The sequence below is a fragment of the Varroa jacobsoni genome, unplaced genomic scaffold, assembly GCF_002532875.2.
Source record: "Varroa jacobsoni isolate VJ856 unplaced genomic scaffold, vjacob_1.0 scaffold_1171, whole genome shotgun sequence".
Taxonomy (NCBI): domain Eukaryota; kingdom Metazoa; phylum Arthropoda; class Arachnida; order Mesostigmata; family Varroidae; genus Varroa; species Varroa jacobsoni.
In genome coordinates, this window is record NW_019214073.1 from 75,465 (window position 1) to 144,772 (window position 69,308).

General features: G+C 41.0%; 1 protein-coding gene across 5 annotated transcripts; it reads right to left on the reverse strand.

The window, feature by feature from the left end:
* Positions 1-29,827: 29,827 nt before the first annotated feature.
* LOC111267339 (uncharacterized) lies at positions 29,828-60,574 on the reverse strand. Of its 5 annotated transcripts, none has more exons than XM_086971265.1 (3): positions 59,844-60,574; positions 52,174-52,530; positions 29,828-33,687 (listed from the first exon to the last, which is right to left on the reverse strand). In XM_086971265.1, the coding sequence occupies exon 1, from the start codon at positions 60,480-60,482 to the stop codon at positions 60,174-60,176; it is 309 nt and encodes a 102-aa protein (XP_086827391.1). In that variant the 5' UTR covers positions 60,483-60,574; the 3' UTR covers positions 29,828-33,687; positions 52,174-52,530; positions 59,844-60,173. The 5 variants fall into 5 exon arrangements, with proteins under 5 accessions (XP_086827391.1, XP_086827393.1, XP_086827392.1 ...); XM_086971266.1 differs by lacking the exon at positions 29,828-33,687 and adding an exon at positions 52,973-53,055 and having other exon boundaries at positions 49,776-52,530; XM_086971267.1 differs by lacking the exon at positions 52,174-52,530.
* Between the last annotated feature and the right edge of the window lie 8,734 nt (positions 60,575-69,308).

Here is a 69,308-nt window from a genome sequence, read left to right on the forward strand (position 1 = left end):
CGGTGTCTGTTTGATAGTAGGGTCTGTCCTTAATTGATACAATTCTGCATAACGTATGCCGAAGACCTTACCCGATCCACATACATGTATTTAACAGTGGCTGATAACCAACTCCTTTTAATAACTAGCGCGGAGAAAAACCAATACGCGTACGATTTTCTTTACAAAAATTAAAAATAGAGTGAATCAAACGAGAAAACTTGTGTTAGCTACTCCATTCGGCTTCAGGGACGAAGCTTGAAGAACCTCAAAGGTTTTGCGACAAGAATGACTTGTTGGAGAATCTTCAGTAATTCTGTGGACTTAATAAAATCTATGACATTGACCTACTTTGGTGTCGTTATAGTGAAGTAGAAACCGACAGAAGGTCGACTTCTTCAAAAGATCTATTTTTTGCTTCATTTATGAAAATATGCTCTTCAAGATTAATCGTTAACATATTTGGGCTGCGTATAGTATTTATTTAGGATCGGCTTAGCTGTTATTGGTGAACTTCAAAGTTAACTTAGCCAATACTGCTGTGACAAAGATTTGTTACCGTTGTAATACCGTTGTACCGTTGTATTGACCCATTCGACGTTCTGTAAACTGTTCTCGGCGCGCCAGTTATTAGCATCCTAGTGAGGTGCAAATTTTGCGAGACGCTACACATCAAAGCTTTATTCGCTGTTCGTCCATTGTCCACGTAATTCTGTTCTGCCATCGTTTCTGACCAAACTTCAAAGAGGAAGCATTTAAATTAAATAATTGAGCTTATGCTTTGCTGTTTGCTTATTCGCACCCATTGCTCCTGATGTCCTTTGCATCACCCTCACGGCATCATCGTATTTTTTCGATTGCCCCTTTTTTTCTACCTCTCATCTCGTTTCTCCACTCTCCACAACGTACTTCAGTGCCAGCTGGGTGCACAACCTGGCCTAGTAGCCTGCTAACAATCTGTGTAATGGCAAAAAAGGCAACTTTGCCCGTTTTGCCTTCCCTGTGCTTGGTCACTGTTAGGTGAGCGCATGAACGAACAAGCCACCGAGCTTCGACTACTCTGACGTCTGCCCTCGGTAAGGTTGCATGTGTATGCCGCCTGCTCAAGCTGTTTCATGCAGAAAATGGAACAGAAGCTGCAGTATGCTCTTGCTACCGAAAACACGCTTTAATTTTCGATTAATCGCGCACTTAGGGGCCGTCAACATTCACGAAGAGACACTCACGGGAGAACTGTTAGATGCACGAGTCGAACTATAGGAAAGGGGAGTTGAAGAAATATAGATAATGTGTATACATATATGTATATAAGATGAGAGGAGAGAGGAAGGGGATATCGGGCTAGAGGAAAAGACGTACATAGTAAGGCGGAAAGAGAAATCGAGAAAAGCAGTTTCGAGTAGCAGCAATACTGGCAGCAGCAGCGATCAACCGCCAAAAGAAAACTGACGGGAGCAACACTAGTCTCTCACGCAAGTATCGCACACATTTACCGGTGCATGGGTGCCGTACACCATGCTACAAATGGCATACAAGTGTTAGTCTTCGTCTCATAGATCAAAGTTCTACATGCTGAAAAAGTCGGCTATTCCATAACGAAGTACAGATTAATGCACAGACAGGGGATTTCACACTTACTCCGTTGTTCGCCCTCCTCTCGTAACGTTTACGCGCACACAACCATTTGTCAGCAGTCTTGTACCCTTGCATTACTTGCGTTACATTTCAAGTTCAAAGTTCAAACAATAACGCTTACATATACGTTAACAACAAAGACAGGAATAAGAAAGGTTAACCCCCCGAACGAGGAGGAGGAGGAGGAGAGCCAGTCGAAAGGTCGTCTGCTGCAACATTAAAACGGGAACTGAGCCCTGACAGCTTTGTTTTTACCCATATCAGTTTTAGAGGTTTACGGATAGCTGACAAGATGGCGCGAGGTAGTGTCTAGCGAAGACGGCTGAGCCGAGTTCTCAGCTTTGGCTTCAAAACGTTTGGAACACAAGCCCTATCGACACCCAGGATGCTCGAGATGAGTGATGGCCAGTTGCGTAGACTACGACATATTGAATGATATAGCTCTGATTTTTCAAAGAAATCAATACATTGTACAACATATATAGGCTAAGAATTTGATTCTATGTTTTGTGTACTGCTCAAATGTACACAATCGGAAAATAGTCTCAGTTTCCACAAAACGGCAATAATAATAACATTATTTTTCAGTTTTCCTCACTCAGACTCAGAACAACCTGACCATTAAGCAACCTGAACGGTTCATAGCCAAATGAACAGGAAGGAATTACCTTAATTGTTTTTTTTTTTTTATTTCTGAAGCCATTCCTAAATATCAAGGTTATAGTTTGATCACATTGCCACTGGTATGAATTTATCGCGACTATTTGTAGCATAGCTGATATTACAAACATTATAGCTAAAAAAAAACGACGCTTGAAATTTTTTTCTAGAAAATAATTGAACTTACAAAAGTTGTTTCCAGCATTTTACCCGAGTGAAGCCGTTGCATAATGTATTTGTGATTTAATTGATCTGCACGGAGAAAAACTTATATAAACCCACACATTTCACTTAGCTAGTTCCACATATATGGTGTTCTAATTAAGTTAAGTGATCCAATAAATCATGCAAAACAGCTGAAATCATCTCATAATTGGCCCACAAGTGACAGCAGCATGAAAATCCTACTCTAAGATTCAAGTTCGCAATTTCTAGTTTACTAGTATAGTTAGGGTGATATAATTCCGAACGTACCAAATAAATGTTTTGTGCATTCCACATCCGGTACTTAGGTCGTTAAACATTACCTTAGATAGCTGGCTTCCAACACGAAGCCAAGTGTGTGTACGCCCAGACTCGAAACAAGATGACCGCGTATTCCTAAACCATCACCTAACTGTCACTGATAAGTTCAGCTGTAACTTCCGTTCACCTATTGGCATAACAGTGTTCACCTTCTTTTAAAGCTGGCCACTAGCTCAAACAATGGGCACTTTTTCCTTTTATCTGTATCTGTCTATCGCTTTTTGTCGTATTCTAGCGAAAGCCGGTTATATAGTATCATCTATGTAAAATTTTGCTAGTTCTATATTGATATCCAGCCGCCACTTGCTATCTATTAGAATTATTATTCTTTTTTTCGTTCTCTTCCCATTTTACGTTGCCCCGAATTTCTTTTGTATTCTGTGTAACGATGCCTCCGTACACTACTCGTATGCGACCTGCTCAGTTGATCAGACAGCAAAATGAGCAGTTGGAGCTTTTTCTCATGACTTTCACATCTGCAGGCACCCGTCAAACTTCTCTTGCAAGTATGAGCATTTCAACCTGATCAACGCAGTTTATAGGCAGCTTACTTCGATCTCTTCAAAGCCTCAGGATTATTTATAGTAGTGAAAGAGTGGACAGCGCTGTGCTTCGAATAGGTCGGACTAGATTAAACTCATTGTTGCTTTTTCCGATAAGTTCTGTTAACATTGCCTCCCGCATCCATCCCCCCCCCCCCCCCCGATGTATCGGACAACAACCGTGAAAGGGGGCCAACACGTTTGCGGACGCTTTCCGCTTCTCAAACAGTGGTTGGCCGTTAGAGCCGTTCTGTCAGTCAGTCAGTCCCAATAATTGAAGTAGCTGCTGCCTGTTTCACCGTTCACGGAGAATCTTCGAGTTACGTATATACCTATGTAAAGCTTGTATGGGCTGGAGACATTGAAACGAAAGCTTGTTGGCACAGTCTTTGGACGAGAACTTGCCCATTTCCTGTCTTCTATTGTCTCTCGTTTCTATTTCCAAGTTTCCGGTAATTTGAAGCAAACGGACAACAAAGAGGTTAATGAACGTTGTTCGTAATGTCGCCCAGCCTAGCCGCCTTTAAATCCTCTTTTCTCATACCTCGTAGTATGATGGACTCGACACAACAACTAGTTCGGTGGGCTGTGAGCCTCGACGTTTGCTTGCTCCCTTGTCGACCTGGGACTTCTAGCCAGCTGACCAGCGCGATAAACCTTCGGATGGAACCTATTCATTACAGGTTATAGCTCAGTATGACGCTTAGTGTATTACAGCAGTCGGCTGTCAAGTTATCTACTTTAGAAAGGGAGCTGTCAGGAAAGACTTGCATCGGTAGTAGCCAATCATCTCCCATTTTTCTCATTACCACAGGTTGATGCAACGGCAGGATAAGAGGTGCGGGCGGAGCATAGCAGTTCCAGCAATACAGCGTCGCCGTTCAGTGCAAGGTGACGGCGGAAACAACTTGCGAAGCTACTTGCAAAAAAAGGACAAGGCAATGAGTCCTGCATTGATTATCTCGGATTGGTATCGCTAAAAGATGAGAGGTTATGGCATCGGTATAGTCCAACTGCTGCCGACTTAATGCATTTCAACCTCTGTCTTCACTACGACAATCCCCACGTTTTCTTTATGCTTCATTGTAATCTTAATCACAGTCGCATCTACATTTGTGTGTTGCGAAAACACTATAGGATAGAATATTGACTCTGATCTGGAGTCGGAAAAACTAGACTAAAATATCCAATATCATGGCCGTAACCTGTTTTTGTGACGTTCTGCTTTCCAGGAAGGGAACTCCTGACATAAATCAAGCTCAGAAAGCTAAATAGATACCTCATCGTACCGGATCTCCTCTCTTCGATGTAAAATCGTTATCACAGTATATTGAAAATCGGAGCGGTACGTAAAAAGAAATTATTCGCCGTATGGTACGAATACACGGACGCGCCAGTACGGTAATATTGAAATAATTATGTGGTAGGAACAGGCCTTTATTGCGGTTTGCTCGCTTTTGGTCCGCGCAGGCGCCTATCTGACTCCTAGGTTGTAAGTGTTAACAGAGAGAAAGTAAAAGTGCGAGTAAGGAATAGAGAATAACATTGAGGGTTCAGCTCTGTTAAGCTGTTACCTGAAGCTGGGAGGGTGTGGTGCATCGGACCCTCCCATCTACGAAAAGCTCGCGCATGGAATACTAACGTGATGGAAGATCCTCGAGAAGGGTAGATAACTAACGACGGTACCGGCAATGGCATTTCTGGGGATGGCAGCATTTACTTTCAAATGAGAGAAGAAAAAAGCAGAAGGTCTTAGCTCGTCTCAGTCGTTTCGGCCATCGCGCAAATGTTCCTAAGTGGTCGAAAGAGTGAGATGGTCGACACAAGAGCGGCTGAGCTAAGCTGAGTTCAACCTAAAAGGCCTTGGCTCAAGCAATGGAAGAGCCACCAGAAGCGGGTTACCGCCGACTCATCAGGCAAAGTGGATCTATTCCTGTCAGTCATGGCCACAACTTTATGGCTGAGAGCTTAAGCCACCTACCCAAGCTACCGTTTGAGTTATGAGAGCTGAATGACGAGACGATGAAAAAAATGAATGGTCGTGGATTTCTAAACAGGCAGATCATGGAAAGGGATACTGGAAAAGGGGCAACTGAATATAACGGTTCCTTACATTCATTACTAAGGTTTTTCCCTTCCCCATTACGGCTTTTTTGGATTAGTTATTATACTGATTGTTGAGTTGCGTTCTTCAGATATGTACCAGTACCTTTATAGCCTTATAGAGACGAGTACACATGCTCAACTGTATAGACCAAGTAAAAAGATATTTCAAAGAAAATTTTTCCGTAGTAAGATAATTCGCTACGGACTTCGTACAGATATCGGATTGGGGAAAAGAATCGAATCGTATTCATTACCGTTTTACATCTTTTACCTAAATTCTGGCTCAGATCAAACATGTTTCTCTTCTATATATACTATAGTACGTTTCTATAAATTCCGTGCTTCAGTACGTTTATCGATGTAATAGAAACTGCTACTAGAACATACCCAGCATACCCGCGGGCATAACTGAATCAGCTTAGAAAGAAAGTTCTCACGTTTGCAGGTTGCGCAGTTGCGTACTAAAACTTTATAATTATCCGCCGCCATATATAGGGCAAAAGGCCCGGATCACCACCTCCCCAGTCCTTTTCGATAATATGAAAGCAGCCCAGTTTCTTGCCATAACTTATTCATCAGTCTAAAAGGGTAAGTTTCAAGACTCTTATTTTTGCAATACGAAACTGTTCTGTGTGGAAGAGAAGAGAGCTACAAGTGTGCTCTTTTAGACAAATGAATACTAGTTTGGCCTGGGACAGTAAGATAATGCTTCTGAGGGCGCATCGTACGCTGATATCAGGCGAAACAAGATCTCTGCGTGCAGGTCATAGCCTGTTCCCCTTTTGCTTCGAAGAGCTTCGAACCCAACAGAGTTTGTCGGGCTGGGCAGCACTATGGTTATGACATGCGTCCTCATCTTTCTTTTCATAAGATTCGCGCAAAGTAAACGACCAAAGCACTCTTTCGTCGAATCTACGCTGTGCCAACGACCTGGCAGTTTCGCCACTCTTGTTTCAGTTGCAAGGCCTTCTGAAAGACGCCTGCCGGCCTGGACTCTCCTTGCCGATGCCGGATCATTGTAACAATCTAAGCAAGTCAGCCACATACGTACATACAGCTACGTAGGGTCTTTTTGGATCTTTCGTCCTATCTTTTAAATGCCGTTCGAGTTGCTATTGCTCGAAATAGTTGGCTAGCGGTCATAGCACACCACTACGTACTTATCTTGATGGTACGATCTAACCTTGCATCGGTCTAGCGCGGCGTTGGTTCTTCAAAAAGGTCTTTCAGGATGGCGGAACGGACTCGACCGAATTTGAGATAAGTTACCGATACCCCTAAGCTAACAATCACCACTCTTCAAGCGGCACCTATATCGTGTGCACAAATGGAAATATAAAAGGCGTATGTCCTTTCTGACTGCGACATGTATAGCTAGGTTCATGTGTTTCCTGACCTCATAAACTGATGTTATACCTATATGAGAAATAGAAAATTATTACTCAAAATGCTGATGAATTACTACCAGATAAGGTTGACATGGGTATTTGTGTTCACGGACGATGATGATTCGGTTACTACATAATCATTATCGTAGCTTGATTGACTCTATGGCAATTTACAGGACATACATATATCGTTTGATCATTTAAATGATATACCACAATGAGGTTGCTGATCGGTGCCGGCCCTAATAAAGAAAGAATCATTTTGTGCAGAGATAAACGCATCACCTGCCGCGTATTTCAGACTACTAGCTATGTCTTTGAAATTTCGTTCTGTTCTTCATCTATGCACACTTCTTGGCTGAGCGCCATTTTTAGGAAGATCAACGGATATGTCATTTGGATATTTCACTACTGGCCAGTTGTTCTATTCTGTAAATCGGACCGCTACTTTGTAACCAATTTGTCATAGAGAAAAAGAACGACTCCTTGTGAAATGATCGAACACTCACTAAATAGCTGAAGTTTCTCTTTGACTGCGCAGATATGTTTCGCTATATACTAACTAACGACAACATTTAGCTGTCGCTTTTAACAAATTTCCCTTTCAACCAGATACAGACATTTTTGCGCAACAACAACAACAACTTTGAGAACCTTATCGTACGATAATCCTCCCTGCCCCTAATCCGGTTATACTACACACACTATAGCGTATGTGGACGAACTACAGAGCGTTCCGAAAGTTGAAGGTAGTCGCTGCCGTCTCTCGTACGTTAAAGACATGATTTTTTTGCAGTTCCCCGCAAACGGCAGAGGGCGGAGAATTGAACAGAAAATCATGATAACAGCTTCGGTCGATATTACGACGTCCGTTATGTGACGCCATAATGATTTTAACGTAGCCAGTTGCATTCATTCGTTTTCTTTGCAGTAGTATATTACTCGCATATATCTTCGTTCTTGATAGATAGATAGATTATATATATATATATATATATATATATATATACATATATATATATCTCTATCTATCTATCAAGAACGAAGATATATATATATATATGTAGAAAATTGTAGTTAGAGTCAAGAAAAAAGGTTGACAAATGTAAGCCAACCCACAGCAGTCCACAAGAAGATGGAACACGAGTTCGAGTTGGATAGAAGGAAAGGTACAAAATGACGTCAGTGCTGTTTCCGTCGGCCTGGGCTGGCATTGTCCTGTTTTTGTCCGAACAATTCTACACAGATGTTGCATATGATAGCAGTTGATTGCTATGTTGGCCCATAATAAAAGACACGTTCATGATACAAATATAGCAGACACAAGTATCATTCACTGTCGAACTAGCAGTGCCTTATACATAATACATAAATGATAACAGCCTATCTGTCAAACGTCAATTCAGTAGACCACTTCTAAGTAAATGATAACCATTACGGTAACTGTTTCTAAAAGGAAGCATTTTTTGTCGTTTCAAGGTTCGGCATACGCTATGGTAGGCAGGTTATGGCCACACCATATAAAAAAGTGTTATGCTCGACTACGCAATATTCGCCATTATGACTAGTTATCTATAGGGGAAATGGTGGTCGAATGGAAAGCTTGATTAAATCAACACCTAAAAGCATAACCGGATGTTTCTACTCGTAAAATGGTATTATTATAGTCAGCCATGACTCTGATCATGATTCGTTGTTGATAGTTATAGTTAGAATACGTGTCGCAATAGGGACGCACCGGAATTGTCGCTCTAGCTGCAGACTCTAAAAGTTGAAGTTCTTCAACGCTATAGAGCTATTGGGCACAACAGTTATCGGGTGGCCCACTGGAACCAAAATTTCCGAGTCTCTCCCTCCTTGCTGACGGTCTCTATTTCCCTCTTTGCCCCTGCTGCTCGACCTGCCCGTCTCGCTGTGTTTCACAAGTGCGCAAATGAGCCACTCATCGCATCTTCTTTCACAGTCACTCTGTGGAATCTATGGAGACTGTTCAGAACACCGTTTGTTTAGCTTCACGTTATCAGGCATACTACCCAGAATATGTCCGAGAGGTGTACGTTAATCAATATATATATATATATATATATAAAAAGCGTCTGCTGGTGGTTTCCTGTAGTCAGAGTGAATATTCTATTTCGTAGCTACTACTGTAAATGATTCGTGTCAAATGCTATATATATGTATATATATATATATATATATACGTGGCGTATATTACATTAGAATATAGAATAGGACGAAAATTAATAGGACTGCAACGCATCAGGACACGTGAAACATGTACGCTGTTATGAATTCTACGACGTTCTATTCTCTAGCTATTGAGCAAGCGGTTATCGACGGTAGATGTTTGTTTTTATATTACGAAGGATCACGCATCTGTAAGGAGCTGTGCCAGAGGGCAGCACGTTAGTTACTGATCACAGTTCGATGAAAATTCCGTCCGATTGCTTTTCTAAGGGCATGATACGAGTGAGCATTTGCTAGTCACGGTACGATCCCTACAAGTAGTTAATCTAGAAAGGCGAGATATACGAATATGTGTACATACAGGCAGACGTCGACCATTCAATCCATCCATCCATCCATCGATCCATCGATCTATTGTCTGAGTGGACTGTTGGAATATTCAACCGTTCCAACCGAAGACACATGGCCTAAATGCGTCGTCTACATTCATAGATACGAATTGTAGAGAAATGTTGCAGTCTACGTTATGTCGAAAATTTACCAGAGCCTACGATCCAGTGGACACTGCACGATATCGTCGGATATGAATAAGTGATGTTGTTTAAATTAGTATGTTTTTATATGCATACATCCATATGTACGATGTGTTATCTGCAGGCTTATTGCACAAATTGGCCATTGGGAGATGTGCAACCGGGCACAAATCTGTACAAATGGGTTTGTGGGTACTATCTGTCGATGATGTTGTCAATCCATCGGGCAATTTGTGGAGTTTTGTATGGTTCATCTGAAAGGAGTTCATATTTTTCGTATCTATTGAAAAAATAGGTAATCGTGGTATTTCCAGCGTAAATCATTGAGCCCAGTGTGACACTGACAAGTTTTTCTTCGAGTCTCGGGGGATATAAACAACCTGGTTGTTTGGGCAGTGTGAATTATGTCTCAGCTATATTTAGTTTGTATATCGGGCCTACGCGCATAGATTTATTGCAGCTTATCTCCATCCAGCGATCGCTGTCTTAACAGAAATGATTACTTTAGTTTAGTACTAAAGGATAGTTTAGAAAAGTTTAGGAAGTAATCTTCAGTGTTATGCAAAGACGTTTCTAAATCTGCTTCTACTGAATAAATGAATCGAGTCGAGGGAAAAACGATGCGCTAAAGAAAAGTGTGTATGCCCATAGGTAAGTGCCTATTTGAAAGGCACTGACTTTACTGATGCATCCATGAAAGGGCTCTCGCGTGCAGTCAGATATCAAAAGGCCTTTCTGGTTACCTGGGTGCTTTGCGGAAAAAACACCAGTGTCTTCGCCTGGATAAACTGTCAGATCAGCTCCAAATTTAACACTAAACCTACCACCATTGGTCAATTTGGCCTTGTACATCTTATATTCTGGATCATTAAACTTCGCCTTCAACTTAACGCCATAGTAATTATCAAACGATAACTTTTTTCAAGAGTTGGCTGTTTGACCGGGTACAGCAGGACTAAATATACAATAGGGATGAGCAGGTGTAATGTCAAAGCTCGAAAAATACGTCGTGATGTGCTAACAGAATGCTATACCCCTAAAATTAAACTTTTTTTTTTTTTTTTTATCAGTATGTACTCTATCACTCTTTTCTCTGTTTATTTATGATAGAGAATTACTATGTCACCCCTAGGCTTTACTCGTCACAAAAGACTCATCGATGCGCCGCAATTCAGCATCATGACGTGACAAAATAATTTATTCGTCACAGTTTAGGTCCTCTGCTATTCCGAATACCGCTACTCTGAACCGGATCGTTGTATCGTGGGCAAGAAATAACCGGGACTGTGCTATCACAGAACACGGGACACGGGGGCATAGATAGGACGGTTGAAAAGGCGGACAAACTTGTAACCCTGTCCATATCCACGAAAACATTAGGAAAGCTACCTGTCCGGCCACCTGCTCGGTATCGGGGTCCAGATGTTGGGTAAGCCCAATGGACTTTGGATGACTCGCGTACCTGACATACAAGTTGTCTCTCCACTTCCTCCTAATTCTGTGTGATAAAAGACCTGTAACAAGCAAATTTTTTACGTAAGCTCTATTTGGAAACTTTTTGATGCCTCTAAGGTCGGTTTACAACTATAAATGCTACCCAAAACGTATTTGCGAAGGATGCTCGCGTATGCCTTTAAGATTTTATGTAGGCTTGGAGCTGTAAATCATGTCGGGATTCGTTTTTTAAACGCCTTCCTTCAATAAAGGCTCCTGCAAGCACCGAGAAAAAAGGGGCACGAAAAGAACAGAATCTAGATGCTGAAAAACTTCAAATTAAGGAAAATCGTGTCGGTCTTCTCTGTTTTCTTCTCTTCCTTCTCGTACAGCATCTTCAGATAGCATCTGAGCAAATATATTGTCCAGTTGATAAACTGGCAAACATGAGTGGTTACAATGAAGTGCAGGAGATCTAGCACGGATACTTAAATCCTTTACTACGACTAAACGAATGCTTATTATATGTCGATTGTATTATAGTTCGATATAGTCTTTAGAATACCTTATTCAGACCAATTAGTGCGGTAGGATGTCGTGGATCACAAAGCTTCTTTGTTGAGTGAACATAAGATTGGGTAAGCTCAACGATTTTTACGCTCTATTTCATTCGTAAACAGTCTATTCATGTCGCACTGGCTGCCGATTTTAGTGATCTGAGCAGGCATCAATGGGCGTCTATGCATGCACGAGGGCATTAACACATATTTCAGGGGTTCTAAATCATTCTATCAAAGGCATTTCATTGCTTCCTTTTACGATAACCCTGTCACTCTTTGCGTCTGGACGACAAAAGCGATACCTGCTAAGGAGATATCAAAGAAACTTGATGCAGTGTGCATATATCATATCTAATGTTATAGTAATTTAAATATCTAATAACGTAGTAAATTCAACCCTTACTACCTTTAAGTTAGGCCGGATAGTTGAATAAATACCTAATCTTGACCCAAGCCGAACCTTTTAAGTCGCTTCTAAAGAAGTAGCTCGGTAGCATTACCCACCATAGCGATTTTCTGCCCGTAGTAATCCAGAACATATAAACACGTAACATACGGCTCAATGTCGAAAGTAAGCCATTATAATAATGCATTAATAGATAGCTGTAAACGCTGTGACAGTGCATCTTGGTAGATTTGGTCGGCTACATACAAGGTTTCTTGTTTGAACGGTCGCTCCACAAGGGTAGAGCATGTAATGCAGCAGTCCTCAGTGATTAGGGGGTTCATCACAACCTAGAGGACATTTGTTTCCGGTTCTCTGTTTGAAGGTGCATATAGCCGTCGAAATTGATAGCTTCACTCCGGTTTCATCGGTCAGGACGCCGCTGAATCGAGTTGCCTGCAGACGAGTAACGGTAACGAAAAGTGCTGGCACAGAAGCAGCGGACACGGCAGTCTGCGTCTCCGGAGAACACACAGTCGCTGTTCATCCATGCTATTGCGTGGAAGCTTCGTCGATTTATTAAGATCGTGGGATGTCATCGTAGCGTACGATAGATCATACTAGTCAGTATAAGCGATTTGCTACGTCCATTTGAGTTATAGCAAAGGATACTCGCCTACTCTTCTTGCTTGCAATTGTGAGCAGTACAGAGATGCTATAGTAACGTCTAGGAGACGCTATAGGGCGACAAAAACGGAGCTGTTTCACCATATACAATCCATTGAGGCGGAGCGAATTCTGGTCTTACGAGACTAGCGTGCTAAACAGTATTTCCAGGGTGGGCGCAAATAATAGGGGGACGTGGTTCCAAATGGTTACGGTTAGAATGTCCAGTACATCTTTCATTGATAGAAGTCACCATTCTTCTCCAATACGACCCATTCCGTAGCTTGTGTCACCGGTGAAAAAGAGAGCGCCTGAGTGGAAATTTTCACCATTGATAAATTATTTTACAAAACGAAGTATTAGATTAAATTAAATACAATGATGTTACCTTAAGGAGATCCATAACAACAAATACACACACTGGGCGAAAGATGGCTCAAAATGTAATAACAGACATAATTTTAGACAGCGAAGTAGGCCTGCGACTTGCTAAAAGTCATTGTATATCTGCGCTCAATTACAGATTATTTCACGTTTCAATAGTAAGACTATATCATAAAAACGAAGCGAACGAATCTATAATGGGCTTTCTTTTTCTTCGTTGCTATTGTGCGCAGAAAGCATAGGTGGCGCCGAAAGTTTGATCGGCATTTAGTTCGCCCTATGGAGAAACAAACGTCAGTTCCCGGCGGACTTTCATCAGTGAAGGCAGCCCAAGCGAACTCGTAGTCACTTGGGCCAGTTGTTGCCCTTGCAAAAGTCACCAAACATACTGATCCTCCGAGCCAAACGAAAAAGGCTATTTCAATCAAATAAGCACCCCTTTCTTATTTCCCGTGCCCCAAGCCACTACCGATTAGCCGCTGGTGGACCGGTGCGTCAAGTCAATGAAATGGCTTTTCCCTAAATATACATACTGAATACGATATCCAACTAGCCAAAAAGGGTTTCTCAACAAATCGAATACCTCCACTGCACTGATGCCCAAATCTACATCGATACTAGAAATGCTAATAGATTGCTCATGGCGTTTCGGCGAAGTGCACAGGGCGAAGTACGGGTCGATTTTTGCTAGTGCTTTTTCATTTATGTATATCAATAGAGATAAGCCAATTTCGCTATGCATGTGTACGGCGTTGCGTAGGATATAAGTAATGGAAATTCATGTGGGGCAGTACAGCGTGAAAAGTACATTTAGATTGTTCAAGTGATGGCATGATGGCCTGTTAAACCGGGGGACACTTGATGGTCGGGGGTCGAATCCGTGTTCTGTGCTGATAGCGAGCCGTCTTACGTAGTGCCTAACGGCGGTACTGGACATAAACCTTGAAATATTTGATCCGTGGCTGGCACTGTTTTACGTACGTTTCAACTTATGTCGAGCCACCGTCGCTTCAGTGGCTCGATGTAAATTGAAAACACTAAACAATAAGTATGATTAGTGAGCCAACGTATTTATTTGTGTAGCGTATGTACATCTAAAGCTTTTGATCTTCTACAGAAACGTGCGTGAAACGCAAATCGGTCCTAGGGTAAGCGCGAAAGATGATCGGAACCAGTTAAAGATTTCGGGAATCTAGCTATAATTAACGTTCGCGGTCAGCGCACCTATTCGATTTCTGAGGTGGTCAGCGTGTGACCAAAACCGTTAACCCCCCAGCAGGTGTAGCTGAATGCAGTTGTTTAAAAACACACAGCATGTGATTGTAGTTGCGGTAGCAACAGGACCAGCCTGCTATAGCTAGTTACAGTTCCGTCCAAAGAAGCTGTTGGTTTGCGACCCTTCGGATGACGGAACGTCTAGGAAAGCATCACTCTTTACGTTTCAGTAGGCAGAAATGGAAATGAGCACGCAGAAATTAGACGGACAGAAGGCGTCATCTCTATATGTCTGAGATCTCATATCGATCATGGACTTGGGTGCTGAAAAACGTCTGGACACAAGATTTTTGAAGAAAAATTTTAGAGGAGGCAAGGCTAATGGTCACCGAAGGAACGAAGCCAATAAGATCATTAAATGTCACCCTATGCATGACAGACAGATGATTCCGATAAAAATCACCTTAAGAAGTATTCATTTAACGTTAAACAGGTGATATTCGCCAACTGCGGCAGATTGTGGAACAGATAACACATTCGATATAAAAGTGTTTCTAACTGACGCCTAAGAAAAGGACAAGGATATCGCTTGCTAACGTAACGGTATAGAACTACATTTCAATATTTTTTATCCTGACAAGAATCAAACAGCCAAATTGAGTAAAGCAGACATATTGTAGTAAGAAAGTCTTTCGAAGTTCCCCTTTAAGCATCCGTAATAATATGTATAATGCATAGAGGCATACTTACAAAAACAAAGTATACGCTTTTATAAAGGATAGATGTTTTAGACATGCGACAGGACTAGCTAGTATAGGATAAAAAAACAAGTTATCTGCAATAAATTCAACTTTGAAGCAGGCGAAGGCTTTAAAGAGAATTTGAAGAAATATCTCTATGTCTAAGGCATATCTAGCTTAAAGCATAAAGCGCATACTTTTTTTTGCCAAAGCTTTTATCACTCTGGCAACTTGTGCCCTAAAAACTTGTGCCCCTTGCGCGAGTCCTCAGTCGGCTTCAGCCAGTGGGTGGTGGAGTGTTGATAGCTTGGAAGCTCTGCGATCCGTGTGTCCTTATCGATGATGACGTTTCCAAAAAATTGATAAACGTCTTCTTTTGAGAAGGAGTTTCTATAGACATAAAATATACAAACCATATCTTGTTTGCCATGTCAAAGACTATCCATAGCTCTGTTTCTCTGACTCTCGGTGGAGGGGCGAAGTTGTCAAATCTATTCATTTTTCGACAGAACCCACGTGTTATGAAGTTGTAACGTACTCGGCTATTCTAGATGTAGCAATGAACAGATAAAGAGAAATATGTTTGCCTAAAAATGTCAAATTAATACAATAGGGTACTGTTCCTTGTGCTCTATTCGATTTACTCAGAGCCAACTGCGCACGACTACACATTGTCACCAAGGCCACCGCCACTTAAAACTACCAAAAGTTAAAAAAAAAAAATTAAAAAAAAAAGTAGAAAATTAGACAGTTGATCTTATTCACAGAATATACTCCGTCTAAAAATATCCGTGCCTGCCTATATTAGTCTAGTATTTGTTACAGCTGCTTGTCATGTCGGTCCCTTTACCGCTGTTTCACCTAGCGAAAGGTCAAATGCTTCCGCACTCCGTTTTGCTGTCTGGTCCGCAAAATTACTTTTTGTAGTCGCTAGGTAACCATGCAACGGATCGGACTGAGTAGCAGCAGCCATTAAAGAGTCCATTCAGCTCAAACGCGGGTCGCACATGGCCTGCAAGAGTACTTCTTCCATTTAGATTAAGATAGAGTGCTTATCGATTATATATTCGCATGAGTGGAAATATCCTCAGGGACATGCCGGGCAGCACACGGTCTTGTCGTCGTCTACAACACCACAACTAAGCTCAACTTAGTGGTTCTGGCTTCTGGGAATAACAAAGAGAAAGCGAAAGAAAATAAATAAACATTATGTATTAGTAGTATTCCTTTACATAATACAATCAGTGCACTCTGCTTTTGGTACTGCCTTTTATTTGACAAGAAATTATACGACTGCACTTTTTGCTGTCAGCGACTCCAGCTATAGAATTCACCAAAAGGCGCTGCGTAGGTGGTGAAGCCCGCTACGGTCAAATCAATGAGTTGATGGTAACGCTGCCCGCTTGGCTGTATATCGGCCACATTCTTGCTCGACAATTGCGCATGTTTTCTGCGAATATATTCCTAGGATTCAGGTCGTATTGCTTGCCTTCCGCGTATTTCACACATGGAAGCAGTACGATCGGGCTCCGTTAAATCTGTCCTTAAATAAAATTGAGTGAAGGCGGGAGAAAGGAACCGTTACGCACGGCCATTCCACACTTTTCTTTTTGTATTCGAGTCACACATATATGCGTATATCTACTACGTTCACATTCTGCTATGGACGTTGGTGACGTTATTTTTTCTAATGTGTACCTATCCCAGGCCCCTGTGACAGGAAACGGATATTTTTCGCTTGCTTACAACTGTATTGCCTGTTCTTTACGTACAATACATATGTAGGCATCCAACATCATCGAGATGACAAGACACCTACGTATGATCGTGTCTCTACTGCTTGTTATTATTGTGCTTGCCGATATCGTTGTACACACGCAAGCATATGCACACGCAAGCATTCGCAGACCGATAGAGTAGGGATCATTCAATATCTATTTCTTATGAATATACCAACTCAGTGCGTCGTGCACTCATTCAGCGTCTGTATCACTCAATAGCAATGGCCGTGACCACGTTTCCCCGTTCTCACCTAGTTACTCTCCACTATGATGCTCCCGAGTTTTCGGCCATCATTTGGCATATCGCATGATCATGTTCTATTGCTTCACTGGCTTTGCAGTATGCCCTCGCTTGCAGATCGTTCATAGGCTATCATTACCGTCAGGCCGCGTGGATGCAAAACCAAAGTACAATGACAATAACAACGACAGCATTCGTCGTACTTCGTTCCTATCACTTCACAGTTCATTGTGCTTTCTCGTATTTATATCGCAGCCACCGCATCTATCATTAAAGTCCGCCCGAAGCCATATATAGTGGAATCTGAGAGAACTAGCGAGCGATGTACAGAAGACATGGATCATGTAGGAGAAAAAATATGAATATATCGCCGAATTGGATGCCGAAGCATCAGAGGCATCAGGGTATGGGAAAAAAGACAGAGGCGGTAAGAAAAACTCTAAGTGGGTAACTAACCGACTAAGTACTGAGTCACAGTGTATGTCTGTCTGTCTTCATGGACATAGGCGAACCCTGCACATTGATCGTATATTGTATACTGTCGACACCTTGTTGATGGTAGGACGCTGATGGCCGATTAAGCGACTGCAAAAACAGCGAACCAACGTATAGACTATGTACTACGATAACAAATATAGGTTCACCTTGGTTTTGATTGTTTTTGATTGGGAATGACTCTCGACACACCCTGAATTGTCGTGAACAATATTTCTTGTACATTTTACATAATTTTTTTAATGCTGTAATAGGGTTATTGGCATGCCATGAATGAATCTATGTATACGCGTGATGTACGTCCTTTTCGTATGTCCTTGCAGCATCTCTGCACATCCTTGCAGCTCAATCTGAACTGGAATTGACAATGTTCTGATACCGCGTTGTGCAAAAAGTGATTGGTCAAGGCAGATTTATAAACTCAACCTGCTTTTTAACGCGCGGGTGTTGATATCAACAGGTCTAGAGGGCAGGGTAGGCACAACATTTTTACCCCTTTGAGGGCCTATTACCATATTTAGTTTCTATGTTATATTTTTCTACTAAGTGCTCACAAATCAACGCTCTCGTCTGTTGGATCTATAACGAAATACAAATGTAGGACTGCGTGACAGATTCACAGCGGGTTGAGAAGATTATGAGATAGAATATTTATTTTGTGGAGCGGCGTGCAGTACCGTATGTCACAACGATCTGCTTTTAAACCTTTGATGCAAAATTATTACTATTAGCTTTAGACAGGCAGTTTGTGGGCGCACTACTGTTTCGCTGACTAATCAGAAGCTGTTTTGGAAAAATTAGCAAACATTTTTAAACAGACAGATAAACTTTTGACGTAAGCTTTTATTAGGTCAAGCGCTTCGAATTAGGGTTCAAATCAATGATGAGTCTGCTAACATCTGTGACAAAGAAAATTATTAATCATTATACTAAAATTAAGTTAGTTCTCTGCTATTTGAATAAATAATGAGCCAACTATGATGGCGGTTGTCTCAACTCACTTTACTTTAAGGCTCAGTTCACGGCTTAAAACATCTTTGTTGATAATAAGTGTCAATTGTTTTAAATCGCACATTTGGGCCACAGCTAGCCTCCTAATTCCACGACCTTAACCACTGTCCATGTAACCTTGGACAGCTGTAATCTATTTGCAGGTTGCCTTTAAAGGGACAAATATCAGCGTTACCTTTTTCCGGTACAAAATCTTTCATCATTTCCTGCCATTAATATCTAGCACCAAGCTTTTAGCATCCCCTTTCATGATTCAACGACAGTCTTTTCGCGTCATAGATAGCAGCGAATAACGAACGGACAGCTCTATGGTACAAATTTTTTTCGGCCATCACAATTTCACAAAGGATCTTTCGGTGGGGAAATTTCGCTAGCAGCCGCTTGGACGTCTTTGTAGTGAGAATGGACGTAAGTCGCCAATGGCAGCCAGAAAAACCGACCCTCGCTACTGATTTATTTTCTTGATGTTTCTCTATCTGAGGGTTCTGTGTCGCCTAGCCAAGAGTCTACATCCATTGACTATCTATCGTTCCGTTCGAATCCACTTACTCCGAAGTCAACCAACAATATTACGCCATACAGGGACCAAGAAGCGGCAAGCGAGCGAACAGGGCCATTATCGAGAACACAAAGGCCATCTTCTGCAATGCTATTCGCCTTTTCGTAGACGCAACGAAAAAAGAGACCATGCAAATCTCCGTTCCCCATTTATCGGTCCAACTCTGTTTGCGGTCGATCTGGATTCGGTGGATCTAGAAGGAGGCGACTTTTGCGCCTCGTGTTCCTTTTGTGCTTTCTCTACGTTCATACGTATTTAATCACTTCTTTGCTCTGTCCCTTTTTTGCCAACTCCAGCTATATTTAGTTCTTGATTAACAGAATGAAAACGGGCTAAATGGACCCCATTCGGATTGCTGAGGTGCAAGGGGAGCTGTGCAATACACGACAGATTTGTCAGAAGGGCTGATGCAGTAAAAGCTATACTATATTGTATAAATTCTCCTAGATTTTTGTACGTTTTCCTTAATTATAACGGATCGGTAACTGAATAAATCATTTTAGACAAATCAATCGTTAACAAAAGATAAGCTTGTAGGACATAAACAGGACACGGCAACTCGCGATGCAATCGCAGGATTATCGGCGGCTCTCACTGCAGAAATTGAGAAGTACAGTAGCCAATGGGGAATGAAGCGGTACGAGTTCCTTTTTAGCAGCGGTTATATTTATATAAGCAGCAGCAAAAATTCTCTCCGTATTCCGTCTTTATGGCTAACAAATCGAACTAACTAAAAGGCAACGTCCTACATAAGTTCGGTAAACAAACCTGAAGCGGTAAAGGCCTTCGGCGTCCCAGTGAAGACGATGCAAAAAGATTCGATTAGTTCCAAACCATTTAATGTGACCAGCGTATTACCGAAGGTATTCACCTAGTAACCTTTACTATGCGTCTTCGTTAGGAACGGTCGAATACGTTTGAGTGCAATATAAACAGGGTTTTGTTAGCTTTATCGGACTTCTCGCTCATTTCATCCAAAAACAAAACAGATCATTTGTATTCTGCAGGAATAGTCCAAACTTCGCTTATAGCGCTACGACTTTTTCACAGATAGTTGCAAATTAGCTTTACCTAATCTCCAACTGTGTGGACATTATGATGTCAGGTACTTTTAGTTACCATTGATGCAACGTTTAAACCAGCAACAGTATAGCCATTCATATCATTTTTAAGCACTAAGTAAGACAGCATGCCCTTGGCAACTGTTGTTGCGACAATCGTTACTACTTATTTGTTAAAAAAAAAAAAATATGCCCTTTTGAGAAGTAAAGAGCTGGAAAGGTTGAGAAAAAAAAAGCAAACAATGATGGTATACGAATATGTCGATTTGTCACGCCTTCGTATTCTCTTATTTATGAAACGTGCCACAATGTACACGAACGACAACTAAAAATATCTAAGTCATATTGAACTCTTTCTTAGTAAATAAGTGTATTCATATATGTATTTAAATGAGCACTCTAGAGTGTCTCGCTCGCTTCTGTTATGTTCCTCAGGCACGGTAATATTTACCCAGTTTATTCAATGGCGCCTTCGTCCCGCTAAACATTTCGATCTTATAGCCCTTCGAATCAGAGCTGATTGAACATTAGCTCGACAGTTTTTTTTCTGGGCCGATTTCTTATACCGTAAAGATTTTACGTCACCACGAATAGGGGCAGTAGGCACCACGCATGAGCTGAAGTTTGCAATGCGACCCGTTAATAACTCTACTGTGACATGCAAAGCCTGCGAGAACCAGTACAGGATGTTTAGCGCCATTATCATAGAGATTGATTAGCGCTAGTTTCACAATCAGGGTTTATCTTTATTCTGAGATATTGATAGCTGTATAGAGCAACCTAACTTATGGGTATCTCTGGGTATGTTACCATGGTAGCCATAACCAGCAAGCTGCCACGCTGGTTCACGTTGTTTGCGGCGTTGGAAAAAATTATTGCCAGATATTCAGAATCAGGAAAATAGGAAAGTAAGTTATTATTATTATTGGGATTAATAGCTCTTTGTGTGGTTGCCCTGCCGTTTCAAAGCCCATTGAGATAACTCCAGCGAAATCCACTCCTGTTAGGGGCAAGTCCTTGATGCCATGGCTAAAAACAAGTGACTCCGAACACATGTTGACCTAGGACGAGTAACAGTAGTGGTAAACATAAAAAAGTAACTTAGAACACGATACTTGTTACATAACATCATAGATTCAAATCGACCTGTCTGGATCGTCCCTGATTTTTCAACACTTACCGAATTTACTTTGTGTAAGCACATAAAGCGCCCTGTGCTTAGTATAGACGACGTATGCTTGTTTCGCATAATTTGGGTTTGAATGTTGTCTACGCCCTGAGCAAACCCAGGGTTGTTGCAGCACAAGGTAAGCAAACTAGAGCAATACGACACAGAGGGCAAAAGAGTAGGTTTAATTTTGAGAAAATATGTAGACAATTAGGAAGAAATGCCCTGACAGTCCGTTGGAAGCATATGACAAACAATAATATGCAAATCACCTGAATTTTCGCTACGCAGCTTGGGGCACCTAAATTGGGATAGGCTTTGGTGGGTAATTTGCCGTGACGGATATATATTCATCCGTCATTCTTGATACTGCAAAAAAACCTGTTGTTTGAAGAGGAAACGTAATTTTTTTTAATAATAGATGCGCTGTTTGAGCAAAAATGAGCTATTATACACAATCTCTTTGTGTATTATGGACTAGCTACCGCATTTCAAAAAACTTTTTTTGTCGTTTGAAATCGAGCACCCGCGTTATCGGCAATTTTTACACGGCGTTTTAACAGTACCTCTATGGGGCAAACCGAGAGATTTTTCGCAGGTTTTGGCTCTAAAAGGCTCAAAAATTCACAAAAGTGGTTTGAAAGGCACTTTCTGACACAATTGGATTGTTGATATAGAAATGAATGGCGTCTTGGGGAGGAAAATATACATTTTCAACTCGGTTGTCCTGATAAACTCTTATAGTTATAATATCTGATGTTTTGTCGTTTAGCATTTTCTTAGACTTTTCGACTATTTTGAACACAGCATAAAGCGTATTTAAGCGATACATTCTTAAATGTATATATCTCATAAAATCACTAGGAGCATGATATTTATTGAAAGACTAGTTGAGGACTAAAGAAAAAATATTTCAGAAATAACTAATGAGTAGTTTAGGTTCCGAATCGGTGCTGCGATTGCTATCAATGGTGATTACATTGAACACATAGATTGTTAGGAAGGACATTTATGGATCATGTTAAATTTCGCCCAAATATCCGTTTTTACTTAAATACAGCTTTGAAAAAATAATCTATAAGGAAATATTCCAACTTAGGTCCCATACTGTTTATCTATATTTTATATACAAAGAGACAGTACGACTCATTTCAATCGTTCTAAGTCGGTATAAAAGCCCAAAAATAAAAATATCATAGGCGGTTAGGTAATTAAATTATTTCGTTATATTATCTCTACGTATGTTATAGTGGTTGAAGCCCGTACTATATTTATCAATTTCACAGAAATCGCATTCTAGAAATTCGAATAGGCTGTACAGGGCAGAGCAGGTGCATCCAAAACTGTCCCTTGATACGTTTCTGTATTTCGTGTTATCGCTTGATTTCCTCTGATTGATAATCACTTGATTATTCTAACTTTAATGCTAGCCTGTAATCAGGTGAGACTACTGCACTAACTGTCCCTTTTCCGCCTACGTTAAACAGGATCAAAATATATAAACGATAAAGAGTCAATCTACTGCAAACAGAGGTAGGACGCGGCCGGTAGAAGTAGGTTGTAGGCATAGGCGGTTCGTGTCCGTCACACGACGCTTTTTGAGGAAACACTATAGTAACAGGCATCGGTTGGTTCGACGTCTTACCCATATGAGCCCATGGAGCATCGGGTTTTCCTCGCGGCGACCAGACGTTTTTTCCCGTAATTCTGCGAGGAGTTGAGTAGCTAACCCAAGGCCTGCACGCCCATTATGCCTCTTGTGAATCGCGTCCAACTTCCAAGCACGGCCGCTTCTATTAGACAATTGTCTGACAGATCTACTATCAAACCGTTCTTCCTTTGGACTTACCAGAGATGAGTGTTTTTTCGGGGTTAAGATGCGGAAACTCAATGCTTACAGTGCAGTAATTAAGGGGCGTCAGTCGAGGAAGACGGTAGGGTCGCCGACTAGAGCGAACCACTCTTTTATCCACAAGGGTCATCTTCCGCGTTGGGGAGTGCTATTATCGTAGCTGCCGTTGTTGGTATCATAGTTACTCCATAACTTTCCGATTTGAAGTTCTTTATGCTAAAGCTGTCCAAGCCATCAAACCACAGGAGTCTTATCGATTCTGTTCTGAACCCCCTGTTTCAGTAACACGTGCTGATTTCGCCCGTCAACTGACCCGGGGACCCTGTTAAAATGAAACATAATGTGAGTAAAACTTTGATTTTACTCGGTATGTACTGCAAGTATCATTGCAACAGACGTCGAGACAATCACGGAGGAAGAGACTCATGAAACATAGCAACTAACTCCTTTATCCAAAGCTCCCATCGATTTAGAGAAAACATCATGCAGCGTCTACTAGCTATAACGGTGGTTCTGATCATGAGACGAAGAACATACATAGGGCTATCGGGAATCCGTGATCTGATGGACGTACTGCCTCACTTCAGCTCATATCTGATAGTGGTTTGAAGACGAGAACTTGTCTAGACAACTTTCTCGTAAATGTTGCCAGTCCGTCCGTAGCTCTCACCAGCAATCAGCCGTACTCGAGTGCATACATATTTATTATTGTCCTTTATACTCTGTCATGTAGTCTGCAAGAACAGGCCTGCGGTTGGACGTAGCTCGATTGAAATTTCTGTTGGGCAACTTTCCTAACGGCAGCAAAATACCAAACGGAGCTACAAGCGCAAGTCGACCAGAAAAACACACTTTTATGTATTAACAGCATCGTTCGTTAAAGTGGGATCAGATAAGGTAGGACCAGGAATGGCGTTGCCATCGGGCTGAGCCGAAACAAAAGCAAAAATAGGTCTCTCTGATAGTCCTCAACAAAAAGTATTTCGTTTTATAAACTATTTGTTTGTTCAAATTGTGGTGAAATGATCTATGCTAGATATAGATGTTTATATTCTTCAAGTAATTACACAGTGAATACATACGGATTACGTAACAATGATAATAATAAGATGACAAGTTGAAATAGGATATTGTATTGTAAATAGATTAGGCGACCCATTACCAGCGTCTTATTAGCTAGTAGCAGTTAAAGCTAATTGTCGTCCAAAGCTTGGTTTACTACCAACTTTCTCTATTTTGTCAATTGTTCTTAAGTATGTACCTTGATTACTATAATCGGTCAACAGGATTCATACCTACAAGTCCTATCCATATTTATAGGCTCATACTTTATAATTTATTTTAAAACAACATTTAAAACATAATAACAATATTCTCACCTGTCCTGCTTACGCTAAATGTACTAATTCTAATTCCTCAGAAAGGCTCATTCATTTGGATCTCGCTGTCAAGGAAGATCCATTTCATAGCACTGGTCACCTGTTTTTAAGTCGTGATACTGTGTCAATGATACGTGTGTGCGTTCGTATACTTGGAAAATAGCCCGTCTTGCCTTGTAGATATATATTTAGTGCTCGAAACATAATTGACGCGGCTTACATTTTTTTTAAAACAGATATTAGGTCGTCCTTTCCTTTCTCATCCTAACTAAAGCACTATTCTCGGACCAGCTTATTCAATGTCAATCTTCGCCATGCTCTTCCGATCATGGTTTCAGCTGAGCCAGCTGTAGTTATTTTCGCATATTACTTCTCTGATTTCAGAACAAATTCCTAGTACTAACAGTTAGCAAAGCGACATTGGTACGCCGAAACTAGCTGAACGATATTTCACACGGGTTACAGACATCTTTCTCCTCACTTTTGGCTGAATCTAAGCTAAAGACCTCAAAGTCAGAAAAAGGCATACAAAAGGGACAGAAAACAACAAGTAAACCAATTTATCGATTATTAAGCTTTATTTCAAAAACGGTGGCCCCTCTCTCTCTCCTTTCCGAACCGCAGTTATTGGAATTGGTTTTTGGTATCTTTGTTCTATAAATGCGCAGACCTACCGTGGATTATTCATCCTAACAAGCTTGCTCCTACCTTCATTGTAGGACGCATAGACACTGGTAACAAGGTAAAGTTTCAATCACGGAAAGCCAAGCTAATTTTCATTTGGCAGCCGTTTCTTTGACTTTCAAAGAAACAGACAGATCAGGCAATAGTTGATCTGATTTTATTTTACGTTTGGAGGCCAGGTTCTGATCTTCGCTATAGGCAATTTGCGGTTTCGTTCGTGCTAATGCGAGCTCAAAAGGTAATGAACGCTTTTTTCAAATGTTCTTTTCCCTCATCCCTCTGCAGTATTTAGTGAGTGAAATTTCATCTCGAGTTCGCGTTTTGAAGATGAATGCCCCTCGTAAAAAAGGAAATCATTTCATTCATCACCTACAGTGCTTCATCTTGCATCGAGATCAAAAGGCTACCATAGCAGGCTCGATATAGTTATTCCTATACCGATATAGTTATTTATAGACGATGCTGTAACTGCGAAAATTATGCAAAAGCCGGTTTGCTAAATTGCAGGACGACATTTTGAATTTGGAAAATGTGCTTTGCTTGGGAACCATCCGAGGTCGACTAAATCCTAGATGGCGAACAGTCCTTTAATTGGTCAAGGAGATAGGCTCGAGTATCATCGAACATGTTGAATCAATAAAGTTTTATTAAAACTTGGGGCTGGGCTGACCTGTTATCCATACAATACGTATGAGCGAACATGGCTTTTCTTGCCTTTCAACATCTCATCTGAAATCATGCATTACTCAGCTATAAAGAGAAGTTCTGGTATAGAAGTTTACGGGTGATGAGAGACAGTACATTTACGTCAACATGAAGAATTAGCGGTTTCGCCAGATATACCTAAGCCTAGATTCAGACCAAATATTCGTTTGAGAAATACTGTGATTTGAGTTCAACTTAACTGGAAGTGTTTTGTATACTGGGAAATGCGTAATACAAACAAAACACTCGACAATAATCGTTGTACGACATAGTTGCATTCAGTTAGCGAGTCGTGGAACATAATAGACCAGAGAGGCAAAACAGACATCCTTCTCCACGACAAGAGAGATGTTATGATATTTAAAAATAGAGGCTTGTGTTGCCTGCCGGGAGGACGTACGATCGATGTTCTGCAAACGAGAGAACTCTCGTCTTTACGTAGCCACCCCTATGTTGAAAACCATAATATTTTTTATATTACTACAATTTTAGAAAGGCAGTCTTAATTAATACGGCTCTTGTTTTTATGCAAGCGGTGGTTCCTATCTAAATCGAGAAGGTTATCGGAATTTAATATATTGACGGAAAAATTAGTTAAGGAAACATGCGCGTTCACTAACTTTTTTGCGTAAAGAATTGGCGAAATCGAGCCTTGAGACATCCTACGATAGAGATCGCTGGGTAGCTATTGCAGATTTGAAAGCTAATAACAATCCAAGGCATTCGAGCTATTTAAGGAATAGCCACTACAACCTATTTCCATGATTGAAATGCGGTCGGACCATTAAAACCGGCGGCTCTATGATGGTAACTAGCTGACCGAATATAATTGTTGGAGACGAGCGGATCTCTGATGCAGAAGTTAGGCTAGAGGAAACCAGTGACTGCTCAGTTCAGTGTTTGTTAACGTTGATTTGAGAGAGCAGGTGGGCCTGGAACAAAAGAAGCTGTACAGCACTAATCAACGCTAAAGCAATTAAACCGATCGGTTTGTTTTTTCGTATGCGGCCATACCTGAATCCTCCATTCGTTAGGTCACGGCACTTATTGGAGTACCGCTCGTATATATGCCAATCTAATACGTCAGTAGTCACTGGTGGAATCACTTGCGCAGTAAGTTGATGTCCAAACAGGCAACAAGACCGGCCAACGTGACGAAGAGTGAACGCCTAACAAACGACCTAATGTCAACGATATGGATGTTCAGCTAACCAAATGCCACACGCGGAGCCGGTTACTTCTCCGTTATGTACTTCCGGGACATGCAGTGCCGCCCCATGTCTCCAGTACCGTCGGCGACTATGAAGGTCCGCTCTCTGTTTTCTGATGAAGGGCCTGGTCTAAAGGCTAAGGGAAATCGGGCATAGGGAAGTTTAAGCATTATTCTCAGTGATCCAAAGTGTTCCTCGCTGCTGCCTGAATACTTCCAGCCCTGTCGATTCGGTCGAAGCTGCCCGGCCGTTTCGTTGTCGCGCCAGCTGCTTCGGGCGCATTCCACACCACTCCGACGATAACGATATCGCCACTACCGGCAACGCCATCCTAAATCTGCCTCGTATCTGACCTGATCCGCGCGCATGCCTGCCTGTTTCGGCTGACTTGCCTAGGTCCAGTTAGTAACTCATGCTAGCAACTCGACATACCCTTTTCTGGTCCTGCCCTCAACTCTATGAACTCTGCGCTGCCCTCTTGTCCTCCATCGCCTACAACAGGCCAAATGGTTGCACGCCAATGTGGCCTGTTGCCAACCGACCGCCAGCAGCGCCGGCCGACTGAATCGTCTCTCATACGCCCGCTAAGAAGTACCGGGGAGTTTTCCTAAGCCCCTGGCCCTCTCCACTTACGGTTCGTTCGCCTTTGCGGCTTATTTTTCAGACTCTCAGGGGGGTCTGTTCTCTCTTGTTTACCTCCGCTTCCTATCATGTTAGTTCGTTAGCATCGCTAGCTAGCCTACAACCTTTCGTCCCTTTCCCCTTCTTCTAGCGGGTTAGGTTTCTAGGGCTTAAATTTCAGACGATGAAGTTGAAAACGAATGCGAGCTCAATGCCAACGCTACCTGAAACGTTACACGCCACTCCTGCCATCCGCAGCCAGCCACCGACCGTGTTGCCAATAACTTGCCAACATCGCTACCGCTGTCGATGCACGGGCGTTTACCCCAGCTTCGTGTGTTCGTATAATTTGCTCAAGCCATCGAAGTAAACTGGCCGCTAACCTATGGAAGGCGAAGCACAGCACAGCTAGCCGTAGGCTCGTCGGCTGCCCGATTAAGCCATCCCATAACATAGCCACCCTTCTGATAGTACAAAAAGTCAATTCCCCATCAGAGCAAGAGGCGAGGGCTTAAGCGGGCTGATTGAAAGGCAAGATAGGGAACGAAGACGCCGTCAACAGAGAGGCGGCGGCACAATAGATAACATTCGTTAACGTATCTCAGTGCGTTACTACTATGCCTGCTTCTCGACACAACACTTAAACGTATTCTCTCGTCTTCCAGCCACTTTCCCTGTTATTCGGCCGACTTATATAGGCTCATAGTTTCGACTTCGTTCATGTTGTTGCCGTGAAAATCTCTTTGAAGGTAGGACCTACCGTTTTACCACGATACAGAGTTTGAATTGCTAGAAACATCGAAATCATATTATTTCAAGGCGCTGATTGCGCATCTATAGGATTAGTTTTTTTTCATTCCGTGAGATTACAAGTAAAACCATCTCTAGCCTCGCAATACTGAAATCAGCGTGATGCACATGCTCAGTAATTGTTTTACCTTGTCCCATTGACAAGGTAATACAATTATTGAGAAAATGACAGTTTTCAACTACTTTAATAAAATCAAACTTAGGCGCTTCTTAATTTGTCACATATCCTAACCATCATCCATTACAACTCCCGTTTTTAGCAATGGCCACTCGCTGGGAAAGGCATAAGTCTACCAACGATTGACGATAGGCATGATTTGTTCATTTCACTATTTGGGATCAAACATTATTGGGGCTTTTGCAATATTTACATGTGAAGATACAGCGCCGCAACATCAAGTTAATGGGTTACTTTTCCGAAAAAAGGACTCCATTGGATTACCGGTGTACCAATCACTGGCTGTTAATGCACCAATTTTTTTTTATATCTTATACTCTTCAAACCTTTTCTTTGACTCGAATGAATTGTTATATATTAAATATCTGTTATATTTTGGTACCTCTAGATCAGCTCTTTATATTTGGCTTTGTTTACATAAAGTTTGAGTACGCTGTCACCACGACCTTGGTAACCATTATCCACTTATGAGCGCAAAAGAGGGGTATTTCACGATTCCACAGGATTTGTCAACGAAAAGTACTAGGATATTAAGGAGGATCAACTAAGTCGTTAGGCTTTAGACCTTCAGCACCACGCTAGCCAGATATAGTCAATCATCCGGCTAGAAAAAAGCATATTTTTCCAAGAGCAGACCTGTACTAGCACTCAATGGGAAACGGACAACAACAGCAGTAATAAAAAGCCTTTCTTTAGGTGTCTTCTGTGTATATGTCTACGCACCAGAAGTAGATCTTGAGGGAGCAGATAAGTTTGCCTTGGAGATAGGTAGACAGAAGAAAAACGACTTGAACCTATCTGTTGTGCGTTACCTGGTGGCCTTTATAGTTCTACTTTCCGAAATCTCGAGTCCGTTGTCAGCGTAGGACCTGTAGTTTAGAAAGGCTCTTTCAGCGTCACCGTTTGATCCAGAACCTCTCCGTTTTCCTCTACTTTTCATTGAAGACACGGACTTTCTATTTCCGCTCTATAAGTTTAGAGCATCTTGACGTCATTGATTTTAAAAGCGGACTAAACGGCTGAGACGCGACGATAGGTGCATCGCTTTGATAGCATAAGGCAAATCCTATTCGCAAAAGGTTTAATGTAAAGAAGCAATTGAAGGACTATTAAGGAACAAGCTATCACCTTAAAAAATATGTACAATAAGTTTATTGCATTGATTGAAAAAATTATAACCATCAAGATAAAAAAAATCTTACTGCAGGCTAGAGGCACTAATCAGAAAAACGTTACGGGTGAATGGCAAGGGTTATTATCTAACAAAAAGAAAATGACTAATGGTCCAAAAGGGTATTTTGCCTAATCAGTTGAATCTTTATATTGGTGCCTAAAATACACAGAATAAAAATACATTTTTTTATATTAGATACTTTTCGTTTTGGAAATTTTTTACTTAAAAAACGTCAGTGGCAACAAATATATCCCGCGATTAATACTGAACATACCGTAGCGTTATCGTGCCGGTAGCAATATACGTTTATTTCAAATCAAGGCACAACGTCTTGTGGCTCGAAAAATTCATATACTGTTTTTTTTTTAATTCGAATGCTTCTAAAATGTGTAAAAAGCCATTCGTACGCTTGTTTACCTAATTATCAGTTACTTAGAATCAGCACTCTCAGAACCAATGCATACACTTGGTGACGGCCTTGCTTAAAATTTTATGTGGTATTTTTTTGAGGTAAATTTTTTGAAAAAACTCTATAGTATACTAGAAATCATGCACGGTGTATATGTACGTTTATCTTCAGTGTTCGAACTAAGTGCGTCCAGTTCAGTCAGTTCAAGTAGGACGATTTACATGAGCAACAAACGGCAGCGTAAAAAATGTTTAGTTTATTGTTCACAGAGAGAAAATTCGCTTAACAAATGTGCTTTGCCCATTGGAGGTGATTCAATTCACTATCACATTTTAGGCGACCATTTTTTTTTTAAATTTAATCTACGACTGCACGGCGTTTCGAAGTTACCTGGCTACTCTTACTAGTTAGAGAGATTTTCATCTGTATTGTGTCTGTATGAGACTGTCGATAAACGAATGTCGGACATACCGTTTATACTTGATATTGCGACCCACTGCCTGTCGTTCTACTCGATAGGGAGCTCGTTATTCCAAAAAGGGTGACTAGTATCTATAATGTGGAATGCTTCATATAAAAATGGCTTCTCCGAATAGCTATTATAATAAGCAGCCCACATCAATGGTACTAAACATCTGTGTGGTCAATTAACGTTTGACGCTATAAGAAACTAACTCTAGGAATCAGTATTTCTATGACCAAATCTAACCTGTCGTATATGGACGCCGCAGAAGTTTATTATATTTATTCTATAAACGATACAAAAATCATATGTCTTCCCGTTCCATTGCATTACTTAACTTACCCACTTGTCTTATCTAAAAGATTAGGCTTACCTAGCCCTATAGTTTTATCACTTTGTCGCTTCAAAGCTTCAGGGAAGTATTTGAGTGCTGTGGAAATAGAATTTAGATCTTCAATTTATCATTCCTACCTCTCCGCCACTTTGTTCTTGATTGGAGATAGTGAATCTTTAGGGCCTGTCGGTAAAGAACGCCTGTGCACCTAGAACTCGATTCGGTACATGGCGGGCTCGTCTCACGTGAATCGCGCTTTCGATGGCTTTTGGGCAGATATTGGGAGCGAAAATAGCCGAAAACTGCCTCCCCCCTCGTTCGCCTTATATAATAAAGCGGCTATAGCGCACTGTCCTTAAGGAATACCTATGTTCCGCTTCTAGTTTATATGACGTTTATTTAAATGCACATAAGTAACGTTCTCGACGCATAGGAACAGTAACGCACGTAAGCTGGAGTTCAAAAAAGTTTCCTCGATCTCAATGGAACTTTCTCACAGAAGGACATGCCGTATATGAAACAAGATGTGCACAAAGGTATCAGAATACGTTCCCTGGTTACGTTTAGAGTATTACATTACGTATACTTTTCCCTACGTTATATAGCCTTATAGTCAGTTGAATTATTTTTGCAGCTTACTGACCCGTTCTCGGAGCTGTGGATACGGCCGTATTTAATAAAGTCGCAGGAATTTTAAGCACGTGCTGGGTAATATCACACGTTTGTAATGTATATGAGCCATAAAAATTACACACTGTCTCCATAGCAACGTAAGCCGTAATACGGCCGAACTAACGTTAATTATATACACCTAACATTTCTGACGAATTGTTCGTTGGGATATTTTATTTGCGTTTTGTAGGCTATCTATTGTACTGCAGATTCCGGACGGAAAAACGTCCGTTTATTGCGTAGTCGCTAGATCGATAATCAACAGCTATTTTTCTGTATACGCTGCCAAAATATAGTTATACAAAATGATTCATTGCCTATACTTTTAGGCGTTTCGTTGCTAGTAAGGACTCACATTTTTTAACAGGAGCAACCTATTTTGCTATCCAACCTTTACGCACCCATACAATCATTTGCAGCCAGTTGTTCTAAAACCGCTCTCCAGCAGCCTAGTATATGACACACCAAGATACAGTCAAACGTTACAGAAGGCTAGTTTATGTCTGATGATATTGTTCGAGTACTGACTCATCATGCCTTCGAATAACGCTCCGATAAGGCCATGCCGTTGCACATATGCCTCTGTACTCCTCACATACGCAGAGCTGACCTTTTCTTCCTTTTGTCGCTTTACGTAGATCAGCCATCTATATTAGCGATGAGCGCCACCACATTTCCCTTGCTCTCGTTGTCGCCGTCGTTGTTACCGCCACCGCTCTTAAACTTGGTCTATGGCTTTTCTACTTTTAATTTTTGCTGTGTTCGGGCTTCTCTACTGGCCTCTCATCGTGTGTTCTCTTGTTTTTCTTAGTATTACATCAGCATCATATATATGATCAACGAGTGATATCATCTGAGAGCGATCCGCAGACGACCCTTGCCCGTTCCTATTGGTCTAGAATGAAATTTATTGTCATGATTGCCCCTTTGCTTGATTCTTTTCGTTTCCTTTCTTCTGAAGCCTTAGCGGGATGTCTTCTAATTTCCTAAGCGTTTTATCGTCGTTCGCCTCTAAAAGAAACAGCCTTAATGTGTGATATCTCAGACCCCACGTTATTTTTCCTGATTTCTTGACTTTCCTCTATTGTGTTGTCCGGTATGCAAGTATCGCAAAAGGGTGAAACAGGTCCCGTCGAAGTTCCGGTTAGATATGTCACTGTGTGGTACTGTGCAGTGTAACCTCAAGGGGCACTGAATGAGTGTTTGGGCAAAGCCAAGGGGCCTAATGAGGGCGTATGGGCATCTCCTCCATCACTAAGTTCTCCTCCTGCTATTCCCCTTGTTACATCGTCTCTCTCTCTCTCTCTCCCCCCCCCCCTTTTTACTTAGTAGAACTTAGCATGATTCTGCGTCAGTCGCATCTTGTGCTAATGTTTTCTTCCGATCCTTTCTCTTTTGCCGGCTCTCATTCTGTCTATCCCCTTCGTTTTTCCGCGCCGTTGAAGAATCGTATCATTTGTCTCTTCCGTTTTAATAGTTCCTCGCTAGCCCTTTGTTTTCAGCCCGTCTCGGGCTGTCCCATGCCCTGAATTTCGTCCGCTGTTCTCCAGAGGCTCCATATTTTTCTTTCATTGGTTTAGCTACATTCATGTTTTTGCTACGGAAAGGCGACAATAATCGTCCCCTTGAAGACTTTTGCTCCCTGTTTAGGCCTTCGGGTTGCAGGCCGAGGTTCCAAAAAGAAAGCATTGCCTCTCCTCACTGATTCCAGCCATTTAATGATGTACCCCTATGCTTCAATAGCTCCGTCCGTATTCTCCACTAGTCGGTCTATAGCGAAATAAACCACTTAGTTTCTCATCCCTCGTTGGCATTGTACTAACATGTCCAGAGTAGATCCTTGTGCTCTTTAGACAAAAGAAAGGGGCTGGCGGAATCGCAACGGTAGATTGTTCGACCACGGGTCAATGGGCATCCAAGAAAAACATCCGTCATATCTGTAGAAAAACAACAGTTGAAGGAAAATCGAAACAAGAGTTAGGTAGAGAACCTTTCTCACTTCCCTCAATCCCAATAACCCACAAAATATATCGAGATCAGTCAAGATATGTATTAGCCTATATATGTTTGGGGGGTTAGATTCGTATTATCTCTTGAGGTTATTATCACAGTAGACTCCATAGACTATAATCCCGTAGACCTGTACAGGATATAGAAGCTGGTGCAACAAAACAGTTCATCGTAACTATGGATAATATCTTAGGTTCCGAGTTGTAGTTAAAATAAAAGCCGAAATAAATGGCCGTAGCTAGTAAGTATAACTAAAAGGCATTATGTTAGTGCCGGGTCGACAGGAACGGGGATCGAATTTTTGACTGTAAACAGACAGCTAAATACGTGATGCAACACAAATCAGCTTCCTACAGTTCCCAAAATGTGTAGGAAGCCAATTTGGGAATAATTCGCGAGACACTTCTAGAAACGCATGTCGGTTACCGGCAGTTAAGTTAGGGTGCTAATGGGATATGTTACACGTAATTTAATCAAGCTTTTCTAGTGGTTCACTAATGAATGAAGTATTCCAAGCGGAGATAGATAGACATACATTACAAGGTGGGACTTGAAAAAGCTTACTAACTGTTTTTCGTGGACTATATATATAGTTGCCTTAATGACTGAAGACACAAAAAAGAGCGCCGTGCATACAAACACAGAAGATATACGCTGAGTGTGATTAGAGGATTGCTTTTGTTTCAGGTAGCATACAGATGCCAGCTTCGAGCCTGATGTCAACGGAGATGAGTATTTGAAATGTGGCGTCCTCGCAACGGGTGCCTGCTACAGTGCGAAGAGACATGGAAAGATGACAGCCTCTACGTGTATCTAATGAGCGAGTTAAGCGTAATAAGACAGAAGCCGGATTCAATGTATCATTGGAATTGCCTTCACGTACCGTTTTTGTTAAAACAGATTCAGTGTTCCAGTCAAGCGGATATATGACCATGGAGAACTGGCGATCTGGTATCATACAAACTTTAGGTCGCTGCACTTGTGCCTCCAAGCTAATTTTAGGCTCTGCCAAACAACTGCTAAAACAGTTCCAATCAGCATAATTAGCTCCGAGATGAACGAAGCGATAGTCGACATTGACCTTACTCTCCTGTCGAACAATTGCTTCATGTAGAAATAGTTCCTACACTATTACGGCGAAGCGGATACTCTCATCTAAAGGCAGCAAATCTGGATTATTGCTCTCGTTGTGTTCCGATACCGTACTCAAATCGAACTTTGCTTTGTTTCATTACTACCATTTACGTACATCTAATTGAACCCACTAGCCAACACAGACGACGTTAACGACAAGTAGTTTTCTAGAAAATATACCGCCGCTATACGTCGTAGATGATATTATTGCTAAGCACAATGAAATTGAACTATAATAGCACGAGCATCGTTATCCGCTATGTTTTTCTACATGAGAAAAGCCACTCTTCGAACCACTATCTATACGTAGTTGTTTTCGCCTTGTATTGAGTTAAGCGTAGTTTTACTTCGGCGACGGGAAATCGATGCTCCTTCGTTTGGCCGCAGATTCTCTTCATTCGATAGTCTATTCACATTATGGACGCACGAAATCGGCCCCTCTGGCTAGTTACCGAGAGCTCTCGGTTCGTTAGCTGGCGAGGCTAAATTCGGTTCGTCGTTTATTAACGTTGCATCAGTCCGTACACACTGAGCTGAGACGAAAATTCAATTTAGCGATCTTCACACTATGTGCTTGTTTCAGTCGCCACATTCTATTGAACTATATCGAAATCTGCCTAGTCTCGCTCCCAGCACACAGGCCCGGGCTACCAGCACTTGAACTTGATTCGAGGCCAGCGAGGAGGAAGAGTGAATCGAGCGTAGAATTATGTTGAGCAGCCCCCAGGGATATGATACGTTGAGATTACATTGTCATTAGCTTTAACGGGCCGTATGACAATATGTGTAAGCTTCTACGATATATATATATATATATATACGAATATATTACGATATTTAGACCTCGAACGCTAAGTCCAACAATTACAGATAATCTCAATCCGACAAAACGGTCGAGTATAAAAACGTAATTTCAGCCGATATTGATACGTGTATTGTGCTCTAATTTATGACCTTGGTCCGACACCGGAAAAAATCCTATAAACGTGTATTTTAGCATATCGTATCGAAACGTCTAACATTGGTAATCTGTCGAAACGATATATTGTGGTATATGTATAAGGACGTATTATTTATTTAAGTCGAGTCTTTTCATGCCGTCATGACGCATGGAGACATTTTTAGTGAAACACTGACAAAAGCTTCACTAGTATCTAAGCATGCATCAGGTGCCCATGCACGTATATATATATATATCGAAAGCTCGTGATAATGTTTGGCGAAGATTTGCTCTTAACTGCTGCATATAGGCTGATTGACTGCCATAGTATAGGCGCTACTTTGGCAGAAGTGGATTAAGTAAAGTTTTCGAAACGCGCCTCCGTCCCGTGATGTCCAGCCTCCAGCACGACAACGCTGCAAAGCCCACAGATGATATGCCGATTAAGCAGAAGCAGGTAGGACGAGGCAGGTAACGATGGAAGGAGCAGGCATACTCACCAAATGATTCCATACGCATCAATGGCACTGTCGCAGTTTTGCAATTTGCGTCCCCCAGCCATTAACCCTGTGCCATCGTGCACATCTATTTGTATGTTACTGCACGTCCGGGCTTGTCTATAACCGCTAATGATATGCTAACAAGCAACGGAGAGATGCTAGTCAGATGAAATCCAAACAGGTACTAGCTTAGGAACGATGAAACCGTTCTACTGAGAACCATTAGTACATGTTATCTAAATACCGCACAGCACAACCGTCATATATTAAGGTACCGAACATGTTACCCGAACTGGAAACCGTCCGCTACAAAAACTAATAGGAACGGATGCCGTTTGCGCTGCCTAGTGCTTTAAATTTCAGCTTTATAATTTGATTAGTATAATCGATACATCTGATAATTGATGCAATGGACAGTCTTTGGAAACAGCATACGTAAATGTCACTTTTAGATCTGGTTCCGTTCTGACTATTGTTTTTCAGCTTCTAAAATTTAACGGTTACACAATAAATCACGCGTCTCCACAACGTAAATAGTATAACCGATAGCAAAACAATCTTGTAACATGTTAACTAGTTTAGTTATCGACATACGTAGTGGATGCGACACCTATATACATGTAGAGATCGGTGCACGTTCTTCATCCATCTGCTGTAACGTTCTTTCAGTTTTGATTCGACCGTGTGCTCATTTGCCAGCGCCCACTGGAGGCACTAACACACAAAAATATCGATACGCATGCGCATGGAGACGCATAGGTGTTATTTCAATCCTTGTCTCTCGCGCACTCTTTCCCTTTCTTTCAGTTAGATCCCCGTGCGTACGTTGCGTGCCTTGCCAGACGTTGTATACATTGCCAACTTAACCTGTCAGAGTGATGTCTTTTTCCGGCGCTCGCTGGCATCAGCAGGCTGCGTTTCTGATATTGCCGTTTGCGCCTGATTTGCTTCCTTCTTTTGCTTCCTTTTCCACGCCTCGAGGACTGCTTCTACGGGGTTCTTCGGGCAAGGCCGTTTCAATCGGGCCAAGGTCCCCCATCCCTGTTAAACAGCAAGCTTTTACCAGAGTTGGAAGTACTTCCACTTAAACCCGTCAGTTCAGTTCAAGTGAAACCTTTAGGACAGAACTACTTCCTCTCTCCAGGGCAGCAGTAATCGTTTACTAGATTCGGTCTGCTGTACCTAGGGTCGCCAAGCCCTTTGCCATGGCTCGTCGCCGACCGGCAGTACAAACAGCTGTCCGTCACAACGATATGGTTGTCTAGTCAGCGAATGTTCTTCGGTTCGTTGTTTGCCTTTTTCACGTTCTCGTGGTACCGCATGTACTTGTTCGAAAAACCTTGGAAACTTCAGAAAAGCTTATATTAAAGGTCTCTTTTTATTTCATCCACTTCAAAAACTTGGAACCAATTACCAATCCAAAAGAAAAAAAAGGGTAATTTTTTATAGTTTTGGCATTGAATATCGTTGAGAGTTTGCAGAAACAGGCTGTACAGAAATAAAGTCCAAAAAGAAGCGCAGCAACATACTGGGATGATTTAATTAAGATGGGTTTATCCATTAAGACGGTAACGGAGTTAAAACAACTAGATGACTCTGTGCTAGTTGTAAACTTGTGCTGGCAACAATTTTGGTAGATAATTTTTCCAATGCAAGGCCGCAAATGAACTTTATGCATACTAATGGAATATAATTGGGTTGGCATCATTGCATGACCACAATTTTGATATTGAGCTCAGTTATTTTTTCAGACAGCAGAATACAGACAAAGGAAAAAATAATTTCTCTGGAAGGGCGAGATAATCGAAACGGAAGAAGGGACTAATTGAAATAAAGTAGCACGATTAATGAAAAACTTGAGCAGAAAGGGAACGAGATCACTGTAAGAGGGTAACTGCAACGGAAGTATAGGTTGTAACCAATGGCCCGACCACGTAATAGAGTATTTGCACGAACGTAATGGGGTCACTGCAACAAGGGATAATTAGATAAGCACAGCCAAGCAAAGGGAACGTTCCGGTAGTAGTAATTAACTGATAAACTAGTAACATGATTCGTGTAGCAGGATTACGGCAATGGAACAGTTGGTGCTATTTACCGGATACTAGATACGGTCGGCTAGATGCGGTATCGGCTAACCCGGTTAGTTAAATTAACTTTAAAACGGAGGTAAGATGATTCGTTCTGTAATAATAATACGACTTAATAATAGTTTTTTTTAGTTACAATGCTGTGATATGCCCTGCTCAAGATCATGCTACAAAAGGGCACCCGGGACTCCAAGCAGAACTGTCATTTAACGACTGCTAGCCTAACAACAGACGAGCTGGTATAACAATTTTTAAATTAAATTCATAAAAGTTAAGAAAGGTAAAAATAGGTAAAAACTGTTTAGTTATAAACCACTGAACTTCATTACTATTATTTAGTTATTTATAGGAATTCGTTTGACGAGTACCAAATGTATATGATTCGCTCATTGAACCATTGTATCCAATCTCTATTATCTCTGAGATTGCAGATAGTTAATTTTTTATCGCTGGCACGTGTATGTATCAAACGCTTGTGCCACAGGACTTCGAGGACTTAATAGCCTAGAAAAATTACCATTGCCTGCACCTAAAGCATTTCGTCACGGTCACTCATAGCTCGTGTAGGCCTTAATCCTATTCGTATATAAACTCTAACAATTTCCAGCTGACCCAGAGTCAAGTAACTAGTATCATATGCACGTAATCTTGTTTTCTTCTGTTTGATAAATCGTCTAGCGTAATAATTAAATCGTACATTATTTTAGAATGACTTCTGTAGATAGTAGGCCAGAACTAAAGGCAAAACAATATGTGAAGTCGATTGACATTTAAGCGAACATATCACTGTAAGGCTCGGCCTGAATAGTTAAACGATTGCCAATAAATAGGCGCATATAAATAATACATAAGGCTTACTAAATAAGTGTAGAATAAAGAAAGGCCTTGTAGTTGGGCGACGGAAACGTTTTATCGATGGTAGACGGGGTCTTGGGGAGTGCGCATACGTTTCGTCTACTAGATTTACATTTGCAGAGCTTGACTAAAGATGACAAATAGTATGTTTAGGAAGATCTGGAATAGAAACTTTATCTGAAACCGACATCATTCTACGCTCACTTCCTCTGACACCTCAAAGAGCTTGGGAAACAGAGAGGAGTGCTGAGATAGCATTCGAATGGTAAACCTTAAAACAAAGAACTTATCGCTTGAACGAGAACTGTGACGATGTGCGCTGATAAAGCAGGCTGTAACAAAATCCCTAGGTATGGCCGCGCGAACGATTCCCTGGCGATCGCGGTTAAACATATGTTATATTTTACATCTTTCACTCGATCGCAGATATGTACACTTCGTCTCAGATCACCTAGCCACTCATTAGAATCACTCCACAGCCTCAAATGAACTTCGAAATGCTAAGTGATTTGATCTTTGACAGAACTAACCTATGTTAGTTTCTGCTATTGTTGAATCAGAAGAGTTCAAGAATTCAATAACAAATCAATGCCCGCGTCCTTCTAATGAGCTCTCGGCCCCTTCGTCAAACGATATCCTCGCTTATTATATATAATACACCCCACAAGAGCTCTTCAGGTAGGTATTTACTAGGTACACTGCAATCCACCAACGGCAAAAATATAAGTCTTGATTTGAGAATGTACACACAAGTGCTCTAAGTCAAGTTCAACATTTCGGAAACCATCTAACAATAAGCACCACAGATGATTGCTCCTTATGCGTCAAATTTCTTGAAAAAAACAGCCTACGACATTGCCTTCTAGATCGTTAAGTACATATCTGATAAGCTCTTTAGGACCCTTTGTAGTTCCAGACGATTTGTTTCTACAAAACTTTACAGGTCGCTTGTCATCGGTAAATGGTCGCTTGTGCCAGATGAGTCCTTAATGCAGCAACGATGGTGAAATCATTCGAAGAGCTTGGATTAGCTATTTATAAGGTAACAACAAAATCAACTTTGGTCGACAGAACGAAGCTACGCACTTCGAGAGAGTATGCAATTGTCGCGTCAGGTTCTATTGTACCGTCTTTAACGTGCAGCATTTATTTTTCGTTCTATTAGAGTTGTCAAGATATCAACATTCTTGTTAAATCTACCACCCTGTGCGGCCGTCTAATGTACTTTTCGAATTGAGGGGTTTTGTTTTTTTAAATGAAAGCACCATAAGGGTTTCGAGGCTGATAGTTAAACTGTTGGCGTTTATCTGCGATGGACTATAAAGTAATGTGTTCGAATGTCCCTGAGGGACCATCCGTTCTCCGATTGCTCGCCAACTTTAAATGCATGTAGAAGCGTCGCGAGTTCAATACTTACACGGTACTTGCTACTTAACTACCCTCTGTATATTAGACGATCTCTCGACTTATATTACACATAACTGGGATTTTATTCAGATCCTTTAAGCTGAATAAATTGACGTCTGGTATCAGCAGATCTTCGGCCAACGTTTTCAACCATATAAAAATGCTCGTGAACTAATCCGGGATTATTGATGAGGGACGCAACAGTTCCCATCAGGTTTCTCTGAGCATAGCTCTGACGGCCCCAGCTGAGGTATGGTAGTGAACTTCCTGGATGCTCGGCCTGATTTTAAGGGATGTTTTCGACTTTCCTCATGATCATAGAGCAGTTTAAAATAGACAGGAGTCGATCTCTTTTATTTGCCGTTCCCTTTTTCGCCTATTGGCTGTGAATGTGAAAGTAAGAGAAATAGTAGTTTCAGGCCAATTAAGAGCACCTTTTATTTCAAAAGTATACCTTCTCTAGCCTTTATAAATATTCTACATATGTATATTCCTTAGGTAACTTTTGATCTCAATGAACCGAAATGTGTCAAGAAGTTTGTAGGCTTATGGAGTGAAAAAGCTGTCTGGTAGGAAAGTTAGCTGCGGTGCTAAGCCACCAAATGCATTACAAGATCTTGCCTTAATATAAAGTGGGAAACTTCAGAAAACAGAAGAAACTGTTTGTAAAAAACAGTCTTGGAGTCAGCTTGCGGCGATTGAAAACACAGAGCATTCGGATGTCCGAATATGGCTGGCTGGTTTTGGTTACCGCAATGGAGCAACAGTCGAAAACAGTAATATTTGGCAACACCCCAATCCAGGATCACAAGACTCACATTGTCTTCTACGTCCTGTCCTAATAGGAGCCAGAAAAGGTCACAATCACCTGAAACTTTTGTGCTCACTTGACCATCTGTGTATAATTTAGCATGTACAATATGTGGCTAAGAACTATTGCCGTACCTGATGTGAGGGAACGTTCACTGTATAGTTTTGCTAATAAGATTTTTCTAGTAGGTTGCTTCAGGTAGTTGACCCACAAAGCTTATCTGCAACGAATAATTCGTTAGCACGCCATACGTTTTTTCATTATGATAACTATTTAATGTTACTCTTTTATAAGGACGTTATCAGCGAACCCGGCGGATTTTGAAATAGTAAAATTTTTCAGCTAATTTGGTTGAAGTAGCGATTTTTATAATATGTGTTGCTGTGCCTTTTTTTATTTTTTACACAGTTGCCTCAACGCTCTCGCGGCTTTTGGATAGCTACTCGTGTTTCCATATGTGATTTTTCCTTCGAAGTGAATCGGCAGTAAGGTATGTTTACCCACCAGATGCTCCTTGAGGCATGGAAAACCCTGTAGTCACACGGACTTAGATCGGGGCAATAGACGAGTCAAAATCAACGTATATTCCTTTGCCCAATAGAAAAAGCAACTGGGGCTCAAGTATCCAGACTACATTCTGCCAATCGTTCATGACTCTCTTGAAAAAGTCGGGACGGCGGACTGCATTTATCGCATTACTTTCGGCAAATATCTCATAGTAGCAGGTGTCCCGAATCTCCATCATCCTGCGCCCAAACCTGCCCAACACTGCTACCGATCTCGATTTCTCTCTAGGGCGACACCATTTTTTTGCCTAATTTTTTTCCAACTGGTGGCAGAAATTGGACCATGCTTCATCTAAAACGGCTGTGATTTCCTGTTGAACGGGTTCCCTGTTGATTAAAGTTTCACATATTGCACGTGGAGTACATCACACGCATTTTTAACTAGCCTGGAATCAATTTACAAGGGATTCATTTTTTGCTCAGTTCATGCATTTTCTGCATTTGAGTTATGATTTTGTAACACGTTTCACGTGAAATTCCAGCTTTGTGTCCTACAGAGTTTTTAGACTTCAACCTGTTTGTTTTTCATAAAAAGTCTCTTCGGTAGCGCCGGTTCGGCTTTCTTATCTATTCATCTCCTCGCTAGCCTTCAACGCTCCAATCCCCGTTCTTAAAATCGTTGCATCATTCACGTACTGTGTTTTTGCTTGGGGCCACCTTACGTAATGTATTCACAAATCTCCGACAAATTTCCGCACCGCTGTGGCCTTCAAAAACTTGATCACTGAGGGTCGATTTTGGAGACTAAAAGATGTTCTTTTTTCTGAACTTATTACACCTAGAGTAAACTCAACCGATCTTAGCTCACAAGTTTCCAAAGTAACCGAATTTCGCTAGCTAGCTAGCTAGCTGCGTATAGCTCAAGAGTTATGCGACTTCAAACCCTGCCGAATTCTCTTGCAACAGCCTATTAGTATCACTGTTTTCGACTTTTTTTTTTATTGTTAATTCAGTATATATTCACAGGCAATCATACCATTACATTAAAAAGGACAAATTTTGGAGGAAGCGAAACTCCATCGTAGGCAAGAAAACCGCAGCCTTCAACATTGTTGTAAAGCTCAGTGTATACACATCAATTCTCTTCTAGACCTGCAATTGTGTAGATTCCCAAGAAAAGGTTACGTACCGGATTATCTAGCTTTGATGAAAATCTTTATCATTAAACTCGAATTGCTCATGACAGCGATCTATTGCGCGGCTTTAGAGAACTTGCTTACGATAAATTTTAAGAAAATATCTATCTAGCTGATCTGGTCACAGTTGAAGGACTAAATTTGCTTAGGCATAACGATGTCTACAAACGTCCCGTTTATCAATCAGCATATGTTAAAAGGTATTGGTTGTCTTCATCGTGTCTCTTCTGGGTTTCAACGCCATTGGGACACATGGTAGTCTCTTTCAATCTCTGAGCGAATTTATTATCCTACGAAAAATATAGCACTTTCCGCCAATAGGGAGGGCCGTCCTTTATTTTACTTATAGCCAGCTGTACGGGGGGTGATCATTCGGCAAGACTCTATAATGAGTCTTGCCGAAATAGTGAGGAACAACAAACTATTCTTATAAGCACATCGTACACATGCCTATACGTTTTACGAGTCAAAAACACTAAGAACTTTTAGCACCCCCCGAACAAACCATAGGAAGGCGTTCTCTCTTTCGAACTGCTTTATTCCCGAGATTGTATTCCCTTGCCTTTGTTTCCTGTTCCAATTACTGTGGCATGTACTCAGCTTACACTGGATAATAATTTTTTTGAGTACAGACTCAGACGACAAGTGCGTTCCGTAGTTCTGGGGTGGTCCTTGCCTAGTTACAACAACCAAGTATCTACCGCAATTGTTTTCCTCAAGAAAGGTAGAGATTACCCTTCATCATAAAGCACTCCGTCCATTCACTTTTTTCTTTTTCCCAATGTATCTATTTTATTCTATTGTGTTCGTCTCAATGAACCGTATATCATACTATAATACAAAGCAATTTTGCATTCATCATTGTTGTGTGTAAGCGGGTATGTCGCGAACGGCTTGTGCGTGATACAACTGGCTGAACAGTTGTCTGAAGAAGTGTACCAAAGCGTAAATCACGAAGAAGATAGAGCGAAACTTTCACAAAAAAGAAGTATCGCATAAGGGAAACGGGGTTAACTATTTACCCCCATTGGACGGGCAATGGGGCAATACGGGCGGCACCTCGAAAGACGCGATACATGATCGCGTCATAAGACACACGCTCTAGCATTTTTAGCTACCTCAATCAGCAGCACGTTTAAGCGTCACGGCTTGTGTTAGCCGTCGGCCGAGAAGATCCTGGCGTACTTGGTGCATTTCGTCACGAAACGACGTCCACACAATGACGCTATTTAAATAGAGGCATCAGCTTTTCGTAATTTTGGAACATGGCTGACTCTGCTAGGATGAACCAGCTGACATCTAGTGACCTCTAGTTTAATACTTTTTTGTTATTTCTATAGGGAAGTAGGTGAAGAAGGAAAGACTTGCAGGGTACGAAACAGAGACGTGGCTGTCTTTGGAGATGTAGGCTGGTAAATTTATGGCGCGTGTTACGGCTGAACTTTAATGACGCAGGTGGCCAACTAGCGAGTTCCGTCATTACGTAAGATGGATGGGCCAGTAGCCTGTATCAGATATACTGCTCTGCTAATGTAAGCTTTCACATGATCGGTGAAAATTGATGAAGGTAAAATCAGATAAATATCCTATAAGATCGAGTACTACTACGCAATACTTGTATATTTCACAGAAATATCCATAGGCAATACAACTAATGACCAATTAAAAATCAGCCTATAGTCAATTTTCATAACGCTTGCCTATGAATGAAAAACATTAGATTGAATTGCATAATTTAAAGAAAAACAAAGCTGCCAGTACGCTTGTGTGTACAAATGCTACAGGTAACGAAGCACTAAGATTCTCGACTTGTCCACTATTATGAGTCTAAGCCGTGATTTATTATAGCGTTGAGACTATTCTAAGTTAATTATTGCATATGCCCAAGTTTACTCCTTACCCCCGTTGCTACTGTAATGAACGCTTCGTTCCAGGCTTCATGAGGGCACATCGCCTTCTATGCAATAATTTACGAACCCCATTCTTGTTTTGTATAGAGTATTATATTTTGATAAAGCTGTATGATAAAATAATTATAGTTTATTAGTATGCAATAAATTGATGCGAGCGTTAAAGGTGTGATCATTGATTATAACGATATAACTGCGTCAATGAACTGCACCCATACATTCAATACTAGTTCCTTCTAGCTGCTGTGATTGACCCACGAAAACGACAAATAGGCCTCATTACGGAAAGACGACAATTTATTTCAATCATTTGTGCCTTCTAGTATGTGTGCGCGTGCGTTTAAAACATAACTTAAATCTTTTATTAATAATAATAAGGAACAGTCAATGCACCGAAAACCCCATACATGATACGTATTATAGATGGTAAAGGAGAAAACATAGAAAATACAAATAATGAAGCACGTTTGTTCGCCTGGCACGTCTTACACTACCTTTTTTTGTGTAGACAGATCTTTACTCAGTACGATATACGTTTCCTTTGAAGAAAAACCAAACGACAAGACTCGTCTTGATTCTAAAACCAGGACCTTATTGCTGCGTCTTTTCGCCATATGACCACTAGGCAAATACACGAAAATGCGAGTAGATCACGAAATAACGAAGTGCTTGAAAACATAACATACGTAAACGAAACGGGTAAAAATAGTAATACTACATGTTATACTATTAAGCGTGATTGAATAAGCGTCCCAATAGATAACGGGAGTGCAAATCAGCTCTTAGTTTCATATATAATATCACTCTCTCGTTATTTCGCATTACTATCAGCACCAAAATTCATAAATAACCTGTACAGCAAACTGTAGACCAGTTTCCCTCTATACCTGTTTATAAATATACGTGACAGGATCGCTAAATTTTCCCTTTGTTTGACTGTGGCTTTAATCTAAAGACTAGGTTCATGGTACTATGTTACGGACAGCATGACCGTACGTTACTCCTTTTGAAACCTTCCCAACAGCTATCGCATCAGCTATTTTTTGAGAGTACAAGGCTTTTTTAGGCCAGATCGTTGTTTGCAGTTTGAAGGCAAAACAAAGCAAGACTTGTCTGTACTTTCTGAGGGTTTTTTTGAGTGTTGTTCTATCTTTTAGTATCTAAGAACCCAGCCGCTAGTTTTGGTTGCAGGAAGGCAACCAACGTTGAAATGGCTGGCCGTAGTAAGAAGATAGGTGGGGAGCTTTCCTGAAAAGCGCAGCTTTTGAAACTTGTTTAGCTCCACAAGAGAGCCATTGCCAAGTTACTTGGTAATGCCGACTCGTCGAAATGGCCCATGGAAAATGGCACCGCATTGCTGAGTTTGCAAGCTGTATGAATGAAAAAGAGAACATAGCGATGAGGCAATAGAGGTACAGGGTTTAGTAGCTGTAGAAATCGAGCCCTGTGTCCTGCTAGAATGGCTACATAAACTGGCGAGTCGCGCACCACATTGTTAGCCCCTCTGCGGCTACTCAAACTTCATTGTAGTGCCGACCTTCCTTGCCATATACCCATAAGCCCATGAAGCTTACAAGCAGTTGTGGCCGCCTCAGTTTGTTTCGAGTCGTTATCTGCATTGCTTACAGGCGACGATCGTCAAACTGACCGGGTTGTCATGTCACGTCCTCGATAGAGTCTGTCACTGCTCGATTAGCTAGCCACAAACGTGCTGTGGCCTATGGAAATCTGCTGTCACTTTGAAGCGAGTGACGCCGCACCACCGCGAAGGCGCCAAAAACAGGGAGCTTCAATCGAACAGAGAGCTTGCAACATTTGCAGTCATCCTTATATGCACACAAAGCACCCTGATAGGCACCACACCGTTAGTCATATTGTGTCATTTCAATTATTATCAACTTTCTTTTGTTTTTTTTTTCTGAATGAATTTGTGTAGATCCGGCTGCAGTGTTTGGTTCAAAAGCTGCCCCTCTTTCTTCTGTGACATTTACATATCGATGTTGGCATCCCGTTACTGAAACACTACGTTGACAGGTTTGCATCGCACGGGCGAGTCGTTTACAAGGTCGACAGACTTTGTACACATCTCAATTGTGCACCCCATACTCCCCCCGAAGTACAGCAGTTTTATGGTGCGAAAAAATTTACATCCATAATGCAAACGTATTTCCTAAACCATTGACAGTGTTAAGAATGTTTCTCCGAACGAACGATGGTTCCTATCCCTGTGCCCCGTAGAGATCAAGAATATATAATAAAATAATAAGAGAATTCATTCCAGTTTGAACTGTAAAAAAATAACTGATCATGGATTATGAAACTAGATAATGCTTGAAGGACATATTTTTCCGTGTTTTAATTAGCCCTGCGATTACATCTTATATAATATTGGTGCGAAGATAAGACGATCACCGCCCACATAGAATGGCTATGTTATGGAAAGAAGCAGGCCTACAAAGTTCAAAAAGTCTAAGCTCCGAATCCTCATTCTACTCCGTACTCCAGCTTAAAACTAGTCCTTATACAGATCGACTTTTCAACTTGAAGCATCTCATAAAGCCAGAAATAGAGAGAACTTTTACCGTTAGGAATTTGTGTTCGGAACTAACCATTAGAAATTACTTTTCTCTTTCCCAGCTCACTATAAAGTTTCACCGATCCATTTATACTTCAGCATAACCCATTCGCCTTATAGCTCAATCCCTGTTCCAGCGCAGTGCAAACACCCCATTTATTCAAATGCTGCAGTTCTTGCTGCTGTCCCTCCTACACTGCTGAGGCCCATTTCCCAACTGGGCTGCAAGCAGCTACAATTCACAGCTACAGGCCTCTTTTCTTGGGTTGCACTTTTTGCTCGGAGTACTTCTAATTCTTTGAAAGAAAATCGATCATTAGGGCTAAAGATTAGATTAGCAAAAAAAAATAGAAGAAGCGTCTTCTTCTGTTCCCACTAATCACGCCTTTCTTCCTCTCCCGTCTCCCTAAAACTAAACGACATATGTACATAAATATTACCGCAGCCCTGCCGAATATCCTTCTGTTTCTTTACTCGATCTTTCGCCCGTCACTTGATTTCTTTTTTTTCTACAGATTACATTCAATGACTGTTAATTTCTAAATATAACAAAAGCACATTGTATCAAAGTGTGTTTACTAGTCTAAGTTGCTCAGAGCACACAAACAACAACTTTCCTAAACTTCGGATAATTTAAACGACTAGCAATCAGGATAAAAAAATCAGGATTTCAGGATAAAATTTGACCGGCGATGTTCCATCCAGAGCTCGTACTCAACTATAATCCGATAAAAAGACAGACGATTAACAAGCGTTAGTGAAAGTGCGGTAAAGGTACCGCGATGGATTTAATTTAACAATGACTTACAAATAGCAAAGAGTAAAATTCAAATATTCAGCTCAAGTACTCAACGCTGTGCGTGAATATTTTTTTATACGCTTTTCTCATCGTTCATTTTCAATGGGTCGAAATCATTTCTAGAACGCTTCGTTCTTCAATGTTCTATCGTCCATCTGACGATAAATCGGCTTACCGCTGACATCGCTAGGAATATAGCGTTCGAAACACGGAACACAGTGAACGAGTAAAAGCAAAAGTTGTTTTTACTATTGTTATTATTGAACTACCACTTCTACTATTACGCTGACGAACTAACACAGTTGGGGAAAATACCAATCGTCTGCATGTTGAAACAGCGTGACGATTCAATGCGCCCTCTATCATAACACAAATAAGGAATAAATGATCTTTATGAGGCTGGCTGATTTATGCCTTTATCGTACACTCCTATTCTAAAATAAGATCTTGACATGTGTATTGGCGATTGTTGCTGATACACGTCTAGCTATCATTGGCAATATACTATATTCCATATATAGCCGAAGTACACATATTCATGCGCACGTGCAGGAACATGCTATCGACGTACACAGCTGATCTACATATGTTACGTTCATGGGCGACAAGCAACGCTTCAATCAATTCATGTTAGTATAGATCGCAACTTCACACAGTTTTTGAAATTAAAAGAAGATGGGGTACAGTTGTTGACAGTGTAACACGCCTTTCGTCTCTATTTAGTAAAAACCTTGTAGTATTAAATGTAGTATTAAACCTTGTAGTAAAAAATTTAGTAGGACTTGTAACCTACCTGCGATTGTATGCCGACAATACGAATAAAGAAACAATTATTAGATAAAGATGACTGAAATAAAAATATTGATGCGTCCTCCCTGTTGTCGACGAAAGGGCCTGCAAAAAAAGAAGGAAAATTGTGTGTGTGTGTGCGTGTGCCTATAGACCAGTTATGAAATTGCAGTACTGGCCATATAGATACGGATCCTTAAACTCAAAACGTTGCTTCCTCGACTAAAAAAATCTTGAGCTGTTTATTGTGCGAAACGACACAGAAGGCGGACCATAAAGTGGATAGTATAGGAAGTCGCAGTAAAAGAATAAAAATAAATGCAATACCCTAGTTAATCAAAGTATCAAGGCATATATTGGTCTCTTGGTGACAGTATTAGAATGTTAGTGCCGGTTACGTTTGAGTACCTTAAAATCTGCTCTAAAACACGCATTAAAACGCTACACTAAACACGAGAAGGGCATATTACTAGACATAATCATAATAAAAACATAATCCAGAATTGTACAGTCTTCGAGTTAAAATACGTCTTCAAACTTTATTTCATTTCTGATATATTCCTTTAAAAAGCCACCATATAAACATAGACACGATCCATTTATTACAAAAGAAAGTATAGGATACATTCTTTTATAACAAGTAAGGCAGTATCCACTTTATGGGCCGTTTACGCCTCTCCTAAATATTGTGTAAGCGTCTTTAAGCAAATTACGCTGCTTTTAATATTACGTTGTCCAAACGTGTATAGTATTTTCGATGTGTACGTTATAAGAGTGTAACTTCTTCAATGTTAAGAAGTTTAGGTAATACGGGTGTCGACTGAAGAATGTTTAGCTTAGAATTTTCCAGCAGTAAACGGACGATTCGTCAAAACGTAAGCGAAATTACCATTGTGTGCGTTACACTTATTCCAAGGTCCAGCTAGATTTGATAGTGTCTTCTGAAGACGTTAATATGTAAATCTAGCTAACGGACACCGGGTCTCACATTTAGGTGTTTTCCACGGTAGTACTGAACTTGCATCTCCTAGCTACAGAACCCGCTAATTTCACACGTACCTTTGGTTCTGGCCTTGGATCGACATTTATTTTAGTCCTACTTCGAGGTCTGATAGCCAGTAAACATCGGATGAGAATATTTACAGCGAGGGATATTTGAAAGACTACATTATGGGAAGTTTATGTTGATCGCTACTGCTGTTTCCTCTGCTGTAGCCTCAATAAGTGAAGTAAAAACCCTATCACCGTTTTCCTTTCTGCCTCTCTTGTATTCTCTATCAGAAACCAGCACTGAGCGCTAATTTAGACGCAGTCCTCGGGCACATCAAAGGAGGCTCCATAACTGCACGGCGAAGCTCGCTTGATTAGCGGTTTCGCGTGCCCCGTGCGGTAATAGAACAATGAAACGAGGTCCATCGGTAGCGTGGTAGCAACATGTTAATGCAAGGTAAAACCCGCCAATCGTGATAGACCTATTCCAGGCCAGCGCCGATCAGGCAGCATTCAATACCGTTTCCCTGCTGAGTCCTTTCGGTGGTGCGCGAACGAATAGACGATGGCGCCCGATAATGGTAGCTTTACTCGACGTAGCGAGTAACAACGGCACTGTTGTCTAGTCGTCTGTCGCTTAAATGATCAATTACTGCTTCCACAGGGCGGACACTCATGCTGCAGCGTGGCGATAAGCACAAAACGACACGGCACGAAGAAGCTACATAGGAGTTTTCAGGGAACAGCGATCAGTTCGGACACGCAGCAGACTCTCTGCCTTTCTGCTATCATTGTACGTCGCAGGCAGTATGTTCGTACATAAATACGCTCACGCGTACTGTTTCTTACATAAACAATCGTTGTTTCATTGTCAATTTGTATGTAGCACGAATGGCTGATTGGCTGTTTACTGTGATTATTTGACTCGGAACCGTACTTTACATACATTTTCATCGGAACAAGAACGAAACAAAGAAAGGACTATAATTTAATAAGATTATGCGACTTGATAAACCACTTCTGCAGAAGACACCCCAATGTGGATAGTGTTTATCCTATATTAGTTTCTTTGATAAATTTGTCTTCTTTGGTCAAACTATACATTCAATTTTTCTATGTATGTTAAAAATTTTCTCACATATTGCTGAGAAATATACTTTGATCCGTATGTTTGGATTCCCTTAGACATATAATGAAGTATTTTTCCTGTTTTGGGGTTGCTGTATGTCGATGCTATCTCGCATGAGTTAACCCTAGCCGTCCGGGTCAGAATGTCGAAATGACAATAGCTTCGTTTGGTTTTAAGCACCCGGTTTTTTTCTTATTAACTTTTCCTCTAATAGCATCGAGCACCTCCGTACATCTCATTCGACGACATTTTGTCCTATAGATATAGTCGCCATGTACCCTAAAGGGGACTATATTAATATGAAACTGGTCGTAACTTTAACTAGTTTTTGACGTATATCACAAGAAAATTACAAATTTCAAAAAGTCAACTATCGTAATTAGTGCTTGTAAAAAAAAGCTCAGGCAAATATGTGGGTTTTTCTGATTCCTATCCATTCTACCTATCACCTAATCAGATATATTGTACTAGAAATGCTCAGTTTGTTTTTCATTTAAGCTGGTACGTAGGTTTTAAGTTGTAACTCTTTGATAATAGAAAGAAATTTTCATATCATCCATGTTACTAAGTTTCTTTTATCTTCTACATTGTCGAAGCAGGCGGGCTATCTAATTACTATCGATATCTTCTGGATTATCTTACACTATTCGAATTGGCCTCGTATTAGTCGACTGAAGCCTTTCTAGTTTCAAACGCAGACGTGATTTTTGTGTTGATTGTAGGAACATTCAGTAAATACAAAAACATCTTTGTTGATGCTTCTCCAGAGTCATGTTGCTCACCTGATCGTTTTTAGGTGATTTGGTCGAGCACAATGGCGACTAGACAATGGCACAGTTGTTGATAGTATAAATTGACAGTTGTTGACCCCGAGAGATCCAAACAATGAAATGCTGCGAGGTTGACTCGAAGACATCTGAATGATAATTTTGCGCTAAGTTGACACGATACGCTGGACTTATGTTCGGGTAGGGAGGGGACTCAATGGAAGTCGACGATGTTGTCTAATTGTTTTTCAAGATGGGCGATGTAGCATCGTTGAAGGCGTTCAGCGGCAGGTACAATCGTTGACATCAAGATGAGTATACAAGATATTTGTGTTGTTGGTACGTTGTGCAGCTCCGTGACCGATACGAAGCCTGTGTGCGAACGCATCCATAGGATTTCAACTAATTAAAGACCAATTTACGGATCTGAACTTCATTTGTCCAGAACGTATAAGGCATGCATACAAATGACTATAGCTTTAATACGCAAAAGGGTTTCAGTATGACAGATTCCATGACCAGAGTTGATCGATGATTTTTACTTTTTATATCGAATAGTATAACGTCGTTATGAAATATTTTCATTTAACGCTTTCTCTAACGATAATAGCTAACGTTGCATCGTACCCAAGTCACGGCCATCTTCAGATGCTAACTGCTCACTAAACAGGACCTCTAAGCAAACAAGGAGTAGGAATCGTGGATCATTTTGACAATTAGATTCTCCTTCATGATAATACGATAATTCTTATGTGTGGGTAAGGCACAGCATTTTTTGATGAAGATATTTGTGGTGACCTAATGGTCCTAATACCTTAGCCCAACTGGTCTGGATGTCGTTGTTGCTCGCTTATTTCATATTTGACTTTGGTCGTCCTTTGTCCCCATCGCACAAACCTATCGAAAAAATCTTTTGTAAAAACATAAAATGCCAGAGTCGTTTAGCTTTACTAATAGTCGTGTCGACGATGGAAAAACGATCGTGCGCTATCATTGAAAATTTAGACTGATTAATTAATGATGCGATCTGGCGCGTAACATATTCGAAAAGTTATGCTAGACTCTAACGTTTTTCTAATTCAATCTTTAGCTCTAATGGCAGAAGTAGAATTTTGCCCCATAGCAACAATCAACTGTATCAACTAGTATATTTCAACTAGATTTCTGGTACACTTTGAACCAACTGTCAAAATTTCACAAAATCCGTTAAACGTGTAACACAGCCTTGTCATTTAAAGAGATAGATTAGGTTGTGATTAAGGCTCCGGATACGATATTTCGCGGCCGCTAGCTTCGCGTATGGATTAATATGGTAATCGTTTGTATCCATGGCTGGTCTATCTGAAACGCTTCTCTGGATGCACCATTTGTTGAGCACCACCTAGCGGCGGCAATCATTGATCAGTAACTATTCGTCTGTTGTATTGTCAATCTCTAGTACAGTCAGACTAAATTCAACAGAGCTTACGCCATAGCAGTGTAGAAGGGTAATTAATAACAGGCGGGTTTGAGCAACAATGATACAAGATAACAAGCATTCCCTGGCTAACGACTTGTAAAAGAGGCCACAATGAAAATTTGATTGTCAGTCACCTTTTTGAACAGCCTATGCTCTAGTCAGTGATGCGTTTAAGCTGCAGCATCCCAAAAAACAACCAGCACGTTTCCGTGGTGACCGTCACCCTTTCTCCAACTATCTTTGGAGCATATATGACCTTGCAAACGAGGAATTCTCTGCTTCCTTAGTAAGACTGATACAGGTCACTTATCCTAAGATATAAATATCAGAGGAATGTCAGATTCCAGAAAAGTTTATTATATTCAGAAGGATATCCTAGGAGATGCAGAAATTATAAACAAATTCAGGAAAGGCCTAAATCAGCAACCGTCAGGGTGTGTGCATGAAGCGATAGAAGAAGCTTTACTTATAAGTTGATTGTTGGAATGCGCTCAGCCACCGCCAAGAAGACATTTTTCTTCGAACAAGACCTTAATGGTGTATCAAATTTTGCTCATACTGGAAATCAATGGAGCAGAGTGTCACAGGCAGGGCATCGACTATCGGTAATCGAAAGCGGCCGACGAGGGACCAACCATGTTAAAAAGAAGGCGGGTGATGTTGCCGTACTGCATTATGCCAACCAAACCTCCTGGATGGACATAGTGTAGCACTGAGATGCGTCGTAAATGCGCGTGTGTACGTGTATATCGAAGCAGAAGCAGAAGCACAAGATAAGTACAAGTAAAGCACACGAACTACAATGGCTTTAAAGAGTCTGACAAGACATTTCAGATTGAAATGGCTGGCAAGAGGTTACAACAAAACCTCGTGGCGTTATAGCGCTTCACAAGATAAAACAACTACGGAGTGTTGCACGCAACATTAGACAAACCTTCCAAACTTCCACAGCTCCAAGAAGGCTATTAAGTTGAACTGTGAAGACCGGTCGCTATTGAGACTGCTACCGCCAATTGCAGTTGGACCGATCGTGGTTTTCGTCACAACAGGCACTAAAATAAAGAGGTAAATAAAGAGGCTGCTATTTGAGAATACACGTGTAGAGTATGATTTGAGCACGAATGCTACAAGATGTTGAAAGTGTGAACATGGGTGTACAACGAAGTGACTACCCGTTGGAAACTTTCGTCGAGGTGTGAAGAGATGCCCTCTTTACGGCTATCAAAAAGTTGAAGCTCTGTGCAAAGGTTCAAAGCTATAAAGCAATCCGCACTGACCATAAATCATAAATTTAGTGGTTACTAGATCCACACATAAAGTTACTTGATGAACCTGTTGCAAATAATACCGTGGTTAGGAATATACCAAGATATCTTTGCCTGGGCAGGTACAAGTTATCTGGCCACCGTAGGTTAGTGTAGCGATTATTTTGATAACTTGAGACAATTGAAAAACGTGTTTCGGAACGTATCAAGGTAATTTTTTTTTTCAAGCAAAGGTTTTTACTTAAACGGATACATTGAGCATATAGTTAGTGCGTTCTATCATCAACACCAACCAAACGGCTAGGCTGTGACAATAGTTAAGCGAACTTTAACAAAGAAAGTCTGCTTGTGACACTATAATTGAGTACCATGTTAAGGAACAAAAAAAACAGCCCCTAGCCAGCAGAGAACGATCGTGGTCACAAACTATTCACGTTACTTATCGGTCGAAGAAAACAACCTGGAAAGAGCTGGTCTTGACATGTCAGCGCAAAACGAACGCCAGCTAACTATAAAAGCTCAGACTTTAAACATCGACCCATTTATTGATCATTCCTTTTAAAAAAAAATTGCTTTTTCGGACTAACAGATAATGGGCTATTGCAAATGGTAGATTAAATCGACAAATTTACCAGACGCCAACAACATTGACCCACAGATCATGGAAATGAGATAGATAGAAATAAGCACCTTTTGATACATATTTGTCTTTTAGCAACAATCGAACTGAAACAATGATGATAACAACAGTGCAGCAGGATCATTTACACATATGTATATAGTAGTGCCATATGATTACAGAAAACGACTTGGGGGAAACACTGAGCCTGTTAAAATTGAAGCGAGAACGCCAACTGCTAGCAGCGAGCAGATATACGTTTTTCTCATTGGTGTTATCAATTAGGTTGTAAAAATGAATAATTTCTGCTTGTATTGCACATACTTTTCTTTTATGTCAGAGCACGACATTTTGATACGATGATGGTAAGATTAATGTATCTCAAACGGATGCTTGCGGACGCCATTGAGAGCCGATCACCGACAGATCTCATGTGATGCTCGCTCTTCATTAAAGCAAAACAATTGTGTGTTAGTCAGCATACGCCATTATGTACTAATGTGAGTGGCCAAAAGACGGTGAGCCATTATGGCTCAATATCGACTTTGAAAGCGGTTGTTTTATCTGCTCTAAAAAAAATTACCATAAGTGAATAGAGAAGAAGACTAGAGGCTGCGAAAGGAAACACGTGGCCTTTTTTTTGTTGCTGATATTCGTCCGCTTGGCTGACACGCAAGCGACACACGAGAATAGGGAGCAGAACGTGACTGAACACATCGCTATGACTGTAGAACGTGATTTGAGCGAATCCTCATGCCTAAACCGTCATAGGAATCTTCTCGATGAAAATGAGATTGCCCACAATTTACACGGAATTATGAACAAGGGCTAACTCTCAATCGATTCAGTCGGCTATTGCAAACACGGATTGGTAAGTGTCCTTTCGACAAACGTAAACCTTCGATATGCGAAAGAAGATAAACTATAGGACTCAAGGTGCCTGTGTAGCTACAGAGCGTTACGCCACGCGTCATGAGATGGCTTAAATAGCGAAAAAAACGACGAATCGAATTGAACAGTTACGTAGACAACGCTCTTTACAAAAGTTACGCTAAATTGTTAGGAACTTTTCAGTATCTACCTTGAACAGAATAGGAATTGCGGGGTTTGTAGCGAAAGATTAGTATTCGTTTGAGCGTAAAATGGTGGCATCCATATAATATCTAAAACAATTGTTGCACTTCCGTGACACTGAACCGCGTTATGAGGTTAGTACTTCTACTGCTAATACTGTTATTGTTATACTATTGCCGCTTTTGTTGTATGACCGTTGTTTGTATTTGCACGCCTGCGTTTCCTAAGCGACCCTTTCTCCGGGGCAGCGTAAATAGCTAAGGTCGCGCAGAAGGTGACACTGCTCCATGGTAACGCAGTATGGCATGGCGTCTAATTCATCGCCGGAATTTGCAAAAACATGGTTTGTATTCATAGGCACGCAGAAACAAAGTGTTCACATATTGCACAGATGGCTTGCCACCAGAATATCTCATAGAGTGCATGTGCAGCAGGTCTGCTGGGCTGGACGAAAATTAGATAAATGTATAGTACAACGGCGACGGCAGCTAAACTAAACTCAATCGTATACAAAACGGCGCTAGTTATGAATTTTCTTTGGGACGCAATATACTTTATAATAGGTGACGAAAGCGCCGTATGAAACCCAACACGGTGTTTCTCTTCGCTTTGTGATAGAATCAAGCATTTATGAATGTAAACGAATTTAATGACAAACGTTGATATATGAATGGGGCGTGTAGGTACGAAGGTGGAAGGAAGAGTTAGTACAGAATGATCCGATGCAGAAACGGTGTAACAGCTGGCCCCATCTATCGTAAGCTATGTAGCTTTGTCTAATAGTTGTATAATAGATTCGTATATTTGTAGGAAGTCGATGAATCGTTAATCTTTAAAAACGCTTTAGTACGTCACACAGGACAGTAGCAGAAAATTGGTCCTTAAACACAGAGCGCATGTTTGCAGTGAGCTATCTCCGTGAAGCTTTCCACACCGACGGTCTCTATGTTTACGAAGTGTTGAATAATTGTTTTAAATCGAAAGCTTTGTATGGCATACAAGAGTACTGCATGCCACTGAAGAACGATACACATCCATCGACAACCAAACGTCGCTATCACCAAACAATGTTCCGTCACGAACAAAAAATTGGAATTTTGTCTTATCTTCCCGTTCTATCTATTGCGGCGACTGCACCGTGATACCGTGACGTATACAGGCAGGGACGAACGAAAGGCCATTCGACGGTGCCACCAATCAAGCCATTGTCCTCGTACCTGTTGTCATCAGCAAATGGTCTTAAAACAGCGAATGTTTTCGGATGCAGAATATAGCCAAATGTCTTTTTTTTTTTTTTTTTTTCACTTTCCGTTATTTTCTCGTCCGTTTGGCTCTCAAAAACAAAAAGCAAGTGCAAAGTGAACTCTAATCGTAAACGGAAGGGCGCTGCTTGAACCGAAAAGCGACCAAGAACCGGGGGCCCTATGAACCTTCGCTTAGAAAGCGAGAGAGTAAATGTTCCAGAGTTACACAGTGGAAGAGGAAAAACTCATTTTCATTCGTCACCATCATCACTAGCTTCAGTAGCACCAGCATGAGTCTTATTACCGCCAACACCAGAACACTGCAAAAACTACTCACTGTTTGCAGGCGCTCGCGATCGTGGCTAGCGAAATCTAAAGTCCCAACAGATAGAGCCGTATTTCCTCGGGTTAGCACTAGCCTTGTTGTTGCTTTGAGTCCCTTTGAGAAAAGATGAAATACTCACTTTCTCGTTAAACGCATCTCAAAGATTCTGCCAGCTTAGAACGGAACAGATTTGTCCCTTCTTCGAATAGTGGACACGGATACAAGCAGCTTGGACTCTCCATCGAAAACAAAAAAATGTTGTATAAAGTTGAGCATTCCAAAAATTGGCGATATGTGTTTCCGTGTTCTGACACGAGCAGTCTTTAGTATCTTATCACCAAAGTCGGAACCTTCAATGATAGTACTCCTCGATAACGGCTTCCCGCCGATGGCAGAGCGAGAACAAATCTGAATCTAGTGCGAAATTCGGATGTGCCATTATTCATGTTGTTTATCCTAACCGTGCGATAAGCTCATATTCAATTAGGAAATTCAAATAAAAGAAGAAACATTAGTTCAAGATTGATCCAAGGACGTTAAGTGCGATCCGCCCTTAAGGTCCTTGGATCTTAAGGCCCTTCAAGTAGTAGCCCATGAGCAGATTCGACCCTTGGACTAGAACTTGTACGTTTTTCTAAAACAGTGATTTTTTCAAAGGGGGTTGATCTATTGGCCGAAGATTTTACTAGAGATGACAAAAAAGGAAAGCAGTGCCATTTGCTCAGTGGACGACCCTTGTCTACCTGAATGTGATCGGTTTGTTAAAGCTCGCAATCATTACGATACGACATCATCGTAAACGTCGATGTATCAGCACCTAATGATAATGCTAGTCTAGATCGCTCATCATTAAAGCTAAGAACATAAGGAGACTGAGAACGAAGTATTACGACATCTGTTTTATGACTTCGGCTATGTACCACTTTGTAAACTGCCATCGACGTTATCATGCGTGAACGTATTTATTCAGTTAGATCACATATGGAAGCCGAGACGGACTGAATTGTTATACTGGAACGTTTCTCTGAATTTCAAGGAGCATTAGGTAATCAAACAAAATAGGCCCAAATATGTTCCTGTTACGCTGTTCCGAATTAATAGTAGATTCTACAATGTTTAGGCAATGAACACAAACTTTTATGGAAGTAGCCTCTTCCTCTAATAGCCTTTTCTATAAATAGCTCGAACGTAAGAATGACCAGATGACCAAAAACTCGAGGTCACGTCTGCAAGGTCACCTAGATGAAGAGTAGAGTTGTGACAAGCACTTCTATCAGCCGTTATTGAATACCAATCGCCGAGTTAAACCTCTAACCGCACCGATGAACAAGTCATCAGATTTGCTGGAACTGTGCAATATGTCACCCAAGATTTAAGGGTAAGACGTCCACTCTTGTCAAATACTGCAGGAACTGCAGAAGATGACATTTAGTTATATGTATGTGTCTGATTCGTTACGTCCGAGATCAACGTTCGCAAAAGTGACAATTATTTGCAGCAGCTTTAAGGCAACTTACAGTCTGTGATGCATGAAGGTTTTTTAATGAAAATAATAGTAAATTACACGCAAGTATATTGTTATGTCTTCAGACAAGAAGGACGACATAAAACAGTAAGAGTAATCAGCACATTTAGAAAAGATCCGTATTACACCGATAATAAGTAACAAGTAAACAATAATAAATACTACAGATCTCACCAGCTCGCTCTTCGACGAATGAGTGAACTCCCAACATCACCATGCCGAGAACGAAGCATAACGCCGAGAAGCAATTTCCGGCTATTATAATATCTGACCGGAGAAACAGCGACTGTCGAAGACGTTCAATGCGTTCCATTAGGCTTCGGTCAGGTTCTAACAGTGGGAGAAGAAGGAAGTCTCCTAAACGACAAAGAATTTGACGTAAACGCGAGGTTTTGTTGGTATTGGTATGACCAACAGCTTACGTCACTCCGTTAGGGATTTTCACATTCACTTGGCGCTTCTGTCGTCGCTGCGATAGAAGTCACGTTCTGAAGTCCTTTACGTTTAGTTACTGAGGTTACTGCTTTGTCCGGGTCTGTATTCCGTTAAGTCAACTCGATCACCGCTACCGGGCTCGTCGTATAAGTCCTCTCGTCCGCCGCGCGGTTGGCATTCGCCTAATGGATAGACCGTCGGCGTGGAGCAAGCAGTTCCGTCAGTTGCGATGCTTGTGCGCTCAGCGCTGCCGCTAAGGGTCACTCTTTCCCTTTCCTCCGCAGCCGCTCCCGTAGTGGTTCCTATGTTCGGTGTCGCTAGCGGTGCGAACGACGTGTTGTTTGTGGACTCCAGCAGATAGATGTCGTCGGACTCCATGGCGGCCTCCAGGACGGATGCGGTGATTACGACCGCCACCAATATAAAAATCTCCTTAAGTTACTGCCCCCCACGGAAGTTAAGAGGGTGGAAACCCTTCGTACAACGCACGCGTGAACCCTATCGTCGAACCAGTTCCCCATAGTCTGCTGCAGAACTGGCTTGGTTGACTCACTTGAATCTAGTCAGAAGAATCCTCGAATAAATCTATCACAGCCGCCATTTTACTCCTGATGGGAGTAACGAGGCAGCAGCCGCGATAAGATATGAATATAACTTACGCAGATAATGCATCTCTATATGGAGAGCGCACACGGTAAAGTTAACGAGCGAAGGAAGAAAAAGATTACTTTATTAGGATTTGCATTTGGTTATTTTTTCATGACGCCCGAAGTGGCGGGTTATAGCGGAGCAGATCATCCTTGCAAACCGTAGGAATATATCAAGGTGCAGCACTGTGACGCCAAATAAGCTGCCATCCGAGTATTGTCATTGTCTGTTTGCTGGCTTTATATTATTGACTACAGTTATTGCAATCGGAATTGTCGAACGGCGAAATTTATGTGCGGAGGAAACTCCTCCCACCGTGATTATTGTACCACAGCGAGCCTCTGTCGTTGATTGATAAAGTAACCAAAACCAAATAGGCCGGTTCTACTTTCGGAATAATCTAGGTATAGCAAATAGCTTTCTCTGGATGCCTCCTTTTCTATGAAGCATTTCTAGTACTTTTAGGATAACTACCAGTGCATAATTGATGGCTGCTATAGTAGTCATCGTTATAGGACCATCCGGGCCATGTTTCATTGTGGGCCTGTCAGACTTGCTGGCCCGTGCCTCAACAAGCAGGTCAGCTAGCAAATAAGCTTGAATATCAACTACATGATAAAGACTCAACATCTCGGTTTGGATTTTAGAAAATATCATTCTTTAGCCAGACGAGCGGGAAGATATAGGTAGACTTTAGCGAACGGCGTGTGCTATGTCTTGACGCTACTTGGCGGCAGAGTCAACACCATCACGTTCTCCTAAGCTCGTCCGTTTGTCAATAACATTCGACGAGTGATGCGAACCCGCGACAACTCTGCACCTTGCACACGAGTACGCCATAAATCTCTTCCAAACGTTCAACGTGGCGGGTGTCGCATTGCCGTGTCGCTTAAGGACGTCATCCGTTTGACGTCGAGACTGGAACAAGACTAGGCAAATGATCTTACAAAGTTTACACCGTTTAGGGTGGGGAAAATCCACGGAATTATGTTCAAATGTCGGGTTCCTATGAATATGTGAACCGGCAATAACAACAGAAGTAAGCTGCAGTCCGTCAACAGTGCTCCTGTCTTATTAAATAACTATTTAACACCATTCAATTACACAACGTAACTTTATGGCTCACACACTACAGCACTCAAATTCAAATTCGGACGATTTTTATATGCTATCAATCTGGATAATAACAGAGAAATCAGATTAGAACCTTAAGGTTCGTGCTGCACATACCTAAAAAGCGTTTCTACCTGGTTTTATTGTGACCCCGCCTGTTCATGCAAGTCATACCGATCACAACTCTTTTTGGCAGCATGTTATTATCAGCTTCCATTATTTTGACTGTGAATTCGTATCCTTTAGTAAGCATTCTGTATCCACTTGTACCGTTTGTACATCTTCTGTCGAAACTCTAGTTCTTCTGAAAAGTACTACTTAGGCCCTGGTACGTACATAAGCCTTATAGTCCGTCTTCACGTCTTCAACTGTAGTTTGTTGCGAGTATCTAATTATCATTTCGCTGCTACCTCTGCTTTCCGTTTCTTTCGTTTTCCATTTTCAGACTGCCGTTAGCCGTTGTTGGTTCTAACAGGCGAAGTGTTGTCTATACTAACTAACTATGCACAGTTACGTCTACATGTCGGCCTTTATAAACTGAGTGCGAGATTGGAGTTGTTCTAGAACTGCGTTTCAATGTGGTCTTTCAGTTCCTAACGATCATTGCGACGTTAATAAGTCATTGTTGACCTGTTTTTCCTATCCCGCCTTTATTGTCGTTCGCGTCCGCAAACAGCTACTGCTAAACGACATCAAACAGAAGCCCGTACGAACTCCTGTTGGTCCTGACGTTGCACTGTTTTGAAATTCACTTGGTCCAATGTTATTTTCAGGCATGACGAGATTGCTGTGTTAAGTTAAAGGCAACGTTGTGATCACTGAAGGGATTGATAGACTAATTGAATAACTTAAACGTCGATCACAAGTTACTTTTATCGACGTGTATTAAGAGAAAGACACCACATTCACGCAAGTTAGTCTGCAACTTTGCAGCCAAGCCACTCGCTGCATCCCAAGAGAGCCTTAAACGCCACTATGATAATGCCATTGCGAAACATAGGCTATGTGCAATGGCTAAACCATTTTCGTAATTGTCTGTTATACATAGATAGACCTTTTTGTGCACTATTGTTTCCCAAATTTCAAAAATCCAACAAGAGAATACGACTAGAAAAAGATCATTCATCTTTAAAGCATGATATAAGATAGTTCATCTCCGGCTACGGATTGTCGTGAAGTAGCATTAATCGAAACAATATGTAAAGCATGTCCTTCGTTTGACAGCTAACCGAAAAGATCCGGGCGGCGGATAAAAGCGAAAATAAATGAAGGTGGATGCGACTCCGCGTGGATAAAACTATCATAGTCAAGGGTAGCGTTCTGGGGTTCGAAACAATACAGTCTATCGGTGATGTGTCAAGCGTTGTATCCATTAAGAAAATCAGGAAGAAATATTGCCGTTACTCACGCTCTAAACCTTGTGGTTGGATCCTTGACCACAAACTTTTACAGAGGGGTATTGCTGCATTACGACTGCTAGTGAGAAACAAATAAAATGATCAATAATATTGTCTTTCCCGCCATGCTTTCTGCCCCGGCGTTAGATGTACTCCCGACTTCCATTCGTATCCCGTAAAGCGCACCTCGACTATGGAGGGGGTTGTTTTTTCGTTATGAACGAACCCTTCTCTGGTTTCAACAATTTCCCCCCAGATTCCCTATCCGTGTCGATAACAACCAACTCAAGTTTTCGTTACTGTCACGTAGAGCAGGTAAGAAGATGACAATGATTCCAATAGCTAATAAGGATACTAGTATTAATTATGGTAAGGTTAAGGGATTCTTAATAAGTGTAATTTACGTTTCTTCTTAATAACTAATAATGGTAAAAAGTTAATATTGAAGGTAAAAATAACTCTGGCCACTTGGATTTACCTGAGGCATCCTTCTGGAACGTACTTCTGAAAGAAGGATTTAGAAAACTCAGGACAGTCGACCTAATCCTACAGACAGTTTACAAGGAAAATCATCAAATTATTGAATCAGTTACATAATACTATATGGACTGGCCGTTTCTTAAATTTCACTTAGCTTCGTGTAAAGGTCGGGGAAGCAAGTTACCCTCGATGTGTATTGCCTTTTTGAGACGTTTTGTATAAGATTTCTGTTTTTCAGCTCGGACTTGGCGTATTGTGCCGAAAAACAATTCATTTTTTGTTATTCAAAAAAAATGTTGCTGAGATAGATAGTTTGCACCGATTAGGATATGTTGAATTACGGGGCGATTAAAGTCTTGCCGATTTAGCCAGCGCAATGGTCTGACGTAAGCTGTGACTTCTAAAACAACCACTAGATCGCTTTCTATGGCAAAGCTAAATATACAGGTCTCCTTCGATGATTCTACTTGCTTAGAAACCACAAACCGTTTCACTTGAATTCAACTTAAGTTTACTTTGTATATATCTGACTATTTCCAAGCCGTTGTAGGAGTAGGGTGTGTATGTGTGTCTCTATTTGTGTACGTAACTGTCTCATTCTCAAACGTGCACTCAGGGACAAAGTACGATGTCGTTGGACCTCCATAGTTTCCTACGGTTACGTGAGGTACATTTCAATGCGCAGACTATTAGATACATGCCAGCGCTCCGAATAAGCCCAGAATGAAGAGCTTGCTTTGTCAAATAAAATCATGTAAATCAGTTATCTTCCTTTTCTTGAGGTGCCCAGAAGAAAGTATTAAAAAGGCAAAAGAGGAAAGTAATGCTAATCCAATAAAGCACTAGCTTTTCTATCGAAAAAGATATTGAAACAGAAATGTAACTTGTTTTGAAATCAAAATATACCGATCGTTCACTAGATGACCAGCAAGATGGAGCAGATGGACGAGATGATCGCTAAAGTATTAACTCTACCGTTGCGCACTTCACCGTTACTTCGAGGTCGTTGGTACGAAACCGCTGCACGTAGTTCGTAAACCTGGAAAGCCTTAGGAAGAAGCCACAATATCGATGAAGCACGGTCTACGTATTACACTTGTGGGCTTTTATATAATCGACATTAAAATATTTTAATGCCCTCAAGAGCTCGACATGAGCAACACTTACGATGATACACGATAATTATCTCGCTTTTCTAGAACCCTAAACTTTGTTGTAACAGGAGCAAGTTTGTCCATTGCAAATAATACATTTATTTGGAGATCAAAGGAACGGCTGGCCAGTCTGCCTAAATAGCCGACACTGTACAATAAGTGTATAATATTTACTATATGACGTACGTAAATATATACAGGTGGTCTAAAGCTACGTTCAGAGTAATTATCTATTGTTTAGCCGAGAAAGGAAGACCTGAGGTCCTATTATAACTTCGTGGTCGTTGCAAGAATTCATGCATGTCTGCGTGTGATAACGCTTTGAAGTAATCGTCAATTTCATATATTATTGTTATTATTTAATTATTAATACATTTATTTGTTTAAAAAAAATGATAGATAAAAACGACTTGCACGAAAGACACGGTTCGATGCTAGCACTTTGCAGAGTTAATGAGCGACGTCAATAGTATACTAAATAGTATCTACCGGTCATCTCGCAATGAGGTAAATTATGCTCTTGCCTATTGAAGATGCCTAGAAACATTCCGAAACGTACCGCTAGCTGTAGTAGTTACCACCATTGGTTCTCTATCATTTTGTAAATTATTTCGTTTCGTGTATTAGACAACGCGTTTGCCATTGGACCGTACGTGTGTGTTCAAACTCTATATCTGTGTAATATCTATCAAGCGGCCTACAGTTACGCCCGCCATGGATGCTTTTAACAGCAAGATCGTTTACGTCGACTATATATATTCACCAGGCCTTCGTAGCACACCAGCGTTATTTGAACAGTCATCTACTGTCAAGATAGAGGTGTTTGCTGCCTTTTTTTTAAGTATTTGAATTGATTCATTGTTGTTCCTAGTGACAAATGCATTTTTGCTGCACACGGGGCATGCTCGAACGCGACCGTCCCGTCTACCTGGTCGCCCATTCATTCCTCGACCCACTAAAGACAGTTTGTTATCTTCGGTCTGTCAACTACTTCCTGAAGGTAATCTGATATTTTACCACCATCGTACAAAACGGATGGTTAACTAATGAAAACATCTAGCGATTGTAAATAGGCTAAGGGCAATGCCAGAACACATTTTCCATAGTCGTACCCTTTAACGCCACGTAGCCGAACGCGCCTATGTTCAACCAGACAAATATCTGTGTCACATCTTTTTTTTGTCGCCAACAAATTTATATTAGTCAATGGTCGCTATTTGGCACCTCTAAAAAACTGAGTTCGCTTCGAACAGTTATACAGAATTATATTTCGGTCGTCCCGTTGAGGCTTGCGGATTCGCAGATCAAAGGACACTCCCAATTTAACGCAGGATGATTGATAGGTAATTTTAAGGTCCATACTTGTAACGTGATAAAATCGGACATTTTCCTATTTGACTTATTGTATTAGTTGTTCTCAAATACTTGGTATGGACATGCAAGGAAGAAATGGACGCTCTTCAGACGCTGGCACATGTTCCTACCCTGGTACGGGAATTAAGTGGACATCTCTCACACAAAATACAGTGACTTCGCGTACACGGGTCAGATCTTATACTGCACCGTTTAAATGAATTAAATTTAGTTGGCCGCACAGAAGAACAAAAACCAGCTGTCTTCAGCGTCATTAGTATTAAGTAATTGCAAGTCTGTTCTTCAGGGAAGATGATGTCTGCAGTTAAGTCAGGTGAGGATTGTCATCACAGTACTATCCAAGGTTAATCGAAGCCATTGACGGGCGCCTGCCGTGAACATTAGTATGTCACATCACGTATACTTCCGTGTTTTCATGGATTTCGTGCGAATACCATAAATAGACATCCGTTTATAGTTTATCGCGTAACACCAATGCACTGGTAATTTTTTACACTCAAGCAGCATGAGAAATAACCCTCACGTATTATCATACAACCAACGACCGATCGAGAGATACTTGTCCACCTCTGGGAGATGGCTATATCGCTCGAAGATCTATATATATAATATACGATAATATAAACTAGTATATAATACGTAAGTTGTTATAAGCGGACCGGACGGACTTTGGAATCGAAGAAAGCTTTAGATTACGTGCCACTAGCAAACGTTGGCTTTAAAATACTCCAGTCTTTCCAGAAACATGTGTGTGAAAAGTTCACTCCAGGAAAGCTAAGTTTAAGAGTAAACACGTCTAGTCCTAAAAATTAACGCTCACAGGTAAAGTTTTTGTTTCTCGAAGGCCACACCGCTATGGAAAACTAGTGAAGCCATTAGGCAGACAAGCCTTAAGCCAAAGCACGGTACGTAGATGGTGCAAGCATTTCAAGAACAGAAATTTAATACTGAAGACCGGCGACGGGGTAACCAAATGTCGTGACCCGAACGATGAAAACGTATTGTAGTTTAAAGGCTTTGATGGTCAAATCTAGCATTTTACATGTGACGCCTCACAGGACTAAAATCCGAAATACTGGAAATGCAGAAAGTGCAGTAAAAAAGAGTGCCCTATGAATTAACTAGAGGCCAGTTGGAAACGGAACAGTCTGTGGAACTCTAATCAATCCGGCCGTTATACGTTGCCCGATATACGCGAGGCATGGTTCAATGTTTTCCGCTAGCAGGGGAAAAGCCACGCTAGACGGCCGGAAAGAGGTAAAGTTCACTGATAGTATTGAACAGGTACGAACGTAATAGTAGTATCTACAATAGGCGTCATAAACACCTGAGGTACTCGTCGACAGTGAACGTATTCCACTGTGTCCAGTCGTTCAGGAGACTTACCGATCGAGAGCGCGCAGTCTGAGTACTTTATGACAACGCCAAATTTCATCGCTTAAAGAAAGAAATATTCAACGTTCGATTCAAATTGCTTGCTCTACCGATCTAAATCCGTGGGATTATGGAGCTTTCCACGACGTAGAGTGTGGAAAAAATAGAGAACGTACTTCTAAGACATTAAAAATCATCTTTATAAGTTCAAAAGTTACTCAGCTTTAAAGCCCATTGGATTCGCTCCAAACAGCTGTACATATGTTGTATGTACACGCTGGGATTTTATCCTTGTAAAAGCTGCGCGTAATGTATATTCAATTGGATATTTTTTTAGCGGGAACGGGGGTGTTTTTTCCACTATATAGAGCTTACTGATTTAGGTAAATTGTAGGTTTTCTTTTTTTGCAATGTTTGCTTTCATTTTGGGCAGCTTTCTGCAGAAATCTCTCATACCCATGAGAAGTTAGAGGAACTAAGACTGACTATGGTTTAGCACATTTTTACTGAAAATTTTTTTCCACTGAGAAAACGGCAGTAAAACTAAAATGCGCGATACATGCTCATACATCCAAAAATATGCTTAGGTTAGCCCGAAAAGCAAATAACCTATCTGTGCTTTATGCAAGAAAGGCTTTTATTGACGCCAATCTATAGCTTTTAACGAGTTCAGTAAAAATGCAAAATACGTTCCTGTATATTAAATTGATATTTTGCCGTAAAAATGATTAAAACACTTAATTTCACCTCGCCCTGCCTTTCAGGCTATTTTTAGATGCTTTCTTGAATAAATTTCGGATAAATGTCGATTAGAAGTTGTAGCGGCTGTTAAGCTGACCAATGTATCTCAAAATATTTTCTAAAATTTCTTTTGAAGGAAACACTAAAAAATTGAAAATATTTTCTTGTCCGCAAAATAAAATTTTAATGATGCCAATTGTTTATGAAAAATGTATTGATAAATTTTTTGACGAGGCGAATAAAAACGCAGTACATCCTCCTATATCTAAAACAGAGAACTTGTTTTTTCGTTTAGGTGGGATCTAGTTTTTTTTTAACATATAAGTTCATGTAGCAAGACATCGTAGTGCCAATCGAAAGCCTTTGATGAGCCCAATAGAAATACAATACATCTTCACATATTTAACCCTCTAATTCAGAGTCGTTTGAAAGTTGAAAATTGACATGATGCCTAAAGCTAAACCTTTTGAGTGAAAATGAATCCTATTAATCGTATCGGTTTGCTTATGTGACAGTAGGGTGGCAATGCATCTCTATTTGCAAGCTCTTTGAATGAAATAAAAGTCATATATATATATAATTATATATATATATAATATATATATATATATATGAGTTCACATTCGTGTTAAAAAAAAACCAATTCTAATTACATTAGAATAAAGTGACGAATAGTGAAGGAAAAGGTACAAATAATTATTATCAAAAAAACAGAGGATAAGATCCTCATGTTTTGGTAACGTCTTAAAAACAAAATAAACAGATCAACCGAAACATATGAAATCATATCAGATCTCTATATGGTTTATAGTATGTGATACTACTGGTAATATAAATATACCGGTAATATAAAAAAAACTTTTGTACCTTGGTGGCGTCCTGGCGACCAATGCGCCCAAAAAACATCAGTCGAACCAAATATA

Excerpts from the sequence above, each read along its gene's own strand:
- LOC111267339 (XM_086971267.1), bottom strand. The coding sequence starts at position 60,482 with ATGGAGTCCGACGACATCTATCTGCTGGAGTCCACAAACAACACGTCG.